We start from the raw sequence: 72,089 nt of genomic DNA, 5'->3' as shown, positions 1-72,089 counted from the left end.
TGAAGAGCTGAAAGATGTCGTTCTTGATCTTCGTGGATTGGATAAGGTGTGTGAAGCTACACTTTGGCTTTTGCGTGAGGTAGCTGACTATAGGGAATCACGCCTTTCCCATACGCACACGCCACACCAAGTGTCGATTGAACTCTTTCTCTCTCCTTTTGCGATTAGTTGGGACTCTTCGGGCCTTAAACCCCATCAATGGTATCATTTAGTGATGGTTATTATAGTGTCGTTGTGGTTTTGAATGCTTATGGGCGCCTATAAATACATGTTTTTACCTTTTTTCTTCTTCTTAGGTGATTTTATCCTCCTTCGGGCAGGTAAGTGCACCCTAATTCCTCCTTCTTATTTTAACGTCTTTCTGTTATGCCTCCCCAAAAAGCTTGACCCCTGTAACAAAGTTGGTACCAACAAACCTAAAAAACCTTCGGTGCAAAAACCTAAAAACTCCAAGCAAGTTTCTTTTCAGGATGCCTTTTCACTGACTACCCTCACCTTTAAGTACCATGAATTTGGCCAACTAGAGGCAGTGCTACCTAGCGAGGATCAAGTTATTCCCATGCTCTAGAAGGACATCTAGGCATTTACAAGATTTTCTTGGAGCAAGGGGTGAGTCTCCCTTTTATCGGCGGTATCGTGAACATTTTAAACGAATTTTATCTTTCCCTAGACAAATTACACTAGATGGATAGCTCGACCTCCTTTTTATAGTCAAAATTTATGATGAATTGGAGGTGATCATGACCGAGCCACTCTTTCGAACCATATGGACCCCTTCCCTTCAACCTGCCACCAATGATGCCGTGTGGTTTAATAAATGTCCTTCATAGAGAAAACCATTCATTACAAAAAAAATCCTCCAGCATAAAAGACTTTAAGCCATACTACTTTTGGATCCGATTCGTGCAGGGTAAGGATGGAAAAGGCGCTTATGGAGCCCTATATAATAAGAGGTTCCCCTTTTGAAACTCGTGGAACCTTTTCCCTATTGAGGAGTTATGGGAACCAGCAATGGAGCTTACGACTGATGAAGAAATGAACCAGAACTTCCTAATTTTTGCTAAGCTATCTTTTGCCTGCCAGGAGTTCTTGGAGCATGTTCGGGAGGACATTCCATTCCTTCTTAAGGATAACAAATGGGATGTGTACTTTGAGCGGAGGCTGGATATGATGAATTATTGGCAGGTGCCTTTCTATCTTACTTGATCTTCATTGGTTTATTCTACTTCCTGTTTATGCAAGTGATAACATGGCTTCAGTGTGAAAAAACCATGGTAGCATGGGCTACTACTGATAAGGTTGTTTCATTGGGATCGACGACCCCGAGAGTTTCTTAGTCCTTAGCAAATATTGGAGGCACTCTAGTTTCTTTTAATGGCCTAAGTCCTCCCTTTCCTCCTCAGGGTTTGACCCTAGGTTCCAAAGAATAGGGAGGCTCAGTACTCCCAACAACCAATCCTTTAATAGGTAATCTCATTTCTATCATTATACTGTCTTCTTCTTCATCATCATCTTCCTCGTCTAGCTCCATTCTAGACATCCAATCCTTTTTAGATTATGTAGAGGAATTTGTATAGCAAGTCCAGTGGTCGAGGGCTCGACGGTCAGCTCTCTTTCAAGTGCTTATTAACCATCCACTCAGGGTGCCCCATAGTTAATCGCTCCTCTTTATATAGTCCTTTCGGATGGGGCGGATGCCACTGCCTGTTGGAGTTTAGTGTCCTAAAGACAATTGTTTTAGGATATTAATATTAATGAATAAATTGTTTATTTGATCATTTGTTTAATCAGATATATAGCATTAAAATGTAACTATATATAAAGGCACAAATCTTTCATAAAGAAAGTAACCCTAAGTTTATTTAAGTAGTTATAAAGTGTTCATACAAGCATGGAGTGAGACTGTACTTTATAATAGACCAATAGACTTAAAGTAAACCCAAGTCAAGTAATATGTTATAGGGGTTGGCATATTACTGTTGAGACTTGCATGTAACAGTGTTTTTTGTCGAGACAGAAAGCTGATCTCACAAGCTTTAGATATTCAGATATCTAGACAGTTACATGGATCCGGTGAAGGAGTTCATTAGGATTGGGACCCGACTTGAGATAATAGAATGGATTGATTTATCTAATGTGTCAACTGTTCATCTCATTGGTATTAGTAGGTATAACTAATCCTCAGACTCAAACATTCGTTAATTAGTGATTCTGGATTATAGAGTCTGATACTTTGATTCTGTGCGAGCATGATCCAACAGGTGAGAGCATGGGGTGTGTGAGAGCAGGGTTGGGTATCACACAAAGTAATTGCAGGATAGTTAATGTCAGATTGAGCATTCGTCACTCCCGATAAGTGGGAGATATATCCAAATGGCCGATTGTGGTGAATTGACTGAAATCCTTGCAAGGTGATAGAGTTGAGAGTAGAAATGAACATTTCACTATCTTTTTAGGGTGAATTCAACTTGTACAAGTAAAACCGGACTCTTCGTTATATGTAACCTTGACACGTTCTATGGTTATAAGGAATTGACCGACAGGATATAGTTGATGAAGGATCGTATTATACTGTACCTAATGCAGAAAGGTTAACGTCAGTTATCAACCTGACTTCTTAATTGCTCTGGGGGAATATCATAGGTTCTGCTAGTAACAGCTCACGACGGTATTCCGTTATATATATGTTGGAATTAATCGTGATGAATAATTCCAAAGGATATATACGGCTAGTGGCAATAAAGAACCTAATGGGTCGCATATGGGACTTGGAATCGAAGGACGAAAATGTAATTAGTGAGACACTATATAGGGGCCGAAATTTATATATTAATTAGGGGATAAATTAATTTGATTAATAATTATAATTTGATTATGGTTATGAATTAAATTAAAAGATTATCTGATAATATTAATTAGAAGTTTTTATGTGATTGAAACTCTAATTAATTATCTCTAACATTAATTAATTATTAATTTGATTAATAATAATTATCTAGATATAATTAGTTATTATTTAGATAATAGTAAAGTGTTTATTTAATTATCTAATTAGGAATCATATTCCGAATAAGATTCCAATTATTTAATTACCTAACACAACTGGGATTAGGATTTAGAGAAGTCTATAAATAGACTCTCTAACCCCAGAATTTCGACACACACAGACAAAGAAGAGAAGGAATCGTTCCGTCGTCGTCTCGGCTAATCTACTTTATTTCTTACTCCCTCTTTGATCTCGTATCGATTTCTGTTAGAGGCAATCATTGCGATTTCTATAGTTTAAAGGTTGATTATTACTGATTAGTTTTGTTTTTCTGTGTTGAATAAAAACGTTCGTTGCTCACGAGTTGATAATAAGAAGTTGTGGGCACTTCGTTTGCAACGGTAGATAGTTCTTCACTAAAGGTATTACTTTTTATCCCTCTTTATATGAAATAACAATTAACAGATCTTGGAAAAGGAAAATAGATAAAATTTTATTATTCCGCTATGCCTAGGCTTGTCTATTTTCCTATACTGCCACCCTTCCAACTACTTATGAATGGGTTAGGCTAGTGCAGGCTGACACACAAAAGGGGCCAACGATGCCTACTAAGAGGGTTTGTGGTGCAATTGAACAGGGCCAAGAGTCCAAAAGGTTAAAAGTTACATCTGCTCCAGCCACGAAGAAGGGGATAAACATGGTTCCTCCTATTTTAAAGGGTCCAATGGTACCTTCTCCTTCCACCTAAAAGGAGCCCACAATGGTTCTTGTTGGGGTTTGATATCCTATAGTCAATTGTTGTAGGATATAAACCAGTTGTAAATGAATCGTTCATTATCATTTGTTTTATAAGATATAGTATGTTAAACTATATAAAGGCATGAAGGACTAATCAAGTTAAATAAAAGAAATCCAAAAGTTTATTTAAGTGATCATAAAATGTTCATACAAGCATGAAGTGAGACAGAACTTTATAATAAACTGATAAACTTAAAACAACCCCAAATCAAGTAATGTGTTTATGGGATTAACATAATACTGTTGAGACTTGCATGTAATGATGTATTCTGTTGTGAATAAAGAGCTGATCTCACAAGCTTTAGATATGGAGATATCTAAACAGTTACATAGATATGGTGAAGGATTTCATTAGGATTGGAGACTCGACTCGAGATAACATAATGGATGAATTTATCTAATGTCACCTATTTAATCTCAAATAGTATTAGTAGGCATAAGTAATCATCAAACTCAAATAAACATTAATTAGTGATTCTGGATTATAGAGTGTGATGCTTTGATTATGTGGGAGCATAATCCACTATAAGAGGAGCCCTAGGGTGTGTGAGAGTAGGGTTGGGTATCACATAAAGTGATTGCAGGATAGTTAATGTTAGATTGAGAATTCGTCACTCCTGATAGATAGGAGATATATCCATGGCCTCTTTTGGAAGAATTAACTGGAAATCCTTGCAAGGTGACAAGGTTAAGAGTAGAAATTGAGATTTCACTTAATCTATCTATTCAGAGTTAATTCTACATGAATAAGTAAAACAGACGTCTTATTATATGTAACTTGACATATTCCATAGTTACAGATTCGTCTAAGAGTAGAAATTGAGATTTCACTTAATCTATCTATTCAGAGTTAATTCTACATGAATAAGTAAAACAGACGTCTTATTATATGTAACTTGACATATTCCATAGTTACAGATTCGTCTAAGGATATAGCTGATGCAGGATCAAATTGTACTGGACCTAAAACAGAAAGGTAAACGTCAGAATCAACATGACTTCTTATTACTCTAGGGGAATGTGATTATTCTATTAATACAGTCTGCACACTCATTCCATTATATGTTTAGGTTAAATTAGTTCAGTTGAATTAATTTAAATAAGCATATACGAGGAACCATTAGTCCCCCGCCCTCTGGGTCACGTGTTCTATACTATTTTATATAAGGTTGCTGGTCGACGAACTAGTCATGTGGCTTGTAGAGTGCTGAGATGATCTTTGAGAGAGGTTGCTTAGGAGTGGACTAGTTATGTGGCTTGCATAGGTCTGACCTATTTTTGAACTGCGTTGGAGGGGAGCCTCAATGAGTAGATGTTGGCTGTCTAGAATCCTGAAGGGTTTCTCATTGGTTTTTTAGCATAATCAGGATTTGACAAGCATTAATTGTGTGTTGATGGTTTGGTGGTTGTATGAGTGACATGTGTCAATTTTTTTGGCTATCACGCCTTGTAGTCGTTTGGCCTTCCTATTTTCTTCTATAAAAGGCTTTCTTTTTTGAATTTGTAGAAACCTTTGAAAAAAGTTTTTGCTTTCTTTGTTCATAGATTTCCCACTTTTTGCTACTAAAGCTCATCTTTCCCTAGCTCGTGCCAATGTGTGTTAGAGTTGGTGGCATAGTTCGGGATGCTGAAAGTGATTGTGTCAGTCGTGTGAAAAAGGTGTGAGCATAGAGGTTAGTGCTTCTAATGCTTGTTTCTTTAAATTTTAAGAGGTCCTTTTATTTTTTTTGCTTTTGCTTAGGGGGGGAGAGTGGGAGTTGTCCCGTAACTTAGTATGTCCAAGGAGGAAAGTCGTCTCAGATGGTAAGTCTTATCAAAGTGAAATTGTGGGATTCTACATTGGTAGATATGAGTCGTGTGTGGTAGAGAAAATGAAAAACGGGTGAGGCATGGGTAGGTGGAGATGATGGTGTTTCGGTTGTTAAGAAGCTGCATGTGCACAAAGCATCGGTAGTGAGACATGAGCCTTTAGTTGCTCATCTGGTCACTATTGCAAGGTCGGGCATCCTTGAGGTGATAGTGAAGGTTCCTCTCGATCTTATGAGCAACGGGTTGACTTTCGTAGATCTTTATGAGCAAATGCAGAAGAAGGTGTGGCCGCATAGGGATAAAGCGTATGGGTTTGATGGTACGAGGTATAATCTGGTGGGAGTTAAAGCACCGGGGTCTAAGCGGCTAGAGGAGGCTTGGTCGATAATCGACCATAAAGATTTGGACATGATATCGATCGCCTATAGTATTGGGTTACCATACGAATTAACGGTGTTACCAAAAGAGATAAAAGCGAATGATCAGATGTTGTCAGGTGAGATGGTAGTTTTTGAAGATCAATTTGAGGTATGGATGAGACTTCCGTTACTTCCACTTCCGTAGGAGTTGGTTTTGAGATGAGATGATGACGAGCCATTAATATTCATGGTGGAAATGAAGGTTTTAAGTTCTTCAACAATGGTGCCCTGTTGTCTGGCCATAAGCTCTATAAAACCTGCTCCCATATTGATTTAATGTTGTCCTCAATTTTCTGAAGCTCGTGATCTCGCGTTTCTATCATCGGAACTAGGTTTGGATATGGCGGGACGCATGGATTAGGTGATGATCAGTTGCTCTTATACCACATGTTATTGATGAAACCCGAAGAAGAGAAATAGAGAAGGGAAGAAGGAAGAAGAAAGCTAATAGAGGAGAGAAGTCTACTGCATTTGCATTGATAATTCTCAAGACACAAATTACAAGCTTAAGCAGCCATTTCACCTTAGAGGGGTTGCAGGGAGTTGTTAGTTATATACAATATTAATCCATCATTTTCGAAGTATTATAATTTATATTGTACAATCCTGATAGAAAGGAAGATAACTCTTATAGTTAGTATATATATAATTAATTTATAACCCTAACAAGGAAATCAATATACATAATCAATATATAAAATTTATACAATTGCTTTTCATCAAATTTTTTTTATATACAAATGCTAAATAATTTTCAAACGCATTATCACTATCGATTATGATTTTTATCTGTGATTAGCAGTTGGTTTCTTATGAAAATGTTTCCAGCAGAGATTGTTACCTTTTATGACACCTTTGTACGAACTGTTTTACAAAGAGAATTCTAACCTTTTATGACACTTTTGTACGAACTGAATTGCGTAGAAAATTGATGAAGAAACTATTTGTGTGACTAATTAAAAATTTAAGAATTTTTTAATTAGTTTTTTAAAAGTATAAGGAGTGATTAGTATATCTTGCCAAACTTTGATGATTAAATAATTATTTACCAAAAGGATTGTGACACCTAACTGCCCTTTTATTTCCTCTCCAAAACTTCACTTGTTTTCTATTTTTAATAATTGAGCAATCATCCTCAATTATCTTGTTATCTACATACTTTATTATTAGTATTTTTATATATATAAAAATGAATACTCTATTCTATTTTTTGGTATATGGATTTAATTTTCCATTTTTACTTAAAGTATGTTGCATAAATTAATTCGAGATTTGATGCCACTTTTATTCAAATTAACCTCAATTTGTATTTTCTAATTCGATACTGGTAGTGTTGTCCTATTATCATATTTTATTATTATTACTTTTTTGAAAGACATATTTTATATTATTAGGAATAAAAATGTATTATTATTTGAGAAAATTACTTGTAATTTCATTAGGCGAATAAAAAAAAAAGTACAACGAGGAATAACCTCATGTGATTAGAGATTTTTTAGTATTATTATTATTTTTTTGAATATAATAATATTATTATTATTATGAAAGATTCGTCACATTTATTATTATTATTTAAAAATCTAAAATTGTTCCCATAGAAAGAATTCAAAATTGTTCTTTTGATAGATTTATTTAGAGGAAATTATAAAACTGGATCAAATAGAAGGCTCATTTATATATTTAACCCATTTATTCAACCTATTATATATCTAGACTATTTTTGTATGACTTTTCCATAATACTCCTAACCTTTCCACTTCTTCCTAACACGAACGGTCACACCTCTTTTCTCATTGGTTACGCGAAACGGTTGGCTTTCCATTAATGGTTCCCAAACTTTTGATCTTCTTATCTTCCTTTAAATTGCACGAAATCTGTACCATTTCTCCAAATCACAATGTATTTCTCTTCTTCCTCTCTTCATCTCTTGATTCTTCATCTTCCTAATCCTAGAAAACGAAACCATGGCTTTTTATCTTCCTGTTCCTGCTCGTTACTTTGTTTATTTCTTCTTATTACCATCAAAGAAATGGTTATTCTACGTTATTTTCATCATTTTATCATATTGTTATTGTCACTTTTAAGGGTGAAAGGCGCGAAAAATGTAAGTATCTACTGTTTTCTATGCGTTTTCCATGAAATCACTTCGCATAGTCGATGATTTCACGAATATCTGCGATGAGAAAGGGCCTGAAACGTGACGATCTGCTTAGCGAATTGATTATTTCGTGAAGTCTGCGAGTAGAAAAGTTCATGAGAAACTCGCAGACTTCGCGAAAGCATCGATTCGCTAAGTAGATCGTCACGTTTCAGACTTCGCGAAACCATCGATTCGCTAAGTAAAATCATCATCTTCCTTGCACATTTACATTCGCATGCTTCGTTAATCCTCGTTTCGCGAAGCCAAATCGTTCTTTTTCTTGCCTAACACGATTAATTTTTTCTGAAGGTGGTTGAATACATAACATCCCTTTCTGGAAGGCGGCGTCTACAAGGGAGATGACTTTCCTTCCTATATAGGGATTAACTTTCCTCAAGATTGACACATTCACTTTGAAATGATTGGTTAGGAGAGATTGTGTCAATCTTGATGTGCACCATGGGACACGTCCATCCTAAAAAGTCTGAACTTCCATTTCTCATTCCGAAAAGTTTGGACTTCATGTAGAGGGAGAAATTTCCGTCCAGATTAGTCAAGTTCACTTTGAAGTGATTTGTTAGGAGTTTATTGTGGCAATCTTATTGTAAATTTTGATAATGTTATGATTTAAATGTTAGAATCCGTTGTTGTTTGACATTTTTTGTTTTATACCACTTAGCGAATTTTGTTAAAAACACATCCAGGCTTCGCATATGATCGAATCTGCGAAATCAGACAGGAGGGAGATAGTCGTGCCGTAAATATTGAGGGTATTATGGAAAATTCATACAAATAGGTTGAGTAAATGAATTAAATAGGTAAATAAGACTCCATTTGATTCAGATTTGTAATTTTCACATTTATTTATTTTGGAAAGTTAACTACAGGACTCTTTATAGAAAGAAAAAAAAGAATAGTAATGAGTTTCTGTGTAGAAAGTAGAGAGAGAAGTTGAATTTGACTTGCCCTTTCTCAATTCGAAGGAAGCTTCTTTCTCTCTAGAATTGCTTTCTTTCTTTCGCTCTCTGCTCATCCAACTTGCTATTTGCTGCTTCTTCAGTTGCCGGAATGGGTTGTATTGGATCCTCACCGGCAAAAGGAGACGGTGAGTTCACTCAATTTTTCTTTCTTCTCTTTTGATTCTTTCTTTCTGAAATAGTGTTCCCTTCTGATTGGTTTCCTACAAATCTCTGAATGAATGCCTTTGTCATTGTGCTTTCTTTGTTTAAGTTAACATTACAATGATGCTTTTTATGGGAAGAAAAATAGACGTAAAACTGAGCACAAGTGATCTTGAATGTTGTTTGTGTGACCACTAAATGTGCGTTTTAATTAGTTCAAGAATTTTTAGGATCTTTATCTAGTGATTCTTGGCTTGTAATTGATAGTTCCTTTTTCATTACAATTCCAAGATCGGAGAAGGGTAAAGTTTGGGCTGAAATGGTCATTTTCTGTTAAGGAATCTCAGATACGCATGGCAGAACTTAGGAGATGAACTATTGGAGTTTGAAGTTCTAATGCCTTTGGTTAGGAAATTGCATTATCTGTTTCTTAAGAGGAAAGAGAAAATTTTTCTCCAAACAATCTTTGAAACTCATCTTTTTGTGGCACTTTCAATGTGAGTCATATCTATTGCAAACTAAAAATGCCAGTAAAATTGCCTAAACTGGTAAAAAGAAAAGAAAAAAAAAAAAGATAAATTGTCAACTACGCCAATTTCCAGCCAAAACTAATTGGTAGAAGAATTTTCGCATCATATAGTAAGCCTAATATTATGCAAAAAAATTTGCAGATTTGATATAACTAGTCCAAAGCTTTAATGGTAATTAAACTACCAAGTAGTGTATACTATGTATAGAAAACCACCCCAAACCACCCCTAAATGAAACAACTTTAGACTCTAGTTACCTTTTTGGTTCAATAGTAAGAACCAAACTTAACTTCTGCCTATGATTAAATTTACCAATTAGTTTACATCCCCTCGTGCAGTTATTATGAGCTTTATCTGTTTAACCTTTTTATGTAATTAGAGTATAAAAGGTATATGTTAGGTTTACTTTTTAAGTTTCAGAAGTTCTGATATATTTCAGTATCTTTCTTTCTGTGTTTGTGTTTAAATCTTTCTTTTTTCTTGAAGCTTATATGATTTCTCCATCTAAGACCAACTCTAGTGGGAGGTTTTTTGTTGTTACAATCCTACATGTGGTTGTTAGAAACCACTATTGTGGTTTTTTGAGTAAGAGTTTGAAACTGGAAGACGAGCAACCCATCCCAACTAGGTTGGCACAAGCCACTCAACAACCAGCCCCAAAATTTTTATTAAAAAGAAAAAAATAAAGAGTAACAAATAATGAAAGAATAAAGAATAAAGACAAATGATGGACAACATGTCCCCAACATGAATCAGCTATAAATACCATTTGTAATAAGTCCTATTAAAGTCTTTGAACACATGTGGAGCGCAGAAGCTAGGATAACTTGGCCACCAATGATCCCCGGACCTAGAAGCTCCAGAACGAGATAGACAATCAGCTACAGTATTTCCTTCACGGAAGATGTGCGAGATGTGAACCTGATTACAGCGAAGAACCTCAAGACAAGAAAGCCAGTCACCCATGAGCTGCCAAGGAACTTCCCGCTCTCGTTGCCTCAAAAGCTGTACAGTTTGAAGCGAATCAGATTCGACAGAGCGGAAACCACTCGCGAGAATGAGCCTGGCGAATAGCACTTATGACCGCCGAGATTTCTGCAAAAAGAGGACTGTCCGTGTGAATCCGCCCAGCGAAGCACCCCCGCGGGAAACCTCGAGAATTGCAGAATACTCCACCGATTCCAGCAGCCGTTGCAAAAACCGATCCGTCGGTATTAACTTTAGTCCACCCAAGTGGCGGGGGGCGCCATTGCAGCAGGAAATGAGTCGAATGAGGGCCGGGTCTACCTGCAATACCAAACTTCGTTAGTATCAAATTATCACGAGAGGAAGTAATTGTCCCTTTTTTAAAGAATTCAACGTCGCGGATCCCTTTCCAAATTAACTGGAGCGTAAACGAGATATTTGATGAAATAGCATTGAAAATATGACCATTGCGAGACCTCCAAATAGCCCAAACTGCATGAATACTGCACTTTGCCAAAGATGCCTTATTTGTGGACTAAAATGCAGATCAGCCGCTTTCTGAAAGAATTCCGATACAGATTGAGGTGATCCAAGATAAGTGAGAAAGACGTCATCGAGAGCCTTCCAAACACATTTAGCAAACTGACAAGTAACCAAAAGATGATTTAGAGATTCCGAATCCCCACCACAAAGACTACATTTGGAAACTTACGACCAACCACGCGTGGAGAGAGCATCTTCCGTCGTCAATTTACCGTGTAAAGCCTTCCAGCTGATAAGCGAACGAGATGGCGGAATAAAATCGCCCCAAATAAAAGAAACCCAATTCTGACGCTGACCCTTATCTCTAATAACATCATAAGCACTTTTGACGGAGAATCTGCTGTTTAGAGTTGGTTTCCAGCAACAAAAATCCTCAATATCAGGGGAAAGCTTGACATTTCGGACATCCACGGCCACCGATTCCGGGATAGGTAATTCCTGCCAGTTTGAGTTCAATAAAAATAGTTGTACCTTGTCTGTAAGCATCTTTCTCTCTGCATTTGGAATCTCCATTCTATCTGCAACCGTCGGACAAAGCCATTCATCGACCCAGAAGTTGCGGTCAGATTCAGTCCCAATTACCCAGTGTATTTGTCGTCTCGTATTATGGTCTTCTCTGAAACACTATTGTGGTTATTACCAAAAGATGTTTGTTATAGATTTAAGTAACATAGAATACCAAATTCCCTAAAATCCAAAGAGTTGAAATTTGAGGGTCACGGACAGCGCTGATGCGCCAGATCCGGTGCGTGGAGTGCACGCGCCAGATTTGACGTGTTAGGCGCTGTCATTTCCCTTCAAATTTCTGCTTTATAGATAAGGCAAATTACGGTTTTGATCCTGGCAAATTACAGTTTTGATACCTATTGTTAATTAATATATTTTTTTTGACCCCTGAAAATTTTGAAAAATTAATGCATTCTAATGGAATGTTACTAGACTTTGTTACTTACCTTACATAAGTCACAATGGTTGTGGATGCTCTAAAACAAACATCAAACATCAATTATCTGTTTACTTTGTTTATTATATTTAATTCTATGGTATATATCCTCTTTTTCTGAAGTTTACATGACTCAGTAAATGGGATTGGACGGAAATTTCATAAAAATTGAGCAGCAAATAGGACATATTTATTTATATATGATGGCATGTTTCATTTCCATTTGCCAACTTCTGAAATTAAATAGCCGTCCTATGAAAAACTTTTGTTTGCATTTTTATTGTCAGTAATTTTTGACAGTACTGTAATATTATTTTGAATCCAACAAGGTAATTGACTAAATTATTGCAGGGACTGTGAAGAAGATCCGGAAGCCAAAACCATGGAAGCATCCTCAGCCTATAACCAAGTCTCAGCTCACACAGTTGCGTGATGAGTTTTGGGATACTGCTCCTCATTATGGTGGAAGGAAAGGTAGTGTTCTGCTGCAGTTCTTTTTTAATAATCTCTGAATTCTACTAGAATGTTGTATCTTGTGTAGCCTATTGTTATAATATGAGCATGATTTTTTTTATTAATGATTAAGAATAAGAGATAACCCTTGCCAAAAGTGAAAAATTTCCTTACCTAATGAAAAGCTGAGGATAACTGATATTGAAGTGCAAATTCGCAGAAAACTGTTTGTCTCAATTATACAAAGAAATGCAGGTCCAAAATATATGGAAACCCTTCAAAATAGAAAATCATAGATTGTATTGCCATATTATGTTCGATTTTTTGTCAGTAAAATCGTTAGCTTCACTGAGTATTTTGGATAGAACATAAATAGATAAATTGCAAACTATTTTGTATTGTTTGTACTCTCTAGGGCTAAAAATCTTGCATGATCCCCGGTATGAAAGCTTTCTTATTGCCACTTATAGATGCTTTGGAATCTTTCTAAAACCTGCCAGGACAAATACTGTGAAATCTTCAGTTGAATAACTACTATTAATAGACGGGCAGTTTTTGCATATTCAACAGAAATGCTACTTGAGGTCTTCCCAAATGCAAATATGCACCTCGTTATATTACTTTAAGTCCCTTTTTATGAACGACAGGGTGGATCCCGTCTTAAATTTTCAGAGCTTTGTGCTGCTTCTTTTGGCAGCTTTCAGTGGCATGGTGCAGCTGGTGAATCCAATGCCAAAGTAGCACTGCTGGTGCAAAGATTAAATTGAATTTGCATATTGTATCAAAGTAAAGGAGGAAAAAGGTGGTTGAGATGGAAACGAAAATAGAGTAATATACCCAGAAGTGAAAGGATTACCACTGGATATTACTGTAATTTAATAGATCTATTAGTCTTTTAGTTGATGTTCCTTTGCACGTTTTGTATTTCGGGCTTATAGTCAATGGTCACCAGAAGTTGAATAATGGGATTGAAACCACAGAGCATTGAGTCATTGGAGCACTTCAGTTTTTGCTTATATTAGGGCAAAAACCTGAAAAATTATAAAGATTAGTCTGAGATAAAGAATCCGAAGAAAATGTCAATAAGAATGGTGATACTGGTTAAAAATTATGTTGGAGTACTACAAATCGATGGCATTTAGGAGAATATGAGCATAGTTGACTTGGAGTCCTTGTTTGACTAGTGGAAGTCAGCATATATGGAAAGAGCTTGCAGTTCGTTGTTCTCCGTTAGAGCTTTTGAGATTGTATGAAGAGAAATAATGGTTGTGATTATGAAGTTATCTGAAAGAAAAACTGATAAACGTTGAAGTTAGTAAATGATTTGACAAGCGACATTAACAATAAAACAGCATTAGTGCAGTTCAGCATGATATTAGTAGGCTTTGTGGGGTACTACTTGAAATTTTATTTTTCAGACTTCTCTACTATTAATTACCCCCTCAGCCAAATTATAATAAGTGTTGGACATAATTTTATCTTATTGAAATTATATGAAGTCGTGCAAAATACCAAAAGAATGTCTTCTAGGATGCAATGCATACCTAGCGCAAATTGGAAAACATAAGTGCAAATGCATATCTGGAGCTTCTTTTCAGTACCTTTTTCTGCAGTATTTATTATTGATGGTTCACTTTTGGATCTTTATTTACTAGCCCCAAGATTATTTTTTATTCAATGCGAGGAAAAATAGTAGATGGGACAATTGAATATTGGTGACTGGACCATAGAGGCACATCTAGTTTTAAGGTTTTGCTTTCAGCAATAGTCATGTGGTAGGTTATCTATTGCTTGCTTTTGTTCCCAGTGGCATAATTATTTTTCTACCCCTGCTTAAAATTTCTGCCAATTGGAAGTTTCCTAAATATATAATTGATCTCAAAATGCCTATGCAGCAAGCTTCAACAAACAGCATGATGAAGTGGTACTACTGATGGTTAATTCCAACCATTTTGGTCCACCATAATTTTATCAATCATGGGAAGGAGGACGAGGATAGTCCTTCGTCGGGTAAGACTGTAAAGTCTTTGCAGTAATGTGACTGCAAGTTCAGAAGGAAATGATAATTTCCTTGTGGCCAATTTGTATTAAAAAAATCGTGGTGAAGCTCTTAGCCTAGTGGTCGAGAGCATACCTATGACTAGGGAGATCATGGGTTCGAATCACATCCGGGTGGGGTGGGGATTTTTCTTTCTTCTTTAATGTAAGCGCATTGTGCGCAATTTTTTTTTTTTAGAAAAAAAAAAAAATTGTATTAAAAAATTTCATGTCCATTAGAGTATCTATAAATGAAAGTCCAGAAGAATGTAGATTTTAGTTTATAAAATTGGCCTTTCATAGTATACTGGAAACTGGAATTCTTGTAATTATTCAGGGTTGTTGGCTAAGGAATATGCTGATCATTACTAGTGATTACTTAATGGTGATTTTAATCTTGTCTTATAGAACGGAATTCCAAAAGCCTAAATTATCTGATACAAGTGCATGTCTGTTCCTATTTTTAACTTTTTCCTGTAAATGTCATTGTTTTAGGATGAGAATGAGAGAAGAAGTAATTTTGCATAATATTATTACAAGTGTAGTTCAGGCTGCAAGAAGTGGATGGGTAGTGAAAATCAAGTATTGTTGCTCTGACTGATTGTACATATGTAGGGATCAAAGTGGCAATCTTGTTGTATGTTTTATGGGATGGATGCACCACATTTTTTTTGAATTGGTATTTGACTGACAAATTATTAAAAAAAAAAACAGTTGAGTATATGTTCAGAGCATTTACTGCTTCAAACAATGAGGTTAGCAGTATATAAGTTGAATAGTTGAATGATTAGAGAGTGTAAATACATTGAAAGTGAAGTCTTTGATGCCATGAATGCTAGTTGGTGGTTTAAGTTGCATTTGGCACTTGGATGACAGACCTGGACGTATAAGAGACTCTTGGCTAACCTCAAAATATACAAGGGTAAGTAACGGGATGGGAACTGCTTTGTTGTAGATTTTTCCTAGAAAACATTGCTTCCATCTCTTTTGTCTAGGTTTCACTTTAACATTATTGGTTATTTTACTATCTCTCTCTGCATTAGTTTTTTCATTTTTGTGCGTCCCCTCAGGTTGATGTGTGTAGATGTATGGAGTCATTATATAATTAAATATAGACATTCAATTCTAAGAGATTATCATACTGGAACAAGTTCCTTGAAAATTAGCAGATTTTGCTAATAATTTGGTACTCTCTGTCTTGTTAATCCTCTTTCACTTGCTGTTTCCTCCGTGTTTTCTATGTTTTCATTGTCTAAATGTGAGTGGATGACACTTCAGGCCTAAAAGATAGTGTACTTAATAAAACTCATTTTAGAATTCTCTAGCAGTTTTCATATCATATGTTACAATTTGTAAGGAAATGATATGATTACTTCAATTTGTGCTGAACAAATAAGCATATAGGTTCATTTCTCATCAATCAGTTTAATGGCCAGATTTCATGTGAAACAAAGATAAAGGAGACTTGAGACTTCCTATTTATAGCTAGTGGTTTGCTTTCTTAACATTGTGGATGATATACTTTTGTACTTTTCTATGCATTTGTTTGTGCATTACAAATAAAAATTGCTTGTGTGCCAGAGATTTGGGATGCTCTTCGAGCTGCTGCTGAAGCTGATCTGTCGCTTGCGCAAGCTATTGTGGATAGTGCTGGCGTCATTGTTCAAAGTGCTGATTTGACAATATGCTATGATGAAAGAGGTAGTTGATCCCTGTCTAATTCTTAATAGCTGCTAAATTGTTAGATATGATTTTCCAAGTTATATCCCTGAGGATTGTCTAGTTTTCTGGGTAGTTACTTTTGACCTTTAGAATCCAGGACTTCTGAGACACACTTCACTAACATTATGCTGCAATGAGCATTCCATATCATACATCTTTTCCTGCTTTGGTTGTTGATGAGATTTTCGTATTGTTACAGGTGCAAAATATGAGTTGCCGAAATATGTAATGAGTGAGCCAACCAACATAATCCGGGAAACTTGAAAGCAGGAGAAACAGTTGGCAACATATTGAAATGTAAATCGTGTATATTATTTGCTATAATACCTTTTAAAAAGATGGGTCACTTTTTTTTTTTTTTCCCTATTCAACTGTAAAATTCTGTTGTCAACTGAACAATTGTTCGGATTAGTGAAAGGATCTTACTTTTCATACCCCCCAGACTGGAGGTTGATTGTTGAACTAAATAGTATTACTGGTGGTGTTACTTCTGTGATCATATTATATTCTTGGATCAGGACCTTTTTAGCCTGAAACTGGACCAAATGCTATACATTATTCTTTTTCTTTTATTCATGGCTTTGCACAGTTGAAAGATACCGCATGTAGCATGTATTCAGCCTCCATTCTATAAAGAAATTACTGATACGAGTTAAGTTGCCATTACAATTCAACTTAAACCTCGTTTCTGATACTCAGTATTTTAAAAATGTTTTTTTTTTTTTAAAATAGGCCTTCAACATATTTGGGGATATTAACTCCCCTTGTATTTACTCGATCAATTTTATCCTCAATATAAACATTTTGATGAATTCAACTTTAGTTTAGATAAGTATTATGGACCATGAAAATGAGAAAAATTCATGAGATACGATATAAATCTACATGAGTATATCAAACTCAAGATTATTACAAATGGATATATATATACATGATTCTTCTTATATAATTCCAATAATTAAGTAAACATAGAGACTGTATTGGCAAATATCTAGCTGGCATAGCAGTCTTAGTCATGTTTACATTTATTACATTAACTTCTGCAATGGAAAGAGAACTAAGACTTGAAACCCTAGGTCCAAATAATATGCTCACAAGGCAGACGGTAATGTTGAAAGAAATAGCTCAAAAAATACACCATAAACCTAAATTTTTTGATCACAAAGTATAAAACAAATTCTGAAATGTCAATCCAAAAATCCAAAACAGAAGTCGAAACAAAACTCTAATACCATGTTATAGACCACGAAAATATAAAGAAAAATGGAATACCATGTAGATTAAGAGTCTATATTAAACTCAAGATCATTAAAAATATATATAGAAAATTCGCCCATAATTACTCCTGTAAGAAGCAAACACATCTAACTATCATAGAAGCCTTAGTTATGCTTACATTGATTTATTGTGTAACAATGAGAAATTAACTTTTATTTGACAAAACTTTACATTAAATAAGAACAAAAATTGATATGAAATAAAAACATTAAGCTTGAACTCTAAAAAGAATACGTGGAGGGGACACACATTGCTAAGCTCTAAATAGAGGATAAAATTAAATTCTAGGTCGATCATAAAATGCTTAAAGCATGTGTTTATATGGCTTAAATTTTTTAAGTATATATAGATTTGGCAAATACAGTAGTTGAGAAGAATTAGCCTTCACTTCTATAAAGATTCACTTACCAATAGCACAATAATGGACACTATTTAACAGATACCGTATGTTTTCATATAAATATCTCACTCATTACATCCGAGCCATGATCGGAGCCCTTTCTTACATGTGTAATGCATCTCTTCTTATTTGGGACTTTATTGAGCTTCTATTGAATCAAGAAATGGGTTTGATTGTCCATTTTTGGATATAATATACAAGGCAACTTCCAGACAATTCAAATTGAACCAATTAGATGTCTCACTCGGCCATGTGGCAGATCAATAAATAAATAGTGTGCTGATATTTTTGCTATGAGATGAGTGGGGTAATTGGTGAACTGAAAGATAATATTGATTTCCATTAACAGAGAAGCTAAAACAAACAAACAAACAGGTGAATGCTCAACCACCAAATCGCGAAGGACCAAAAAATAGAAGAAAACATAATACTTTCCAATTTTCTAGAGGTATCTCTTCAAACCTTCTTCTTGAAGAAGGACATAATATTGCCTTGTTTAGGATCCTTGCTTGCTCCCTTTTTGTTCCCTTTGCCTCCTGCATTAGCTGGAGCTGTATTTCCTAATGCCGGAGATTTCTTCGTAGCAGCTGCCCTGAAATTTTCAAACCATATTCAACTGCTTACTCAGTAGACTACAAACTAAAAACCATATAAAGATTCACACAGAATCTATAGCCATACATTATGATTACGATTCTCTAGCCTTTTCACCAATTATAGATATACATACATAACATAAATACAATCTAAATTGCAAGTGGCATCTTCTAAGTTTTTGCACATTACAAGTGTTCAGTAAAACTGTGGAAGACGCCAGACATTATTATATATATGCAAAATAACAGAGCGAGCTTCTGCATCACTCTTCTCAATAAAGTTTAAAAGCTTAATTTGTTGTATTTATCCTATAATTGTTAGTTAGCCTAATACAACAACAACAACAAAGCCTTAGTCCCGAAAAAAGCTTTAACTTCTTATCTACTTCAAGCAAGAGTTGTTTTTTTTATGCTGCTTGTATTAATTCTAACCTGTTAGTAACAGCGTTGTTTTCAGATTTCTTCACAGAATTACTGGCTGCTTCCTTCGTCGTAATGCTGTCAGCTTTCGTCGTACTGCTGTCAGCTTTCGTCGTACTGCTGTCAGCTTTCGTCGTACTGCTGTCAGCTTTCTTTGTTTCTGTCTCCTCTCCCTCCCATACTACCTCATTTACTGAAGCAGGGAAAATAAATATATCATGCAATGGTCAAACATAGTATACCAAAGAGGGTTTCATCATTAGAAACTTCAGTTCATTTTCTCAGAATGAGCGAGTTCTAGGATAATCTCCCCAAATGCACAAATATGTAGCATCAATTAATCATTCTAATGTTGAACTACCAAGAAAACGCTTCCTTCTAACTTTAATAGGAGTACCTAATATAGACTACTAGTTTACATGACAAAAGATATGATGGTGCGATAAATAGAAATGAAACCATGGACTATATAATAGTCAAATAAATACCAATAAATGAGAACAAAAAAAAAGGGAATCCAAACTGCATCAACTATATCAGGACCTTCCTAGAAGTTACGAAAAGAGTTTAAGCATGGTTGTACCTTCCCGTCCACGATCATCAATGCGGGTTTTCAATACTTTTCTCCTTTTTGGTGAAACTGGAGCAGCTTTAGCAGCTGTATCTGCTTTAACATCCCCTCTAGTAATCTGGTCATGCAAGTTCTGTTTAGAGGAGTTTTCAAAGTTACTACTAATGTTAGCAACTGAAGATTTTTTGTTTGATGCTTGATTAGATGCTCCATCAGTTGACTTCTCTTCCTTGACTTTCCATATATTTTCTGTATGCTCATTGATATCGAGTTTTTCAGAAGATGAAGATTTACTCATTTTCCTCTTTGGATCATTAGGGGATGCGAGGCTGACCACATCCTCATACTCATCATCTGAGTAATCAAGTACCACCCTCCTTTTTCTACCACCTTCACCATTAGAGAGTCTCTTGAAATTGACACCCTGAGCCTCATCATCACTACTCTGACCCTCTATTGTTTCAACAGCACAAATTTGAGCTTCTGCACTGGATGCTAATATTTATATATATAAAACACCAACAAAGAAACAAAAAAGCCAAGAATAAGTTATGAACTTTCCATTAGAAGTTTGTCTCAGATACATGCAAACAACTATAGTAATGCGCAAAAAAAAAAAAGATGAAAACAAACCACTGGGATTTGATTTCTCTGCAGGAGAAGAGGTGAGTTTTGACTTTGTTGATGCACGACCCCATAAATTTGCCAAAGAACCTCCTCCGTTCCCCATGGAACTTTTATTTTTCTGATCCTTCTTTCCATTAACAGGCATGAGAGAGCCTTTTTCCCTGTCTGCAGGGGTCTTGGAGGCCTCATTATCAACTCCTGTTCCATGACTTTCAGGTTTTACATCTTTTAATAAATTTGTAGGTTGCAGAACCACTGGGCCTGATTTTTCATCTTTAATTTTCTGATCCTTTTTAATATTTTCATTAGCAGACTTACTGCTGGATGGCCCAGGTGTTCCAACATTTTTGGGCTGTGAAGTTGCATTGCTGACAGGAGTACCATCAATTTTACGCTGAACAAAGGAGTTACTAATTCCACAGAACCTGATTTAAAAAAAAATAGGCATCATTAACAAATTCCCTATAGTTGAAAGGAGCACACATACTATTTTACCTGAAAAAGATGCGTGCTTTCTTGGAAGCACAAGTATTTAAATAAACCGAGGAAAAGTAAAAGTACACCATTTTTCGCAAAATGCAAAGATATGATAAAATAAAATAAAGAAAGGCTTGTGCTGCAACCCTAAGATGATAATTAAGAATTTGAAGACCATATAAATAGCCATTTTACTCCCTCCTTGAAAAATAAATATTGTCTTTCAAGATGGGAAATTCTCTTTTTTACCCCTTTATCAAGACTTGAGACCATGGCTTCCAGTTCGTTGCAACCTGGAGACAACATGGGAACCCATGGTTCAGACTATACCTCATGAACATTAATGGTCTCTCAGGTCAAAGAGGAGAAGAAAGAACCGAGCTAGAAGCAAGAAGCAGTAAAGAGAAAATGATGATTGATACCTCCTTATGAAGTCTATCGATACTTGAACATATAACACTTGCAACACTTCTGAAAATTACTAATCTATCCATAGTAGTTGCTCAGATTTATTCAACTTTAATTTTTTTTATTAATATACAATTTTCAAAATTGGCAAGGGAAGGCTTGCCCCCAATACACCCTTGTGGTGGGACCCCTCCCCGGACCCTCGCTCAGCGGGGACGCGTAATGCGACCGGGCCGCCCTTTTTATACAATTTTCACAACACTTTTCTAGATTTTTTTAAAACTAGAGAACATTTTAGGGTTGAAATTCTCTTTTTATTAATATCATGGTGAAGAGCAAATTAGCAAATAGTCACACCTCATAAATTCTTCATAACTGAACTTTCTCTACTTTAGTTGTTTATGAAGAAATCACGATGTCATTTGGTTAATAATTACAAAGCAAATCAAGCAGCTGGACAACACATCATAATAACATCTACAGATTTCTCTGACAAAAGATGAATCATATTAGTTAATTTTTGCAGCTTGAACCAGACAAGCTACTTTTAAATGAATGCCAATGACAAATGTTGCTATTTTAGTAACTGGAAGATCAATACAGAAGGCCTACGGTGAAAGAAACACATTATGGAGTGGAGAGATGTAACATACCTGTTATCTCTCAAGCAATTTTGGACAACTGATGGCTGCTTGAAGAGTTCTTCTGCTTGTACAAATTCACCATTCCAAAGGGCAGCTGGATCATATGGAATTGCAACTTGCACACTATAGACATGAACCGAGCAATTGCCATCAAATTCTTGTTTTGCTTCTGGAAAAATTTCACGACTCCATGTCAACTGAATTTTCTTGTTTCAGTAACAAATTACAAGAATTAAACGGCACTATAAAATAACCAACCAGTCATCATAAGAAAATTATAGCTTTGCCCAAAACTCTTTTGATGAAAATACATGCAATAGTTCAGGTGTCTATAACAACACCGATAGTTCATGCATATAAATGTGTAAGAAAGTAGACCAAAATCAACTCATATTATAGACAATCATATTCAGCAAACTCCAGGAGTATCAACATTTGCACATTGAGAATATTTTGGCACAAGTTCACCAATTTTCTTTAGCCTGAATTAAGGAAAAAGAGCTTGTGATGCTAATTGCTTTAAAAGGAAAGGTATCTATGATCCTGTCAATTATACATTTTTTGTGCATCAGGAAATTGTTTCTATGATAGACTCATGGCAATGATGTTTCTAACCCTCAGATCCAGCCCCATCCAGCTGACCTGGAGAGACACAGTGAGGATGGACGAAGAGGAAAAACATGAGTGAGAATTAAACATGACAAGAAAGAAAGGAAAAAAGAAAGAAAGACAGAAAGTGCTTGCCATGTGATGCTACACAACATACAAATTTAACAAATTTGTTCTTGAAAACCAGCAAAAGATAATGAAACCATGCGATCTTAAGGATAAGATGAGCTAGCTGGTATAGTTGATAGTGGTCTTGGAAATCTTCTCTCCCTCTCTTTGCACCAGCATTTCCAATTATAATCACATTTCATTGTAAAAGCATATGAAATTATAATCAGATCTAACCTTCAAGCTTGGAATCAGAAACAAGCTTTATATGGTAACATTGGGGATTGTTTTTCAACCACCCGGACAGAGCATAAACTACTTGTAGACCAGTTCTATGTTTGTCAACAAACTCCTGAAGCAACCTATGGACAGAACAACCTTTTGTTGGAATAGAATTATACAAGGACAAGAAGAGGCACCATCAGCATAATCATGAGCAGAAAACTACCTTTTAGCAACATTAGATGACACCAAAAATTTGCGACTCAGCCACTTGTATGAAACCTGAAAAGTTATGTAGCTTACCATCAAAGTTTACAACAATACTTGCCGCTTTTACTTCTAGCTTGCAAAGAAAGTCCACATAAACATGACCACAAAATATTAATTGACAAGAGGCATACAGAAACTCTCATTGATAGTTGAAACTTGTGCAGCAACTTCTTAACTGAACCGAACCATGTTTATATCAAAATTATGAATTATCTATGTGAATCTGGAAGAATCTATCCAAAAGCCCCACATGATGCATTACAACAGTTTTACAAAAGGTAAGATCATTTTAATCATAACTTCTATCATTTTCCAGAAACAAAGAGATAAAAAAAATGTCAGTATCAGCATGAGTTTCATCAGGGTCTATCAATAAAATCTGTTAAGCTGACCTTCAACATGCAAGACAGAAAATGTTTGAATTTAAAGCTAAGGGTCACCCTTGATCTCCTTTTAACTCATCCGTCCGATGTGTTTATATGTAGCTTACAGAACCATATATCAATTTCAAATGGTGGAAGTCCTAGTAAATTGACAAGTTAAAAGCAAAGAAGCACCCTTTATGTCCACAAAAAGAAATCACAAATTTTAGTGAGAGAATACTCAGCAGAAACTCTACGCAATGTAAGTAGAATGCCACAGAGCAGAGCTAAACCCTTGATGGCCTAATTCAGTCAGATCAATTATCATAGTTCTGATTTCTACTAAGAAAACTGGATTCATCTATATATTTTGCAACATAAATTGTAGAAATGATGTTCTAAATCGCTTTAATTGGGGGAAATCCTTTCTTACGTAATCTGACATTAAAAAAAAAAAAAAAGGGCGGCCCGGTCGCATTACGCGTCCCCGCTGAGCGAGGGTCCGGGGAGGGGTCCCACCACAAGGGTGTATTGGGGGCAAGCCTTCCCTTGCCAATTTAATTGGCAAGAGGCCGCTCCTAAGACTCGAACCCGTGACCTCTGGTCACACGACAACAACGTTTTTACCGTTGCGCCAAGGCTCGCCCTCTGACATTATTATAAAAAAATTCGAGGCTCTCCAAAAATCATTCCTCCCTATACCACCTCAGAAAAATCGAAATAGCTTTATCATGAAACAAAAAGACAAAAAAAAAAAAATAACAATTTCATTATGAAGACTCAGCCACTTAGGAGTAAACTAAAAGCTAAGCCCATATTGGTGAGAGTAAATTCCGAGAAGTCATGGATAAATTCAATAATTTAGAAGCAAATTATTTCAATTAGATAACAGATTTACTAAAACTACCCAAAATTAGCAAGATAAATAAAAGAAAATAACAGAACAATTTTATGAGTTCAAACCAGAAATATGTGAAACTTAAAGCAAGAAAAAGATAACACACAAGAGAGGGAATAAAACGAGAAGCTTACCACTTCCAGTTTATCAGAGACGATAGCTTGAATTTCATCAAGGATACCTAGGGTTTCCATTTGGGGATTAATTTCCCCCTTTTTTCTGGATCAATATTTGAGAAACGAAAGGAAGGAGGTTGAAGAAGGAATATGTGAAAATAAGAGAATGGGGTTTTGTTTTCCCCCTCTAAAATAAGTTCATCCTTGATTTCCCGCCATATTCTGTCTCCTGGTGCAATGATAATGATATGGTAGTCATTCACATTTAGGGTTATATTAATGTATAATAATAATAATATCTTTAAATTTAACAAAAAAAAATTATCAAAAAAAGAAAAGTTTAATAATATTTCGAATTTTTAACATTAAATTGAATTAATTAAAATAAAGGCTATGATTACTTTGTTTCAAATGCATTACTTTATTTCTAACATAAGGTTGAATTCCAAATATTAACTAGAATAATGGGTTATACTAATGCATGATATCTTTATTAATTTAAAAAAATGTAAAATTTATGTTGTTTCTGAAAAATAAAACACTAATGGTTTAGGGTAGTGGGTGGGGTCAGTTTTTCTCCTTTCTATGGAGTTGTTGGTTTGGAATGTTAGAGGAGCGGCTAGCAAGACTACCTATATCCATGTTAAAGATTTAATTAAACAGTTTAATCCTTTTTCTTTTGTTTTAATGGAAACTAAGATTAGTGGAGTTAAATCAGATGAGGTGGTTAAAAAGTTTAAGAACTGGAATTGTGTTAGATCGGAGGCTACTAGCCGGGCTGGTGGGATTTGGTTTTTCTGGAAGCCAGATCGAGTCCATTTCGATATTGTTAGTATGGATAAACAGTTTATTCATAGTAAAGTGAGCTTTTCTGGTAATAAACCTTTCTTTATTACCTTTGTGTATGCTGATCCTGTCCTGGCTAATCGGAAACGGCTTTGGGAGGTTTTTACTCTATGAGTGTTAGTATGACTGAGTCTTGGTTTGTGGCTGGTGATTTTAATGATATTGCCCTTATGAGTGATCAGAGAGGGGGCGCGAATCACTATGTTAATCGTTGCCTCAATCATAAGCAAAGTATGGATTTACGTGGGCTTTCTGATCTGGGTGCCGCTGGTCATAAGTTTACTTGGAAGCGTAACAGTACCTTTGTTCGTTTGGACAAAGTTTATGCTAATGTTCAGCTCAAACTAGGTTTCCTGAAGTGTCTGTGTTAAATCTTCTCTTCCGGCATTCAGATCACTGTCCTACTCTTAGTCAGGCAGGTGAGAGGCAATCGGCCTAGGGGGGAGAGACCGTTTAGGTATCAAGTGGCTTGGGAATCTCATCCTGAGTTTAAAAACTTTGTTCAAGACAATTGGAAGCCTCACTCTAATGTCTTACAAGCTGCTGAGGGCTTCAGAAAGAATGTTCTGGGGTGGAATAAAAACATCGTTGGTCATATTATTAGGAGAAAGGATAAATTATTGAGTAGAATTGAGGGCATTCATCGTAGGTTGGAGGTTAGTTTTGATCACAGTTTGGATGGTCTCCTCAGAACCCTTCAGAAGGAGTTGGAAACTGTGCTTAGACAGGAAGAGTTACTTTGGTTTCAGAAATCTAGGAAAGCCTGTATCAAAGATGGGGATCGGAATACCAGGTATTTTCATCTCTATACTGTTATTAGAAGACAAAACAATATGATTGATGCTATTAAAGACTCAAATGGAGAGTGGGTTTATGAGGATGAAGATATTCGTCACTTGGCCCTTAATTTCTATAATGAGCTATTTAAAGAGAACCTTGTTGATCTGGATAAAGCTTAGACTGTTGCTACCTTTCCCATGTTGGGAGAGGATAAAATTCTGGAAGCCTTCCACCCTATTTCCCAGAAAGAAATTGATCAAGCTATATTTAGTATTGGGGCTACTAAGGCTCTTGGGGTTGATGGCCTGCCTGCTGGTTTTTATCATAAACACTGGGAGGTTGTTAAGGAAGGCATTTATAGCTTTGTTAAAGGTGTTTTTAATGGCTCTCGGGATATTGGGCTAGTGAACAGAACTCTTCTAGTTTTGATTCCTAAAGTTGAGAAGCCATCTTCTTTCTTACAAATGAGGCCTATTAGTCTTTGTAATGTTCTCTATAAAGCTATTACTAAAATTGTGGCCAATAGACTCTGTTGTATTCTTCCTGATATCATTAGCCAGAATCAGGGAAGCTTTGTTCCTAGTAGACAAATGATGGATAATGTGGTCATTGCCCAAGAGATGGTCCACTTTATGAAAATAAAAAAGGGGAAGAGAGGTATTGTGGCTCTAAAGTTGGATCTGGAGAAAGCTTATGATCGCATAAACTGAAGTTTCCTTCTTGATAGTCTGAAGAGAGCAAGGATCCCGGACAACTGGAGGAGTTTAATTGAGGTTTGCATCTCTTCTCATGTTTTTCAAGTTTTGATCAATGAGGATATGTCAGAGGAATTTTCTCCTTCCCGGGGTATCCGTCAAGGGGACCCAATGAGTCATTTCTTATTTGTTATTGCAATGGAAAGATTGACTCACCTTATCCAAGATGTTGTTGGTAATGGGAAATTCCACCCGGTGTCCATCAATAAATTCTGTCCCCAGGTTACTCACTTGTTCTTTGCAGATGATGTTTTGATCTTTGTGGAAGGTAATGAGGAGCAGATAAGTGTGATTATAGATATTCTTGATTGTTTCTGCTCTGCCTCTAGTCAGAAGCTTAATATCCAGAAGTCCAGGATGATGTGTTCTAAGAATATGAACCAGAGAGCCTGCAAAAGGTTGAGTGATTTATCTGGTATTCCTCTAACTAATTCTCCGGGAAAGTATCTGGAGATTCCCCTCCATAGTGATAGAGTTTCGAAAGCTTATTTTAAGGATACTTTGGATAAAACCAATAAGAAGTGTGCCATTTGGAAAGCTAAGACTCTCTCTCTTGCGGGCCGCCTTACTTTGGTTCAGTCTGTCAATTGTGCAACTCCTAATCATATTATGCAGGCTTGTCGTCTGCCTGAGCCTGTTCTCAAAGATCTTGATAAAATTAATCGTCGGTTCCTGTGGGGGGAAGCTGAGGAGGGGAGGAAGATTCACATTGTTCCTTGGAATGAGGTTTGTCAACCTAAATCTGACTAGATAAAATTCTACTAGAAAATTAGGGGGAAAATTTTGATTGAAGTGGAAGTTAAAATTGCAGGAACAGAATTATGTATTTGTGAGAAACTTTGTTCCTTTTGTGGCGAGTTTGTTGATTAAAGCTTGTAAGAAGGAAGATGAGGATAGTGATATGGAGGTAATAATGGGTGGTTTAGTTTCTTTAAATGATGAAATTGCTTGGTTCAACTCAGAGGCTTCAAAGTGGGATGTTCCTCTTTCTAATGTCGTAGTTCATAAGACAAACTAGGATTATTGCAAGTATCAGTTCATATTTATGTCGATAAATTGGTTTTGAAGTCAGATTTTTTTATTTTTTTATGCTTGCCTTGATGCTTTTGTGTCTTGTGAAATTGGGAACATTTTGTTTTCTTGTGATTAGATTAGGGTTTATCAAATTAACAAAGAGAGAAGAGGAGAGAGAGAGAAGAAAAAAATTTAAAAAGAGATGAAGAAGATGGTGTAATTGATTTTTATTTTTTATTTTAGGGTTTGTTTGTGATAATTAGATAATAACGAGGGGTTAATTTATAAAATAAATAAATATAAGGACCGAATTAACTATTTTCTCTTTGACTTTTAACACCGTTAGTCAATTTGGTATGTGTTTGCTAACGGAATGAAGTACATGGTACCATTTTGCAAACTTTTAAACCACATGAGTGTTGTTTGAAAACAGGTGTAACCATAAGGTTTATTTTTATACTTTTCCCTAGTATTTATCTTTGAAGATTTGACTAACCAAAATATGTGACTTATTAATGAACTTCCAACCTTGCTTTGCTAGAAGAGATAAATTTGAGTCGTGTAAATCCCTCTGCTCTATGCCTCCTTCCTCTTTTTCTGAAACACAATTTAGACTAATGGAACCAATGAATATTTCTTTTACCATTATCCTTCGTACCCCACCATAAAGAGTTCATAATCTTTTGCAGCTCATCACAAAGTGATTTAGGAATCATAAAGATACTCATATAGAAAGTAGGAAGAGCTTGAGCAATCGACTTTAAAAAACTTCCTTGCCAACATTAGAGAGGAATTTAAATTTCTAACTCCCAAATATTTTATGTAATATATCTTTCAAAAAGCTAAAAATGAATCTCTTAGACCTCCAAATGAGGAAAGAAAGATCCAAATATCGCCTAGTATTCAATGGTGAATGAACATTCAGACAAGTGCAAACATCATCACCAACCCGCAAGCTAACATTATTACTGAAATAAATTTCAGACTTGCTTAGATTAATAGTTTGCATAGACACAATCTCATAGGTAGCCAAAATATTAGTCACTACTTGACTCGCTTCTACTGAAGCACTGAAGAACAAAAAGTTGTCATCAACAAACAAAAGATGAGAAACACTGGGAGCCCCTCTAAACACATGAGATCCCCTAAGATGACCCTCCATCTCGGCTTTATAGATTAGCTCAAAGCATAAAATGAATGAGAGTCCTCTTCCCAGATTAATAAGTCTAATAAGACACCTATTAACCAAAACTCTATAAGAAACTGTAGTGACAAAAAGCATAATTTAATTAATCCATTGAGCATGAAAACCCATTATTTGAGTAAACCTTAATCCACGCAATTATAACTTTTACTAGTATCAATTTTCAGGGTCACCTTACCATCCTTACCCCTATTCTTTAGTTTCATATGATGAAGTGACTAAAAAAATAAGAACATTTATCGACTAAAGACCGACCAGTCGTAAAAGCAAACCGACTCTCAAAGATAATGTCAAGAAGGACAACAACTCACTCTATTCACTAAAACTTTAGCAATAATTTTATAAAGCATGTTACAGAGAGATATAGGCCATAAATCTTCAAGAGCTCGAGATTCTCACATTTGGAGATAAGCACAATTATAGTATCGTTCAAATTAGTTGGGGATTCTTTTCTAACCAACCACCCATTACAAATATTAATGACATCTAAGCTAATATAGTTCCATAAATGCTGAAAAGGTTCATGATTTAACCCATCCGGCCCAATGGACTTATTAGCATGTATTTGGAACACAACAAACTTAAACTCTTCAATAGTAAACAGATCAATCAACATGGAATTGAACTCATCATTAATGACATTATTAAGGACATTAAAAGTAATATAGGAATTGATAGTCGATGAGGTAAAAAGAGAATTACAATACTTAAAGGCAACATTACCATGTCAACATCATTTTCATACATTGTCTCTTGGTCATCACACAAAAGGACCATACACTTACTTTTCTTTTGAGTTGTAACTCATGTATGGAAAATGATTAGACAGTTACTTTACTCTTTATCTAAATTCTCACCAATCCAAGCTTATGTACATGTACTTCGCTCTTACATAATCAAACCACCATTCAACTTAAGCTCATGCAAACCAATCCGATAAAGAATTTCTGTGAACAAATGAATAAGATGATTAGGGAAAATAGGGCCTATGTCTTTTCTGTCTGATTAAGAAAATAGTTAAAGTCTCTAATAATAGCCCAAGCGAGAATCGAACTCGCATTGATCGATTCAAGTAAATTCCACGACTCCCAATACAATCCCCATTCAGCAAAAATATAGAACCCAACCAATCTTTAATCAAATCTTGAATCATCATCAATCAACATATCAATATGACGTAGAAACATTAATTGAGCCTCTCCACTACACAACAAGAGCACCATTCTTAGCATGACTACCCACTGCGAAACACCTATTAAAACCAAACTTCCTTTTAATAACATACATACTCTTTTTATCTTCCAACGTTTCAATCAAAAAGACGATATTAAGGTTTATGCGTTTTCAACAACTCCCCTAGAGAACAAAATGCCTGAAGGTTTCCCAAACCTCGATAGTTATCGCTTAAACAACTTATAATCCTTGGTAAGTTGGGTTATCAGACCTCGCCAGAACATAAGAAAATGCTTTATCAATTTTAGACAAAGAAAAAACACCTAAGTATAATATGAACCCAATTCATCACTCACCAAACTACGATCCATAAGATCCCATTTGTTTTCCAAGCCCAACCAGTTTCCCTTGTTCCTCCTTTTACAATCATCTTGAGTATCTAGGACCACTTCTTCGTTTAGGTCCATTTCCCTATCCGACCCGTTTGTGACAACTCCATTAACCCTACACTCACATTTTTCCCCTCGTTAAAAAAATATTGTGTTGACTCCCCATTATCTAGAGAATATTCATATTACCACTTATATCTCATAGAATAATGCGATTATAATGATTGATACCAATCAAATTCTAATTTTTAGGGATTTCAAAACTACCAGTTATTCCACTGTTCAAAAACTCCCCACCACCATGTTTATCATCAAGAGATTTTATATAATTAAATTCCCTCACAACTATCCAATGGCTAGACACTTGATTCTTAAAGGTCAGCATATTAGACATAAACTACCGTTTGGGAACAAGCTGAGGGCAGACATAAACAAAAGTAGCATAAAACAACAAATCATGCAATGAACCCCAATAATATTTATTCGGGTATGTAGAAGTTGTCTACTTCTCAAAATCACTTCAATATGAAATTTATCAAAATTCCAAAACAACCAAATACCCCCACTAAAGCCCTTAGTATCAATTACCTCAACTTCACAAAAATACAACTTTCTTCGCAACTCCTCAGCACGATGAGAGGGAAGACGAGGCTCGAGAAAAGCCAAAATATCTAGCTTATTGATAGATAACAAGTGCTGGAGAGCCCAGTGAAACTCATTACCACCGGCTCCAAAACAATTCCTTGAAACAATCATCATAAAGTAAAAAGGATTAGAAACCAAAACCAAACAACTAATGGGGCCTCAAAGCAGAAGTCTTCCCTTCCCCATCAACAACTATGTCCAAATCGTGCGATTTTAAAGAAGTGACAGTAGAGGTAGCCACGTTACTTCTCTTGGGACTCGGGGAAACTTCAAGAATCCCTGCATTCTCCTTATCCTTATAGGCTCGATTAACATCCATTGAGGCATCCTCAACATTATTTAAAAGATCTTAAAAAAAAATCATGAGAATTCAAATCTAGAAACTCCGAAGGCCCAAGATATTTCGGCTTAGGGGCACCATCCTGCCAGATTTTTCTGGCACCAAAAGAGAAACTAGAACTTGAGTTACTAGGGAACCAACTGCGATATTACCTTTAGGGTCTTGTGGTAAGCTCTTTTTGTATTGAAATTCAAGGAGGTAATTTCTTTTCAACTATATGGGTAACCTGATTTTCGCTAACATGATTAGGTTTTCTTGGATGTGGGTTGAATTTTCGTTTCAGCACAACCATCCAAGATCCATAGGTCCCATTCTTCAAATTCACTAATTCACTCCCTCAAGAATTTGTCAAAGTAGGCCCCCCCTTCTCACCATTTGTTATCGTAGCTATAATGATCATTGGACTTTCAGTTCATGGTTCATTAGTTTGCGTTGAGGTTGTGTTTTGTGCAATAAAGATGCTCGGAAAGAGGGGATTGTCGTCAACATAGTCCATTTTGCCCATGTCTATCTCTCTAAGATCAACTAGAACCCTAGATACCTCCGACATATCTTCCTCAACCACAAGAGGACGAGATGGTTATGTAATTCTGTTACTATCTGACGGGATTACTGGCTTTGGTAAAATGGAGATAGATGGTGGAAGCGACGTAGTCCACGACATCAAAGCAAAATTATATAATTGTAAAAAAAACCCATTAGATTGGATAGTTGAAATAGAGTCTTGCTTCTGGTGTGAAGAAGGATGGAGGGTTCTCTTTCTCTCTTAAGATAATTCTTCTTTTACATCCAAGACAAATCTAAAACTCTATGTTTAAAGTCCACATTTGACATCTACTTTATTATTTAGCTAGTAGAGATGGGATGTAAAATGCCCTTAACATTAATAGCTATGAACTATTTTATCCTAACATTTAAAATGGTGCAAATTTACCCCTAACATTGACAGCAAAAAAAAAATATATTTACCCTTAACATTGACAAATTAGATCAATTTGAAATTAATTTTCATCAAACTATATTTCATATGTCACCTACACTTTATATATGCATCATTTTATCAATAATTATAATAACAGACCACAACCATTTGAACAGACGTGAAAAAAATATATACTTTATTTCAAATTCAAAAATATTAATCTCTAATTATATTATTAAACCACAAAAAAAAAAATGAATTTTTTTAGAACCAACTGATGCAGAATAAAAAAAACAAAATATCTGTATTTTATAATGATATCCGGAATTGATCAGCTTAGCAACATTAAGAATTAAATTGTTCTTAAATACCAACATTAGTAGTAAAATTACACCATTTTAAACGTGTGAAATTGCTCATGATTCTCAACATTGGGGGTATTTTGTAGTCTATAAATGAAAAATCATCCGTCTGTCCGTTGACAAGTTTCTTCAATTCATTCACTTAAATTAATCACAATCTTTTTTTTAAAGGCAAAAAAGTTAAAGCAAAACACGTGGCATTACCCATTAATTATTGACGTTCGAATGCAGCAGCAGCAGACCAAGTAGTCTTTGTTTAGTTTAGTTTAGTTCATCTGTTATGTTTGATTATCAACAATACAATAATACACATTTCATTTGGCAATTTATAATGCTTGTAGACCTGCTTAAAGTTTTGACTGTTCTGAGAAGATATAAACCTCATCATATCCCTTCCTGCAATTACACCAAAATGATTAAAGCTCCAGTCCAAACTTACAATAATAAATGCAACCTTTTTTTTTTTTGAAGAAAATGGTAGAAAAATCATTGAAACTCAGAAAGGTGAGGGTAAAAAGATGGCAGAGATGTAAACCATACTCCACAAGAGACATTAAAATTGCACGCCCGAGCATGCCTAAGAACAAGATTAAATGCGACATTGATTGGCTTTACTTACCCTGCCTTTCCACAATATGTGGGGCTGTAATTGTAAATGAGGTTATCCAACACCTTGCGAGCAGGTGGCCTGTTCAAAGATTTTCTAGCCTCACTGCAACACAAACATAAACTACTCAAAATCAGTCCTTTCAAATAATCAATCAAGTGCCAGATCTTGAGGAACCAAATGTTTCTTTTTGACAACCAACATTATTAGAAATTGTAAATAAAAGCCTCAGGTTCTATCCTAGCAGCAAAAACAAAGTCTTCACCTGACAAAAAAGTTGGCAACATGTTGTGTCACTTGAATGGCATCCTCTGAGTGCGGAATCATAGATAAACCCCATTCAAAAGCATTTTTCTGCAATATTGACAATTTGACACATAGCAAGTGGCGACCACATTATTTCCAGCTAAATGATATTAAAAACTAAGAAAATAATGCAGACAGGAAACAGCTAATGTGCACAAACTGCTAAATGAGAATCAAACATTATAGAGAAAAATATTTTTGTTGTAGTAGCCTGCAAGCCTCATGTTTGAGGCCAACTCTAGTTTGACTACAGGCATGGACCCAGCTTTTCAACTTCTCCAGAACAGGTAGAAGCCTTGAAAAAGCTCCATGAAGCCAATGAGTTGCATTGTAAATATGCAAGAATAGTTTTGGTAAAGCTGTTTTCAACATTTAGAAATGAAATCTGACAGATTTGCATATTCAATTTTAGTAAAGAACAGTTCCCACCAGCGAAGACATTATATAGTAAAACTTTTTTCAAGAACAACCCAGGTTCACTAAGCAAGCACTCACTATTTTCAATTCTAGGTACAGTACACTAGGAGCGTACATGAACATAAAAATTCCATCCTAAAGTGCGGCCCGGTGCACTATGCGTCCCCGCCAAGCGAGTGTCCGGAGAGGGGTCCCACCACAAGGGTGTATGGGGGACAAGCCTTGGCGCAACGGGTAAACGTTGTTGTCGTGTGGCCGAGAGGTCACGGGTTCGAGTCTTAGGAGCGGTCTTGCCAAAAAAAATTCATAGGGAAGCTTGTGCCCCAAGATGACATCATACGTAAGAAATTTACTAATGATTTTCTTATAAAATGTAATGGCTGGGTTAAGAAATAACTGATTTGTTCATCCCTATAAATGTCGCAGTAGCAACATCTGCTTTGTTCAAGCAAATATTGTGTATACCACCAACAAATGGATGTTTGCACATGAACATTTTATTAGAGAAGAATAATCTACTAAGATTCTAAAGATCTGCTCACCAATACCGTAGGTTCCAAGCCCTAAACCCTAGGGAACATAAATGTCTGGATAACCCTACTGGTCATCTTTTCCCAAATTATCCCTATACACTGGGTGTTTCCATCTACAAATTTTCCATTGAAATCACAAGATATGTGCTTTTCTATAATTAAGATAAAATATAATGAAAAATATCTAGAATCAAATTCAAGAATAGGTATTTTCATACAAAACTGAAAACCATGCAATGGATTAATCAGAAGCACATAGTAGTTATACCTCTGGATGCCACTGGAAGGCAGTCACGGGATAGTTATATGCTTGTACTGTGGAGACATAAACCTGATAAGAATGTTAACAGGTGAATAAGAACTCTTATTATAGATGAGGGTATCATAATAACAATAATCGCATCCATTACTTGGTTATCTGAATCAGCACTAGTAGTCAATATCTTGAAGAAGCCAGATAGATCCTGGTTCTCTTGAAGCCCTTTTGGTGAGATACCGTACTGTTGCATAGGAAAATCAGAAAATACGATCCTTTCACGACATGGTCAGGTCCAGGTATACAAGTTCAGCTAAATAATCAACTGAAGTAAAAATTGATGATACAAGAGTTATTAAAGAGGAATAAAATCACTAGTTTCATTTTATATCACTTAACCACGTCCAGGTCAAACCCCCAAAACAAAGACAGCTTAAAAGAAAAAAGAAAACAAAAAATGTGCTCCAGTGATATCCTTGTTTCCATTTCACACTGCTGAGCCCATTGTGGATTCCCAATTTTTTTCCCTCTTTTGCACTCCAAACCACCAAACAACCTAACAAGGATTTCCAAAATATGGAGCTGCGGTAACCCAAATCAGTGCATAACACAGCTGCTGAGAATCATGGAGCAGTATTCAGTTCTTTTACTAACCCCCAAAATAGGCACTTCCTATTCCAGGATAACAAGGAAAGAAACTTACAACGGAGCTTAAACTCCTTAACAGTTCAGTAGAACTCCCTGAACTTTTTTTCCTTAATATATAAATTATCACCATAGGAATCATTTATTGCTGACAGCCAGACCACCTTTTTATTCAGAAAATAAAATGCATTCAAACCCCGCCATTAAACACTTTCCAATAATAAATTATTAATATTTGGAGATAATATAGTCATGGACTTGTATCTTTATTCATTTTTAGGTGCTTATCCTGCCCCAATACATAATTTAAAGCTTAACATAAAGAAAACAAAGGAATATAATCCATTCAACCAAAACAAAACGTAGATGTTCCTTTAAACCAGTAACAGTTAACTCAACCATCAACTCTATGTAGAGATACAAATACATAAGGTCTAATAAAATTTCTGAACTCACATGATGGTTTTGCATGACGAGGCAATCTGTACTCATCTTTCTAAGCAAGTCAGGAGGAAATCTGCAAATAAGTAATATTATTGCTTGGAACAAACAAATATCATTTCTTTTTTGTGACAATGTATCACAATTACGTGTTTTGACAATCATCATAAAGCACAACCAAATTAAGCAACACCATCGCAGTGTCCATATGAGGCTGTCAAGCTACCCTCCACTCTTGACACATCTCTAAAGCTTGCAAGTTCAAGCCCTTCAAAAGGCAGCCTAGTATACCCATATGGAGGCCGCGATCTCTTGTTTCTACCAGGTTCATGGATTGGAAGTATCTGAGTCAGGAATCAATGCCGTTCAAGGACTACAATTCCAGAAATGGGAAGGCATCATCACTACCTTAGAACCAATCTATTCAACCTTGGTCTCTGAGCTTTATGGCTCCATGAAGAGGATTGATGAACAAAACTTTGAGGTATGCATCCAAAGAGTGAAGTTTCCACTGAATGAGAAAACTATTTCTGATGCTTTCAATCTACCAAGAAAAGAGGCAAGACTAACAGGTTTGAGGATCTGACTTGTTTAGGGGAATTCAATTCTGAATGCTTTGGTACCTGAAGTAAAAGAAAGTTCTCTTGACTGCCATGAACAGACTCTCTAGACCTTTTTGATGCAACAACAACAACACTGATTTGGAGATACAGAACCAATTTGAGTGAGCATTTTGTTACCTGTCCACATCATAAAGGATGTACACATATAGTAAATGGTTATTTTGGTCCTTAAGGTGAAAGACTAACAATCTGTTTGAGTGTTGTGACCAAATAAGCAATAAGTACTAATCAACATATGTGTGCATCCTCTATGATGTGGACAGATAAAAAAAATGCTCACGCAAATTGATTATATCTCTCCAAATCAGTTTTGTTGTTGTTGCATCAAAAAGGTCTAGAGAGCCTTGGCGCAACGGTAAAACGTTGTTGTCATGTGACCGAAGGTCACGGGTTCGAGTCTTAGGAGCGGCCTCTTGCCCCCAGTACACCATTGTGGTGGGACCCCTCCCCGGACCCTCGCTTAGCGGGGACGCGTAGTGCACCGGGCCGCCCTTTTATACTGAAGCATTCAGGATTGAATTCCCCTAAACAAGTCAAATACCCAAACCTGTTTAGTCTTACCCTTTTCTTGGTAGATTGAAAGCATCAGAAATGCAGTGAAGAAGATGCCTTCCCATTTCTGGAATTGTATTCAGTCCTTGAACGACATCGATTCCTGACTCAGATGCTTCCAATCCACGAACCTAGGAGAAACAAGAGCTCGTGTGCCTCCATCTGGGTATACTAGGCTGCCTTTTGAAGGGCTTGAACTTGCAAGCTTTAGAGAGGTGTCAAGAGTGGAGCTCAATGGAATAATTCATACACAAAATACTTTGTTAAGGAGATTTATATCAAAATGTATACTTTACAGTTTATACTTGATAGCATCTATTCTGTTTAGAAGTTTGCATGATGATCAAATGTTGATGTCGACAAAGTTTTAACTCTCATTCTAAGTCTCTAATTCATCATAATCAGATGGGGATATCTTGAAATTCTTCAAATTATGATAAAAGTAAAGGAAGACTTGAAGAATGTGAAAGTGCAAAATCTTTTGTAAAATTAAAAATTTTCATATCTTCATGATTTTGTATCAGCAGCATTTGAATTTCGTTACCAAACATTAGTAAATCAACAACTGAACCGGAAAAAGGGAGCATGTATATACCTTTGAAAGACAGTTCCCTCTATATTTATGTTTTTCATAAATTGAAGCGTAGAAGCCTGATCTGCTGCATTAAACGATTCCAGAATGCTAGTATCCTGTTATCATGGCAAAAAAAAAGAGTCACATTTCTAACATTAAACACGGAAGTATTGTAAATAATTATTATTAGCTTAAAGGTATCCAATTATGGTGACTTTCAAACCAGAACTTTGGCCATAGAATTGCATTTGTTGGACATTTACAAGAGAAAATTGAAGATGAGAACACAAAATAATGGCGCCACATACTTATTGGAGTTCATATGGATGTCAAATAATTTACACAACTATAACAACTTTTACCTGCCACAGTAGTCATTCTAGTCATATAAAATCAAGTGTAAATTTAGGTACAGTATAACAGCAATAGTTTTGTACATATTTTACCTACTTACTACTTCAAATCATTTATAGTACATGACACAAGAATAATTTGGTACAAATTTTATAGCAGTAAGTGAAAGACAAAATACCTCGCTAATAATCATTGTCAAAAGTTCAAAACCTAAGCAGATGGCATACAATGGAAAATGGTCTCCTGCATCATTCTTGGCTAAAACTTGCTGCAAGTAACATATAATAGAATGCTCAAAGTTAGTAGCAAAAGAAAGATAGTGAGTTGACCATGATTTCCTTCATATGTTTCCAAAATGCAGATGCATGTCAGATAGCTGTCCTGAAAAGAGGATTTACTGTGGAAGTTTATTTCAAATTATCACAGCCTTATTTCAGAAACTGAGGTAGCATAGTTCACTAATTTTGAAGGGATGTCAATAGTAGAAAGCAAGATTATTCCTAATGAAACCAGTATAAAACGCCTCCAAAATAAGAAACTCTATACAAAACCTTTTGAAAGATTGAGAGTTACAGACGTATAGTAAAAGTAATATCAACAAAGCAAATAACTTTTCAAAGTCTACACTTCTAATGTTTCACATACTCGATGTAAAAACCAGAATGACATTAGGAGAGGGGCAATGATGAGATTACTGTTGGAAAAAAATGGAGAAAATGCAGGGGAATATAACATGTTGAGACAACATGTTGAGCTGGCTAGAAACATCAGGCCAAATTAAACCAGTCATCTGTCAAGCCTTATTTAATAAGAGGATAAAAAAGCATGCAATTTTGACGTGTGAAAGTTCTGCAACTGAAGTTGCAGATGTGAATCTGGTTAAAAAGGAACTGTTGTCTGAGAAAATTGATTGGGAATGAATGCTCGAGCTATCCAAATATTAAAAATCAAATGGACTTAAGTAGATAATAAGTTTTTCCCTTTTTTACAAGTTAAGAAAATCATGCTGTTTGACAGGCTTAATAGAAGCTTAGGTCAAACATGCTCAAGCCCCCATCATGTAGCATCTAGGGCTCATATATGATTGCCCAAAGCCCATGCCCAAATGAACCCTACCACAACCCACTGTTCAAGAAAAAGGCTTCCTTGACCGTCTAGGCGCTCAAAATCGAGAATCCATTCCGATTCCCAGCTTAGGCCCTTTGGGCGTTTTTGACCCCCGGCCATTTTTTGGCTGCCTAGGCGGCGCCTAAGCCACATAGAGGCTGCCTAACGTCCGCCTGGGCAGCGATCAGAACAAAAAACATTGTATTATTATTGTATTGATTTTTTTTACTTTATTATAAGGAAAGGCAACGGTAAAACGTTGTTGCCGTGTGACCAGAGGTCACGGGTTCGAGTCTTAGGAGCGGCCTCTTGCCAATTGGCAAGGGAAGGCTTGCCCCCAATACACCCTTGTGGTGGGACCCCTCCCCGGACCCTCGCTCAGCGGGGACGCGTAATGCGACCGGGCCGCCCTTTTTTTTTTTTTTATTATAAGGAAAGGCATTTCGCGGAAATATATTGACATCATAAAGGACATGTATGAGGGAGCATGCACGAGTGTACGTACTAGTGTTGGGAAGACTGAAGAGTTTCCTATTACGATTGGAGTGCATCAAGGTTCCGCACTAAGCCCATTTCTTTTTGCCATCGTTATGGATGAACTAACAAGTTCACTTCAAGATGGTATACCATGGTGCATGCTGTTTGCAGATGATATTGTGTTGGTTGATGAGACGAAAGAAGGAGTGGAGAGGAAGTTGGAACTATGGAGACAAACTCTAGAATCTAGAGGCTTTAAGTTGAGCCGAAGTAAGACAGAATATTTGGAGTGTAAGTTTAGCGGCCATAGGAGAAGGGAGGCAGGGACAATCACCCTAGATGGGAGAGTTGTTCAGGCCTCGGATTGCTTCCGGTATTTAGGATCTATTATCCAAACGGATGGAGAAGTAGATGGAGATGTTGCTCATAGGATTAAAGCTGGTTGGTCGAAGTGGAAGAGTGCTACGGGTTTCCTTTGTGACCCCGGCATGCCTAATAGATTGAAGGGAAAATTCTACCGGACGGCAATTAGACCAGCATTGTTATATGGTACGGAGTGTTGGGCAGTGAAACACTGCCACATCCATAAGATGTCGGTGGCGGAGATGCGTATGCTGAGATGGATGTGTGGTCATACGAGAAAGGATCGGGTGAGTAATGAAATAATTAGGACAAAAGTAAGGGTCACATCTATTGAGAATAAAATGAGAGAAAACCGACTAAGGTGGTTTGGCCATGTTAGACGTAGAGCGCTTGATGCGCCGGTTAGGAGAACCGAAGAGTGGCAAATGGATGTAGTGGTGAGGGGTAGGGAAAACCTAAGCAAACTTGGAGGAGGGTGATCGAGAGTGATATGAGTTTAATGAGAATTGAGGAAAATATGGTAGTGGATAGGACGGAGTGGAGGGAGCGAATTTGTGTCGCTGACACGATTTGATTTGACGGTTTTATATGATGGTTCATGTTAGCCGACCCAGAATCATTTCGGGACTAAGGCGTTGTTGTTGTTGTATTATAATTCACTTTAGAACATTGTCTCATGGTTGTAGGTGAATTGTTTTTGTTGTTTTCGGATATTTTGTCTAATCGCATTCTCCACTTTTTTGCATGATATGGCTTAAGACTTTAAGGATATTGTTTCATAGTTTTCGGTGAACAATATTAGTTATGGATTTGAGTTGTTTCAATGATATTGTTGTTGAAATGTTGTTTTTGACGCATTTTTAAGGATATATATTACAAATATATGTTTTCTCTATTAAATCATTTTATATTATTATTTTTAGATAATATAATACATAATTTAATTGCATTTATATAATTATTTTTTTATTTACAAATAAAAAAATACAAAAATATAAATCCGATTAACCCCTATTAATCCTTAACTAATCCCGGATTAATCCCCAAGGGCCTATCCGCCCAACTAGCGCCTAACATCTTTTACAACTTTGCCACAACCCCAATTGACTAAACGAGGGAGACCAATTCAAAAAGGATGTGTAATATCCTATAAGGTCCATCTTCAAATCCGTATGGATATGAAAATCCCTGCACGGAAAGTCAAGTCCATCTTCAAATTAAGTATGTATGTGGGAATCCCATAGAAGTCTCAACAGCTTTTCAAGCCACCTGAAACCCATGTCCAGAATACATACAAAGATTAAAAAAAAAAAAAAAAAAAAACCTAGTTGTTGAGCCCCAGGAGGCTATCTGTTGTGTCTTATACTGTTTAAAGGAGATTCAAGCTGGACACCATACTTCCACCATTTAGTTGACTGGTTTTGGCAATTCTGACATGATCTTACATCCTAAATACTAATTATCCTGGAACTAAACAATTCAGGCATACTGAAAATGTAGCAACCCCAAGTGCATTGAGATGACATAATCTAAACAATACCCTGGAGAACACCATGTAAATCATCCAACAACGGTTTCATCACTCAATTATGCAATTGAATTCTTATTTGACAAATAGCACTGCTCACTGATCCAGGACCTTAGCAAGCATTCAACATATGTTGAGAACTCAGCAAGAAACTTGAAATATTTTTTGTTCTGTAACATATAAAGATCATACACTTTGATCTTCTAAACACAACCACTTCAATGAACGTGCTTACCCTATGGGATACTGCCATTGTTCCTCCACAAGATTGAAGTCAAATCACTTTAGGCTGCTAATGGCTGCCAAAACTACTTGTTTTATATGCACAAATAGAGCAGAGTATTGGATACTATAAATCACACTATATTTAAATAAAGCAGGGAAGTATCGCACACCTTAAAAACTGCCTTCACGGTGTCATAATATAAACCATTTTTAGCCCAACCTCCAGTAAATAGCACTCCATTGACAAGATTAAGCTTCTGCAAATGCGCAATCATATAACAAAGATTTCAGGAGAACTTTAAAGACAATTCGATATAAAAACCAAATTAACATTAATTATTCCGATCTCATCATAATAAATGAGGTATCAAAGCATAAGGACCAATGCCACTCATTGCTAAGCCAAAGGGAAATATATGCTAACAGCAAAGACCTTTATGTAAAAAGTATAGCATCAGATGCTTTTGTGAATGGAAAAAAGAACCAGGACCAGAATCATAGCCTAACCACAGTAAATAATAATAATAATAATAACTATAAAATCAACAAAAACCTTTCAAGTACCAGTCAGGTGTGTACATTATACATACACACACACACAAACACACAGAAAAAAAGTTACGATGTAAATGTAGGTGAGTGTCTGTATATATATATATAGCCTAACCATAGTAAATAATAATAATAATAATAACAACTATAAAATCAACAAAAACCTTTCAAGTACCAGTCAGCTGTGTACATTATACATACACACACAGAGAGAGAAAAAAAGTTCTGATGTAAATGTAGGTGAATGTCTGTGTATAGATATATATACAGAAATATCAAACCATATTAAAGGAGAAGTTTCATGCACAACCTTTTTCACCATTCTTCTGAGCACCATATGAACATACACATTCTTTTAAAGATATGATTATTAATTAAACTTGACAAGACAAAGTAACTACAAAGTCTTGAAATCATATTTGCATTCTCTCAAATTGATGAAACTTCCATTATCTAATTAAACAAGAGGTCAAGAAGAGAATAGTTCTAAAATATCATATCGTATGCATATACGGCACTTCTCTTGTTCACTCAACCAATATAATTACTCTATATGCACCATTTTTAGAATAATTTTATGAAAAATCAAAGGTATTTTATGTGAGGTACATTGATATGATATCACTAACAAGATATACATAAAACTTTCTTAATGATAATTTCAACTCTTAAGCACCTCCAACTAGGTTTTCTGGAGATAATTTCAACTCTTAAGCACCTCCAACTAGTCAGGCTTTCGGAGATAAAACCCCTCCCCCATTGGAACTGAGAAAAAGAGGCCATCCTTTCGAAGATGGGTCTTTTGTTAGTTTGCATTGGAAGGTGAGGGTCTGCTTGAATGGAGTTGAAGGAAGAATTTGAATGGAAGAGGAGGGAGGGTGAGGTGGATTGAAGTGATTGAGAGAGAAATGATCAACCTTACTTGGATAAAGGTGAAGGATTTACAAGGTTAAATAAGTCCATTTTCAAGGTTTTATAAAGATAGCCCTCAGATACTACCGACCGATTCTGTGGGACTGAAAAATACAGATTTTTTCATCTTTAGTTAAGGTCCATTTGACCTTTAAGTTTCCTTCCCTCCTAATAACCTCTTTCCCAAATAAAATTAGTTATGTAACCTTCCATTATTTATCCTCTCCTAACCTCAATACAAACAGACCTGAGCGTTTTCTTTTCCCCCCCTTTGGGAGGGTAGAGTACTTTGAAGGGGTGGCATCTTTTAGTTGGATGATGTAGCAAGCAAAATGTAATAGGAAGAGCCTAGAGAGGTCTTCCCATTAATACTTCGGTAAGATGAAAAATAAACACAACCTGGAGCTAAAAACCTCAAATGCAGTATAAAACAGTTTCAAATATACCAGTTTGCATGAATTGGGGTTCTTACGACCATAAATATTGGCATGCATCCTGTTGACTGTTAATAACCTTAATAACCTATCTGATGATGAAGAAGAAAGAAAGAATACGTATGATCATAAACGGAATCACATGAAGTACATTGGAATTGGACCGGAAAAACTTAACTTGATCAGAAATAGAAACACAAGACAGCAACTAAACTACATTAAATAAATAAATAGGAAAAGAACACTAATGATATAGCTAGTAATTGATTTCGCTCAAAGAAAAATTATCTAGTTAAGTCATCTGAAAAAACTATAGCTTATTTTTCTTGCTCGTCGAAATTCTACTCTATAATAGTCTTGAAAAACTTCAATATTTTTTTCCTGGCTACGAGTTTGAAGTTCATAATTTACGTATACCTCGAAAAGAATCTCCGCCGGCTCGTTATAGATAAGAGGAATGACTCGAGCACCGGCCGATTCCACGAATTTCACATACGACGCAGCGATATACGAAGTATTTGTTGCATTATTTAGCCTTCCGGAAGCACCGTCTCCAGGATGGGTGAGAATTCCGATGACCGGCCTGTAATTCAACTTGGTGTCAGGAGCAGTACATTTGGGAACCGACAACGAGGAGTCATTGTGGAGTTGACCGGGGAGAAGAATATTGGATTGAGCTGCTTTAGCTAAGGAAAGTTCTTTGGAAAGTGAAATGAGTACAGGAATCCAAAGGTAACTCCACATATCTTGATGAGAGGAGGAAGAAGCAGAGGTTGAAGGGAGAGAGACGGCGTCGTTGGGAAGATCGGAAGAGGACGAGGGAGTGGTAGAAGGAGAATTAGACAGAAAGTTGGAGGGCATCTTGGAGAATCGGCAGAGAGGATGAGGATATGAAGAAGGGGTTTGGGATCGTAGAAGAAGAAAGAAGAGTCATGAAATAGAGTGTATGTGACATTGAAGAGGCCGGCGGGGTAAATCGCCGTACTGAACGGAAGGAGTCGCCAAATAGTCACGGCAAATTGGACAAAAGGGTGAGTGACGTATCATGCCAGGTGTATGGATAAGAAATTACTTTTTTATTTGATAGTGGGGACATACACGCAAGGAACCTACTAGGTCGAGTCGAATAATATTTTTTTTAGTAACATTTTTTGGAAACTTTTCAGTCACATGTGATATAATTCTATTTTAATGCTGCACGTTTATTTATTTTTAATCTAATGGTGCACATTTTTTAAAGTTAATAGTTTTTTTTTATAACTGGTAAAAATAATCTCAATATAAAATTTAAGTGTCTTCTATGATAAAGTAACCCTTACTTTGTATTTTTTACCATTGAATAATGGAGTGTAAAATTCATCTAATAATGAAAACACACAAAGTAATGCTTACTTTGTTAAAAACAAAGTAAGCATAGCCTAACCCAAATTTATATTATGGATCAATTTTATCCTAAAGTTTAAAATGATGCAATTTTATCCTTATTATTGGCAACCAAGAACAATTTTACCTTAACATTGACAAATTGGATCAATTGGAGAAATTATTCATCATATTATTTTCTCGATCATAAATCTTGTCATCTACCCTTAACATGTGCATAGTTTTATCATTCATTAGTAACAGATCACAAATATACGATTAAACGTGAATTAAAAAAAATTAAAAAAATATATTGTACAAGTTGGACAAAAAAATTCAGATATTTCACCGAATTTAAAAATATCAATCTTCAATTCTATTATTAAATTACAAAAAATATGAAATCTTTTTTTTAGAATTAACTTACGTGCAATTGGTGCAGAATAAAAAACAAAATATCTGTATTTAATAATAATGTCTAAAATTGACCCAATTTGGCGACGTTAAAGGTAAAATTGTTCTTGTCTGCCAATGTTAGGAGGTAAAATTGCACTATTTTAGACGTTAAGGGTAAAGTTGTTCTTGCATGTAAACATTAGGAGTATTTTGCACCTTATCCTTTTTTTTTTAATATGAGGAAGGTTAAATGCCCAACACGCAACAAACGAAGCACAAAAAAGAAAAAGAACTAAAAACTAACAATCCTATTAATAGAAAAACCACTAGAATTAAGGCTATTCTGGATGCTTGTAGGAGTCATATCGCATTCGTTATGATCTAAAAAAGACTTTCTGCGTAGCTCGCCATTCAATCAACTGTTTCATTACCTTTCCAGAAGAAATATGTAATCTGAACTTCTCAATCCCCTTTCTGGAGTTCGCAACATTTATGAACAAACCAAGAATAAGGATGTTGAATATATAAACCCTTTGTCGTATAGCCCACCAGACGACAAACTCCTTTCTTCCATGTTAAGTTAAGGTCATAATAAAGACTCAAAAGCTCAGCGAGTGATACATATCCAATATCAATGTTAACTGCAAAGCCCCCCATCCATGTACCATTTGCATCATGGAGGACACCTCCCGCTGAAGCCTAGCACGATTTCCTTTGTTGGAAAATTTATATTAAATAACAACTTTCATTGTTATTTTTTGTTACTTGAGGCTTAAATATATAACAAATAAATGAAGTTTAGAATAACTTGAAATGTGTCAAAGTATTCTATACCATGAGATCTTTTTAACAGTATATTACAAGCTTAAGTGGAACAAGTGATGAATAAGAATTTGATGCTCAAAGTGAACCGCTTGAAATGATTTTGAGAAGGATAAAGGAAATTAAGCTTCCTCATTTCACATGGGAGAGAAGTCAGAGTTTTCATTAGTTTATAAGTAAAAGGCTTTTACAAGCCTTTAACTAATTACTAGAGGAAAGACATTCACATATAGGAAGTGCAATCGAAGCACCATCGGATTAGGGGCACACTCGCGCGACGTGGGCGATGCGAATGCAGCTTCAAATGAGGGCTTTTGGGATGACATACTTTTGCTTCGGTCATTAATCTTTTTATCATGTAAATACATGAGCTGAACTTTGTTCATAAGCTCAGTTGAATTAATTTTTTATTTTTACACTTTTAATTTCAACAGCCACCTCTATTCATGAACATTTGTGTTCGTTCATAAATAGTCGTGTCCATTCATGAACATTCGTGCCCGTCCGAATTTTTGCCCGTCCGAATTTTATATATACAGAATTCGCACTGTCTGTTCACATACAAAACATTGCAAATTCGAATTGTCATTTCTCTGAAATTATATTTCTCCCGTTTGTTCAATTTGCTCTACTCCTTTGTCGGATGATAACATCTTACACACAGTAAGAGTTCACTTATGTATTTGTTGTATTTTGGGAGACGATTGTCAATAGCGAGGAAACCTGCCTTAAGGAGACTGTTAATACATGTCTCAAAATTCTATTCTTTTGTTCACTATTTCAGGTTTTTTGTTTTAATTTTATTCTTCTATTTACAGTCCCAGACACTTTCATTTAATTTCTGTTTTTATAAATTTAATATTTCTATACTGTTTTTCCAAATTTGTTAATTACAGACGACATTCTTAAGACAAATTTATATTGTTTTTTGTTTTTCAAAGAACACATACATATATATTGTTCATAGATATTGATTTTGGGACTTTTGTAACAGAATATAATAAAATGGATAATATTTGTGTAATTTTTGTTTGAAATGGATTGTTGTTCTTATTTTTACAACAATGGTTGAATTGAGAAAGGAGACGGACCCAGTTCTAATGTCAATGAGAACACGGTCACTCCAGAGGCTACTCGTCTATTTCTATATGTGTCAATGTTTGTCAGCTATAATGAAAATCCTGAAAATTTCACTAGTGTAAATTTTAAAATGTGGCAATGAAAAATGTTGTTTTATTTAATTATGCTTAACTTGGCTAAATGCTTAAAGGATGATCATCATATAATGAGACAGGATGAGGTACATGATGCTACTGTCTTTAATGCAATGGAAGCATGGAGGCATTCTGACTTCCTTTGCCATAATTATATTCTAAACGGCTTGACTGATGCATTTTATAGTGTTTACCAAGTCAAGGAAACAACAAATGAACTATGGGAATCTTTGGACTATAAATATAAATTAGAGGATGTCGGGATGAAGAAATTCTTAGTCGGGAAATTCTGTAATTATAATACGGTAGATTCTAAGAAAGTTGTAAGTCAAGTTCAAGATTTTACAGCTACTTATCCATGAAATCCATGTCGAAAGTATGTCGATTTCTGAATCGTTCCAAGTGGTAGCAATAATAGAAAAATTGCCGCATGGATGGAAGGATTTCAAAAATTACCTTAAGCATAAGCGAAGGAAAATGACAATTGAGGAACTTATTGTCCAACTCCAAATTGAGGAGGATAATAGAGACATGGAGAAAAATGCCTCAAATGTGGCTAGTCAGTCTGTGGTTAGGGCCAATATGGTGGAAACTTAATACTCCAAGAAAGGCAGAGGCAAGAAACCGAAATTGGGTCCCAAAAGTGGCATATCCAAGAACACTAAATTTAATGGAAAATGCTACAATTGTGATAAAATATGACACAAGTCATCTAACTGTCGCTGGCGAAGAGGGTTAGGCCAAATAAAGTAAATGTTATGGAAACCATTGCACAAGATTTATCTGACATCAATCTGCATGTTGTGGTGTCGGAGGTCAACATGGTTGATTCTAACCCGAAGGAATGGTGGCTGGATATTGGTGCCACACACCATGTTTGTTGTGACAAGGACTCCTTTGTCAAACTGACTCCTTAGACTAGAGAGAAGCTCTTTGTGGGCAATTCTGCTACCTCTAAGATCAAAGGGATCGAGACTGTGATTCTGAAGATGACTTCTAGGAAGGAAATAAAGCTGCAAGATGTCTTGTATGTGCTAGACATTCGGAAGAACCCGGTTTCAAGAAACCTCCTTAGGGTCTGCTTGGATGAAGGTTTGATAAGGTTTGTTAAAGGGATGGGAGGCGAAGGGAGGTTATTTAGTGAACCTCCAGATCCCACCAATTTGGTGGGATTGAAATTGGGGTTATTTCAAAGTTTTCTAACCATCATTTAACCCTCACCTCCATTTAAATTCCTTTCCAAACATTGTCAGGAAAATAACCTCCCTTTGATTAACCTCCTCCAACCCCAAAACAAGTAGACCCTTAGTGCACATAGCTTTAGGATGGTCTTTGAAAGTCGAAAAGTTTGTTTTGACCAAATGGGGAATGTATGTGGGAAAGGGGTATGTATCAAATGGAATGTGGAAATTCAATGCAATTTCTTGTAACCCAAGTTCAATTATTATTAATAAGAGTGGCGTTTCTTCCGTTTATATCATTGAGTCATTTAATTTATGGCATGGTAGAATTGGACATGTTAATTATGATATGATGCATAGATTAATTAATTTAGATCATATATCTTTATTCCAAATTGATTGTAAACATAAATGTGAAATTTGTGTTGAGTCAAAATTATCAAGGTCTCTGTTCCATTCAGTGGAAAGAAAAATAGAATCGCCTAATCTGATACATAGTGATATTTGTGACTTAAAGTTTATTCAAACTAGAGGAGGTCATAACTACTTTATTACTTCCATTGATGTCAATACCAAATATTGTTATCAATGTTATTAGGCTCGGACCGGACCGACCGGTCGAATCGGGAACCAGCGAGGAAGCCGGTCCGAGCCTGTGCGGTTTTTTTGAAGGCGCCAAAAACCGGCAAGACCCGTGATTGGACCGGGACCCGGCGGTCCGACAGGGAACCGGAGTGACCCCGGGTCTCTAACAACGAAGCGAAAAAAAAATTTAGGCGGGTTGAATTTTTGCTGTTTGGTAAAAATTGGGGCGGGATCAATTTTGGACTGGGCTATTTTTTAGGCGGGATGGATGGAAATTGTTTGCTTATGCAATGAATTAAGAGGAAAAATTTAGCAAAAGGAGGGTGGGCTAAGAGAGATTATTTCGGTGTGGCATTCGCGTCGTCCACGTCGTGCGGGTGCGCCCCTAACCCGATGGTGGAACGATTGCACCCCCCCTGCGCGTGAGAGAGCATTTCCCTTAGTAATTACTTAAAGGCTTGTGAAGACCATTTACTTATAAACTAGTTAACATTCTTATTTCTTTCATATGTGGGATAATAATACTTAGTTTATTATAAAGCATTTCAAGTAGTTCACTTTAAGCGTTAATTTCTCATTCATCACTTGTCCGTTTTGAATTTATAATATACCGTTAAAAAGATCGCATGTCATAGAATACATTTACATATTTCAAGTTATTCTAAATTCTATTTATCTGTTATATATTTAAGTCTCAAGTTGACAAAAAAAATAACAAATCAAAAGTTGTTTATAATTTGTTTTGGATATATATAATTTATAAAAATAATTTTAAATTAATTATATATATTTAATATATAAAAATATTATTTATTTATTACGTCATCCGGTTCGACCAATTCGAGCTATCTAGTCCGACCAAGTGACCTGTGACCCAGTCACCAATCCGGTTTGATGTCCGGTCCGGTTCTAATAACATTGATTGTTATGTATATTTGCTTAAAAGCAAAGGTAAGGCTATATAGAAATTTATTCTCTATAAACAATAAGTAGAAAATCAACTTAATAAAAATATTAAAATGGTTAAAAGTGATCATGGTGGTGAATTGAATCATTTGGCTAGTTTTTCTCCCAACATAGACTTAGGCCCTGTTCTTTTTGACTTAATTTCAACATAAGTAAGTTCAGTTCAGTTCAGTTTAGTTCAATTCAGTTCAGTTAATTTAATTCCAGTAATTATCATTATTTTTTGGGTAGGTCGTAATTATAATTATTTATTATAATTATAATTATTTATATATAATTTATTATTATTTATATATAATTTAGTATTATTTATAGTGAAGCTCTTAGCCTAGTGGTTGAGAGCTTACCTATGCCTTGGGAGGTCATGAGTTCAGTTCAGTTAATTTAATTTCAGTTAAATTAATTTAATTTAATTTCAGTCAAAAAGAACAGGGCCTTATTCACTAGGTAACACCACTGTACTCTCCTCAGCCTTTTCCTTCACCTCAAAGTTCTTTATTGAGATCTCATGGGTCAGTAGAGATCCAATAAGCTCATCGTACTTGTAGGTGGTTAAGTCCTGAGCTTCCTCAACGGCAGTCTTCTTAGCTTGCCAGCTTTGGGGAAGACTCCTCAGTATCTTCTTCACTTGTTCTTCCTCAGTGAAGTTCTTGCCGAGTCTCTTGAGCTCGTTGATAATGTTGGTGAACCTTGAGTTCATTTCAGATATTCCTTCACCATTATTCATCTCGAATAGCTCGTACAGCCTCATGTGCTGGTTCACCTTGGATTCCTTGACCTTGCTGGTTCCTTCATATGTGACCTCCAGCTTCTTCCAAATCTCCTGTGCTGACTCGCAACCTGAGATTTTGTTGTACTCTGCAGCATCTAACGCATAGTGAAGCATGTTTATAGCCGAAGCATGATTTTGCAACTTCTTGAGGTCATCCTCTGACCACTTAGCCTCAGCTTTGACAACCGTTTGGTCATCAACAGTTTCAACAGGAACAAATAGGCCTTGGACTATATATAGCCATACACTCATATTTGTTGCCTGAATGAAGTTTTTCATTATGTTCTTCCAAAAGGTGTAGTTAGACCCGAAGAACAAAGGAGGCCTAGTAATGGACAGTCCATCAGGAAGAATCTGAGTTGTCTGATTTCCTGGGAGGAAACGAGTACTATTCTCAGCCATTGTGGGGATCAGCTCAAGATAATTATATCTTATTCAGTGAGCTTTTAAGCTCTGATACCACTTGTTGGTCCCGTGTAACGTGACAATATTAGTTCCAAGGGGGGGCTTAGGAACTATTTAAAAGTTTTGTCCGTTAAGGCTGACTTCTTTTCTTTAGAAGACTTTAACTTAGTCCTTAAGCATAGCAGTGCTGAGTAGTTTAAGACACAAGCTTAGTCAACTAGTGACTAAGTCTATTTCTAACCTTGAGTCAGGAGATACCACTTGAGTCTATTCCTAAACTCAGCTTCTCAGTTCACTCAACTCAGCGTGTGTTCGTTTTAGTATTTTACTAGGCAGTATTTGAGCAAGCAAGATACATAAAGGAGTTAAGGGTTAGAAAGATATTACTCAGCAGACGTATCCTGGTTCGGCCTCTCCGCCTACGTCCAGTCCCCGGAATTCCTTCCGAGCTTTTCAGAATCCTCTACTGAGCTCTTTAAAGGTAGAGCACAAACCTTTTACAATAGAAAGCTGAGTATACAAGAGTACCTTCCTCTATTCCTCTACTCACTCCTATTTCTACCACTGAGTACTATGACCGAGTACTCAGCTTCTCCTTTCTATACTTCTAGAAATGATAAGTGTTTGCTTGTCCTAAACAACAATTACTAAGACACTTTAGATGAATGAGATCACTCTAGACTTTTACACAAGATTGGAATTGGTGTAAGATTTGCTTTGTTTTTCTCATAGAACTTCGAATATCAATTTGGTCAGCGTTTCGACTTGATTGAAGATCTACATCGAATGAAGCGTTTGAGTGGCCTATTTATAGTGACACTTGATGCACCGGTAATTTTGAATTTCGAAATAACCGTTGGAGGCAAACGGCTTCCTGTCGCTTTCACTCAGTACGTGCTCAACGTCCTCGGCCAATCAAATTCTTGTATCTTCTGTCTTCGGTGGTGCTCAGCAGCTTTTCGTCAGGCTGGTCAAAATGTTTCCACATTTATGGCAAAGTCTTCCAGACAGCTTCCTGCATCTTCTGATCTTTACCCAAAGTAAAAATACTTTGTCTTCAAGTTTGTTCAGGTCAGGCGCTGACCTGACTTCCTTGTCGCACAACTCAGCGGCTTCGTCTTGAAGCTTTTGGACGAAGGCTTCTCGATCTTTCTTCTTGCTGGGCCTACGTTTCATTCAGCTTGAGCTGCGTTTTGATCTGCTTGGTCCGTGTGGCTTTCATTCGTTGACTTGGGCTTGACTTTCTCTTGTGGGCCTTTGGGCCTTACAACTTAATGTCTTATAAATTAAATAACTCAACATTGAACAAACACATTAGTATAAATAAATCAAAGCATTTAAATTTAATGTGTTAGAATATTTTTATCATGGAGATTTAATTCTTGTTAAATAATTTTGTCAAATCAAAATCATGTGGAAAGGTGTTTCAACAAACTCCCCCATTTTGATGTTGGCAAAAATATTCAATAAAGAACTCAGTGTTGAGCCCCCCCATGATAGTTGACCTTTTCTTAATTTCTTAAGATTCGAACTACTGACTTAGTTTTACTTTAAACATTTTAAGGTTTAATCAAGTAAGTCTAAGGTCAGTTTTTAAAGTAAGGTCATCACTTGGAACATTTTAACTTTACTCAGTTTTGATACTTAGTTAAGCGGAAGATTAAGTTCAATTATCAGAGTGGAAGTAGACTGAGTAAGTTAGTTGGGGCTGAGTAGTTTTACTTAGTGGCCTAGTACTCGTTTGATTTGTATGTTCACAAGTTTCAGATTACATTGTTCAATGAGTTTTAAGTGAGGAGACATATGAGAGAGGTCATGCATTAGATCAACACAGCAGATAAGCATAAAGCGATAAACAGATAACACAGTTGTTTGAAGGAAGATACGATTAATATATAAACTCAGCGACAACAAAAACTCATAGCAGCAAACATCAAGATTTACATAAGTTAAAAGATTTATTTTCTAATGTTGACTTGAACTTGGTTCGATTTGGGCTTTGTTTGCTGACTAGGCTTCGTTGTATCTTGTTGCTGAGTTTATGTACTGTGAGGGACAACAGAAGTTGAACTGGGATGTTGTTTCTTCTTTTGAGTTCCTTCTGCCGGTTGTTTGTCTTTCTCCTCCGTTTTGCCAGCATCACTGGGCTGAGGGACAGCAGCATAAAATTGCCCTCGATCAACAGCACAAGTCAACAAGCTAGAATACTGTAGGAGTTGACTCGTACTGTGCTTAAGCCCGTAAAAAACTTGGATACCACCAGCCATGTTGGACGCTGGAATTTCCATATGAGCGCTTATGACACTGAGTATAAACTCAAGTGACTTGCCCATCTAGGTAATGGAGTCCGTCATTTTAGCGAAGGACTGATGGTACATCCTGAGCAGTGAAGCATCATAGTGGTGGCGCTGAGTGGATTGATGCTTGACATGCTGATAAGTAGACTTGGCGAATTGGAAAATTTCAGTTGACTTCGCCTGGTCGGTTTGCATCTCTTCTCTAGTTAAGCTGAGCATTCGAATAGCTTCAGCTATTTGTTCTATTGTGCATTGCGAGGACGAGGAAACCAAGTCTTTGGTAGCAGTTAGCTCAGAACTCAGTTGTGTGAAGAGCTGAGTGACCTGAGCAGTTTGGGCTACAGTTGAGTTAGAGGCAGATAAGGCATTTAGCTTTCCTTCAATAGTGTCCATGTGGTGCAACATGTGTAAATGAAGGTTGACCATTTTTGTAGCAAACTCCTACTTTGGCTACTGAGCGACCATATCGGTTAGTACACATAGAAGCTCCTTAAGACCTTTGAGTTCGGTCAGAAGTTGCGTCATTGTATTCAGTTGAGTGGGCTCAACAGAGTGACACTCTGCATCAGAGGCGTGAGTGCGTTGAATATCCGTGATCAGTTCTGAGCAGCTTGCAGGATTCTTTTCCCAGAATAGGAAGTAGGAAGGAAGCTCAAGGGGTTAGCTGATGGATTCTCAGGAACAGAATTCTGGTTAGCAGCAGGTTTTTGGACATTTGGTTGCTGACCAGAAGTGGAGGTGCCCTCTTGATGAAGTGGTGTTTGTACAATAGGAGAGGGAGCTGACTTGTTGACTAGCTTCTCAGTTGGAGAAGGAGTGAGTTGAGCAGCAATAGTATCTCCTTGCTCAATGTCATTCTGGAGCTGAGTGTGGACTTGTGGAGGAGTCAGCTCGAAATTTTCCTGAGTAGGAGATTTGTGAAATGCTTGTTCATTCAACTAAACAGCAGGTTCTTCGAACACTTGCTCAGTTGAGGCTTGAGCAGCGGTGTCGATAGAGATCTGACCCTTGGAGGCGTCAGCTTTGGCTTGTTCCTGACTACGAGAAACAGAAGCTTGTTTTTCCTGGACTGGTGAAGGTTGTGCAATTGGTTTGGAGAATAAGTTGAATTCCAACGCAGTCAGGTCAACAATAGGATCACGCGGTGGGGAGTCATCCAGTACATCAAACATGAGCGATTTGCGTGACTTCCTTTTGAACCGTTTGTCACTGCCTTCCTTTGATAGTTTTGGAGAAGGAGTTTGGTCAGCAGTGATGGTTTTTGTTGACTTAGGAGAGACATCTAGATGGACGTCCTCAGCAGGTTCTTCAACAGCCGTGTCGTTAACAGGAGACTCAGTTCCTGGCTCAGTAGCCTGCACTTCAGCAGCTGAGTTACTGGGTGCATTCTCCTTTATCTTCTCAACAGAGACAGACTTATCCTGTTGACTATTAGGAGTTGTTTCAATTCCATCAATTTCCTGAGCTCGCAGGAAGAAGGAGTCTTTTGGAACAGCAAAGTCCAGAGGAGTTGCGTTCAAAGGTGTAACTCTAGAAACCTTCTTCCTCTTTAGGGGTTACTCAGTTTCCTCATGTTCCTCCTCAATCTTTTGGACAGCGACGATTCATTTTTGGGAAGCCTTAGCAGGTTCAGCTTTCTTCTTAGCTGACTCAGCTGGAGAAGGTTTGGTCAACACCACTTTAATTCTCTTTGCAGTCTGAATCGCCGGTTTAGCTTTCTGTTCAGCTGATGTGTCTGCTTTTCTCTTTTTCCCTTTACTGGGCATCTCGATTTTCTCTTCATCTTCTATCACTATTTCTTTTCCTTTCTTTGATTTGGATTTGAAAGGAAGGCTGTGTGCTAGTCCAGTAAGGATCTCAACAGTGATTTCCGTCCCCACTACACTTTCTTCACCCTTGAAGCTGATCTTATGATCCTTGAGGATCTCGGTGATGAGTGAGCCCATTCGAAGAGCTCCAGTGCTTCGTTGAATTGCCCCAATCAAAAAGACTGACATATTCAGGGGCTTGTAATTCAGCATATGCCAGATGAAGCACTGCTCGAAGTTGGATGTGGAAGATGTGGCATTGACCTTGGGGAAGAGGTAGTTAGTCAGAATGTAGTGAGCTTGTCTTTGCTGCTGACTAAGTGAGGTGCATGAAACTTCACCTACATGCCCTTCTGGCTTATAGAACTCGGCAATGTACTTGACTCGTTTATAGTCATTGGTTTTCATTAACTCAGCTCCTTCCTCTTTCAAGTCTAAAAGTATGGCCAGGTATGAGGGTTTGATGATGATTTGTTTGTCATTCATGTATGTTACCATGTAATCAACATCGTCTTTTGCAATCAGCAAGTTAGAGTAGAACTCAGTCACAAGCCTTGGGTAAGTCAGGCCATTAAGGGAGAAGAGCTTTGTCCATCCGTTCTGAGAAATCCATTCGCAGTAGGGTTTTTCAGCTTCGACGAAGCTATTGGAGAACCAACGTGAGGGGATGACGTCAAGGTCCTGAACGGTGTAAATACAGATAGGAAGGTTCTTTCCTTAGGCTTTTTGTCCTTGTTCTTCTTCTTTTTCTTTGAAGGAGTTGAGTGTTCAGTGTTTGGGTCGACACCAAGGATGCTGACTTCATCCATGGGTTGGTCATGCTGACCATGACCATGTTGAGTTCCTTCTTCTGAGGTTTTATCGTACTCTTGCTCAGCTGGAGAAGGAGGGTCGATATCTGATCGGTTGTCCTCGTATTGGTCATCGGAGAGATTCTGGCAATCAGATATGGTGTTCTTGAAGGTTTCTTAAGAAGTGCAGAGGGATTTGGGATTTGAGAGAGAGAGAGAGAGAGTGCGAAAATCAAGCGTAGAAGGTGAATAGTGAGAAATCTTTCACTATTTATAGCCGGTAAGTATTGATTTGATAGGTCAGGGAAAACGGTGGGAATTCGAACCATCGATAGTCAGTTATTACTGACATTAATTGCGAAAAACGGTGCATGTGTTTCAACAATCTCTGCAGGTATAGATTGGTCAACGAAAATAATTTGAGTTTCATTTTTACCTTTGGTCAGCCCTTGAAGTGGTAACTTAGCGGCTGCACTTTGGTCAGCAGGTGCTGAGTACGGATCTTCCTCAGTAGGTTGATTGACCTTCCCTACATGGTTAGTTTCATCGAACTCAATATGTACTGACTCTTCTAAGACCTGAGTTCGTTTATTGAAAACTCTATATGCTTTGCTGTTTGTTGAGTAGCCTAAAAAGATAGCTTCATCAGCTTTTGAATCAAACTTAGCAAGGTTGTCTTTTGTATTTAGAATAAAACATTTACAACTGAAGGCACGAAAGTATCCAATGTTGGGTTTTCATCCTTTCCAAAGTTCATAGGGGGTTTTCTTCAATATGGGTCTAACTAGAGCCCTATTGAGTATGTAGCACGCTGTGTTAACAGCTTCTCCCCAGAAGTACTTTGGAAGCCTATTCTCACTCAGCATTATCCTGGCTATTTCAACCAATGTTCTGTTCTTCCTCTCAACTACCCCATTATGTTGAGGAGTTCTAGGAGCAGAAAAATTATGGTCAATGCTGATGGCTTCACAGAACTCAACAAACTGTTGGTTTTTTAATTCTCCACCATTATCACTTCGGATGTGAGCTAATTTTAGGTCTTTATCATTTTCAAGTTTTCTAACTAATGTTGAAAACATCTCAAAAGTTTCATCCTTACTACTCAATAGGATGATCCAAGTGTACCTTGAAAAGTCATCTACAATGACCAAGGAAAATCTCCTACCACCCAAGCTCAGCGGCTGGACTGGTCCAAAGAGATCCAAATGTAGTAACTCTAGTGGACGCTTGGTTGAGATAATATTTTTACTTTGAAAAGATTTTTTGGTTTGTTTTCCTTGCTGACAAGCATTGCATAATTGATCCTTTTCGAACTTGAGTTCGGGCATTCCTTCAACTAATTGCTTTCTTGCTAATTTGGCCAGGAGGTCCATGTTTACATGACTAAGTCTCCTGTGCCATAGCCAGGAATTTTCTTCCTTTGAGACTAAGCATATATTTTTTTGAAAATTTCTTTTCCAAATTCAGCATAAAGACATTGTCAACACGAGGGGCAGTTAAAATTAATTCATTTGTTTTACCCTCGAGTATTTTACATCCAGTGGCATCGAATACAACCTTCCTACCGCTGTCACACAGCTGAGCTACGCTTAGTAGGTTGTATTCAAGTCCTCTGACTAGGGAGACTGACTCAATAGTAGGATTACCACCAACGGTTCCTGAACCTACTATCTTACCCTTTTTGTTGTCTCCAAAACTTACGCTTCCTCCTCGTTTAAGCTCAAGCGTGATGAACTGAGTTTCATCACCCGTTATATGCCTCGAGCATGTGCTGTCAATGTACCACAACTTTGACTTCTCAGCACACCTCAGGCCGACCTGCAATATAACTAGTTATCTTTAGGTACCCAAGTCTTTTTGGGTCCTCGTTTGTTAGGCACAACAAGTGATACATCATATTTAATCTTGTGACGGCACACATTGGTGGTGTGGCCAGTCTTCCCACAGAAGTCACAATGGACCTTCCTTTAGGGACGCCTTACTGGCGGGTCAGCACCATTGTGCTGAGCATGCCAACACACCTTGGTAATGTGGCCTTTCTTCCCGCAAAAGTCACATTGGACGTATCGCTAGGGAGTCCATTTTCGTTGACTAGTACCTGAGTACTCATCATACTAATGGAACCTTTTCTTATTCGGAACCTTCAGCTGGTTCTGAATGGATGTGATGTCCTTCCTCAGTTTCTTAGAATATGATTGGACCTTAGAGACATACTTATACATGGTTTGTAAATTTTCATCTTGCCTAGTATTGTCCTGGAGAAGATGACGAAGGTCACTGAGTTTGACCTCCTCAATCTCATCACATCGCCTGCTGAGTGCTCGTACTTTCTTGTTACATTTTTTTACAAGTGTGTAGAGATCACTCAGGGCATTAACCATTTCATTTCTGAGTAAGGGTAGAGTCATTACCTCAGTTGATTGTTGCTCATTGTCAGATGCACATGAGGGGTCAGCTTGCTCAGATGGGCAGGGGTCAGCGAACTCATCAGCCATAAAACAGATGTTGGCTGACTCAGTGGCTTCGGCTTCTAATGAAGATGATTCATCGCTATCGCTCCAGGTGGCCACCATTGCCTTTCTACTGCTCTTATTGTCCTTCTTCAGGGTAGGACAGCTTGACTTGATATGGCCAGTTTGATGACATTCAAAGCATGTAATTGGCTTTGAGTTTTCCTTCTTATACTTGCTATCGCTCGACTCAGCTTTGTACTTGTCATTTCTCTTGAAGGGCTTCCTACTGTATTTGTCATTCTTGCAAAACAGCTTTTTCATCTTTCTGGTGAACATGGCCATTTCTTCATCGTCTGATGAGTCACCATCAGTTGAGTCAGCTTTCATGACAAGAGACTTTTGCTTCTTGTCCTCAGCCTTTTCCTTCACCTCAAAGTTCTTCATTGAGATCTCATGGGTCAACAGAGATCCAATAAGCTCATCGTACTTATAGGTGGTTAAGTCCTGAGCTTCCTCAACGACAGTCTTCTTAGCTTGCCAGCTTTGAGGAAGACTCCTCAGTATCTTCTTCACTTGTTCTTCCTCAGTGAAGTTCTTGCCGAGTCTCTTGAGCACGTTGATAATATTGGTGAACCTTGAGTTCATTTCAGAGATTCCTTCACCATTATTCATCTCGAATAGCTCGTACAGCCTCATGTGCTGGTTCACCTTGGATTCCTTGACCTTGCTGGTTCCTTCATAGGTGACCTCCAGCTTCTTCCAAATCTCCTGTGCTGACTTGCAACCTGAGATTTTGTTGTACTCTGCAACATCTAACGCATAGTGAAGCATGTTTATAGCCGAAGCATGATTTTGCAACTTCTTGAGGTCATCCTTTGACCACTTAGCCTCAGCTTTGACAACCGTTTGGCCATCAACAGTTTCAACAGGAACAAATAGGCCTTGGACTATATATAGCCATACACTCATATTTGTTGCCTGAATGAAGTTTTTCATTCTGTTCTTCCAAAAGGTGTAGTTAGACCCGAAGAACAAAGGAGGCCTAGTAATGGATAGTCCCTCAGGAAGAATCTGAGTTGTCTGATTTCCTGGGAGGAAACAAGTACTGTTCTCAGCCATTGTGGGGATCAGCTCAAGATAATTATATCTTGTTCAGTGAGCTGTTAAGCTCTGATACCACTTGTTGGTCCCGTGTAACGTGACAATATTAGTTCCAAGGGGGGGCTTAGGAACTATTTAAAAATTTTGTCTGTTAAGGCTGACTTCTTTTCTTTAGAAGACGTTAACTTAGTCCTTAAGCACAGCAGTGCTGAGTAGTTTAAGACACAAGCTTAGTCAACTAGTGACTAAGTCTGTTTCTAACCTTGAGCCAGGAGATATCACTTGAGTCTATTCCTGAACTCAGCTTCTCAGTTCACTCAACTCAGCGTGTGTTCGTTTTAGTATTTTACTGGGCAGTATTTGAGCAAGCAAGATACATAAAGGATTTAAGGGTTAGAAAGATATTACTCAGCAGACGTATCCTGGTTCGGCCTCTCCGCCTACGTCTAGTCCCCGGAATTCCTTCCGAGCTTTTCAAAATCCTCTACTGAGCTCTTTAAAGGTAGAGCACAAACCTTTTACAATAGAAAGCTGAGTATACAAGAGTACCTTCCTCTATTCCTCTAGTCACTCCTATTTCTACCGCTGAGTACTATGACCGAGTACTCAGCTTCTCCTTTCTATACTTCTAGAAATGATAAGTGTTTGCTTGTCCTAAACAACAATTGCTAAGACACTTTAGATGAATGAGATCACTCTAGACTTTTACACAGGATTGGAATTGGTGTAAGATTTGCTTTGTTTTTCTCACAGAACTTCGAATATCAATTTGGTCAGCGTTTCGACTTGATTGAAGATCTAAATCGACTGAAGCGTTTGAGTGGCCTATTTATAGTGACACTTGATGCACCGGTAATTTCGAATTTCGAAATAACCGTTGGAGGCAAACGGCTTCCTGTCGCTTTCACTCAGTACGTGCTCAGCGTCCTCGACTAATCAAATTCTTGTATCTTCTGTCTTCGGCGGTGCTCAGCAGCTTTTCGTCAGGCTGGTCAGAATTTTTCCACATTTATGTTAAAGTCTTCCAGACAGCTTCCTGCATCTTTTGATCTTTACCCAAAGTAGAAATACTTTGTCTTCAAGTTTGTTCAGGTCAGGCGCTGACCTGATGTAGACACCGAGTCGGAGGACCTGTGACGAAAACCTGAAACAAGACGGTCGAAGCGATTGATTCCGGAAGTTTTAAAAAATATATAAAGAATAATAAGCTGAGGAAAATTAACGGCACGGCGCGGGCACGCAACGGCATCCCGCACGCGGACGACGATGGTCGAACGCCCGCTTGACGGCTCGAGACGTGCGCGCGGCGTCCGTCGGACGCACCAAGAGTGGCACGCTCTCGACGCCCGAGCAATGCCTGGGACCGCTGGCGGTGCGCACCCTCATGGGCCGTTGAGCACACGTGCCTGGCAGCGCGAGGCGCACGTTCGGCGGCCGCGACGTGCGAACGTCTAGCTGCGCGGAACGCGCGCTCGGCGGCCACGGTGTGCACACATCCGACGGCGCGGGGAACGCCCCGAGGGTCGCCGGGCGGGCACACAACCACGTCGGGCGAACGCCCAACGCGTCGGGCGGACGCCCGACGAGGGTTGGGCGCGGGCGCACAACCTCGCGTTGGGCGCTCGCCCAACGCCGTTGGGCGATCGCCCAACATTGTTGGGCGGCCGCCCAACTATTGTTGGGCGGCCGCCCAACCACAATGGGCGACGCCCAATTTTTTTTGGGCGTCGCCCATTGTTCCGGGATCCGTTTCCCTATATAAGGGCACGGATCCCAAGGTGAAAAGGAGGATTTTTAGGGGGGAAAACTTTCTCACTCTAAACATTTTTAGAGAGAGAGAGTGGATTTTTTTGAGAAAAATATTTTTTTCTCAAAAATTCCAAATTTCCTAAGTTCAATTTTTACTAAATTTTTATTAAAATCGGGAGCTCGCGGTTCGTGGAATCAATCGGCTTCGACTGTCAGATACCGAATCAAAGGTATTATCCGAGGACTAGACTCTTTATTTTATTTAATTTATTTCTCTCATTCTATTTATTTTTTTTATGCTATAGTTTTTATTCCTTTAGTCATTTATTTATTTTGTCACGTTTTATTTAGTTAGCGTATTTATTTAATTTTCGCTTCGTGTTAAATAAAATTCGGTTTTGTTTTAAAATAAAAACCTCGTTTTGGATATCCCAATACGAACCGTGATCCGATAAAAAGGTAGTTCGGGTATCGAAAATGTTGTAATTATAAGTTTTTGATTTAAAAGAGGTTTCGAAATAACGTTTTAAAATAAAAACATCGTTTTAGGAACTTCCGTTTTCGACTATGATCCATCTTTGGTAGTTCGGAAGTCCAAAACGATTGAATTAGATTTAATTTAATGCTTTTGAACAAATCTAGAAAATGTTGGAGTGCTGCTGTAATTTGCCAATTCTGTCACTAAAGGCTGTTTACCGACGGATTTTCCGTCGGTAAATCTGCCAAAATATAAAAAATATCATTTCGGTCCCTTTTTCTTAACTTTTAGACTTTTAATCCTTAGTATATATATATATAATTACGTAACATATTCTTTTCAAATTATTAAAGAATTTTAGTATATATATTTATTTTAGAATATTGGTATATCATTTTTATTTTATTTTACAATATAAGTATAAATATATATATAAGTATTTCCTTTTTATTAACTTAGGTTATGTTTAAATATTAGTTATTTGATATTTTGAGAAACAATGGATGGATATTAGTATATGTCATTTTTGGTATTTAAACTATATTAATTATGTATATATATGTATAGTTTTGGGAACATTTGGGTTATTTTGTTGATTATTATATGAAGTTATTTTGGATAAAGGTTATTTTCTTATTTAGGAGATTTATTTACTATTTTCACATCTTTAAAATATAAATGTATTTTATCTAGCATTTTCATATATGTATTATATAGTTTCCTTTTATTAACTCTTATTTTCTTATCTTCTCCTTTTCGATTTAAATGTATATATATATATATACGTGCCTAAACTATTTTCTTTATCCTTTTGGCCCATTCACGGGTCCATGTTCCAAGAAGGCTTTATTTGAATGTGAATATTAGTTTAAATAAGTTTATTGTTGTAAGTATAACAATTAGAGAGTCCATTAAATAAGTGGGGAAAATAAATCACAAAAAAGAGAGTTTTCAATTGAACTGTTTAAACTAATGAGTTTTTTTAGATTTCTAATGTAAATAAATAGAATCATTCTTGTTAATATTTCAAATCATCTTCAAAACACCACGTTTTAAAACCCTAATCCGTTCCAAAGGCGGATTAAAGGATCATTGTAATTAAAACCGCTTTCGTTGTGAACAATAGAATTTTCGAATCACTTTCTTAAAGAATTTGTACAAAGTAAAATTGACTTGTATGTTTAACCATGTTTTCTCATTAAAAGGTTTTCACCTCAAACGTTTTCAAATACTCGAGTCGTTCCAACGGTGATTCGGGTAAACTTCATCAAACGGGGTTTTAAAACGCACCTAAATCGTTCCAACGACGATTAAGGTGCGAACCATGTAAATAAATCCGTTTTGGGGAAGTAAGTTAGTGTAGAATAGACACACAACATAACCTTTAAATACGGTTGTATATAAATCACTTCTTTCTCCCCCCTCTCTGTGTATGTATAAACATAAATGAGTGATTCTTTACTGATATGGTTTTTCAATATCATATGCTCAAAACGGTTTCCAAAAAGAGAAAGAAAAGGGTTTCAAATGAATTTTAAACTTAAAGAAGTATACGATTAGTCCGTTATCGCCTAACATGCTGAGTAGGAGGCCGATGGTTCATAACCGGGCGATGTCGGGGTGCCTAGTAGCCTTTCTCCGGAAAGGAGCTAGCCTTCTCGGCTCGTACCTAAGTTTCCCGAACCCACACCGGTCTCCCGCAAGGGATCGGTGTTCATTTTCCCATTCGTGGGTGGCGACTCTTCCATATCTCCGAGCTCCTGTCCTGCCGAGCAGCTTGATTCCACGATTGGTTGCTTTCGGCGCCAATCACCGCTTACGTCGCCATGAGGTTGTCCACCCCCGGGTCCGCTCGGGAGATTAGGCCGCGGCACCTCGTCTAACAAGTGGCGACTCTGCTGGGGAAGCGAGAAATTTGATTCCGGAAGGCATGCACTAAGCCCTTAACGGGGACGGATCGTTTTACTTCTTTTCGTATGCATTCACGAGCATTATTGCAAACCCTTTGGGTAATTTCCGCGAAACCTCTAGCGAGAGTCCATTCGTCGCTCGAAAGAGGCTAGCGTAAGTTCCCCCTTACAGTAAGGCGCCAGAGGGTCCCCATCCATTCGTTAGGGGCGAATCTGTGCGGTCCTGTGAGGTCCCGCGGTCAGCCGTGTCAGCATATAGTAGCCTTAGAAGTTTCCATAGGATTACCCGTTACTATTTTTGATGTGATAAATGAATCAGTTCGTGTTTTCAAACCGCCATGATACGTGTCTAATCCTAAATTATGTAAAGAAAATGAGACGATGCGTTAATATATAGTCATGAATCGACATACTAATTACCCTAAAACATCGAAACGATTTGAACTAAAGACGACTTAGTCATCTCATATGAATGAACATGTGCGACCCGCCTTGTCCCTTTCGGTGTCCCAACGAAGGCACGTGTTCAGGAAATACGTTATGACGTAAGCACGTATTAGTATGAATCGGTTCGGTGTTAAGGATAGTTACATTTCGATACAAAAGACTATATTAACGGTAGCCGTTATTCACATTCTTTAAATAAGTTAGGATAAAATGAGATCATGACAAAACGAAAACGAAGAACATTTCTGTTTCGAACGACCCTGTCGTAACGTGAAAGACGAGCTTCCAAATGAAAGACGAGCTTTTACGTTATGCCTCGTGTCATTCTTAAGAGAAATGGATGTGTCCGTACAGATGACTAAGAAAATAAAGAAGAAAAAAATGAACTAAATGACCAAAATCATTCTGAATCTACGATATATGTTAATCCCGCGAGTAGTTAAAGAAAATAAACCAATATCGTTGAATACGTGCCTCGGACGAGAGTATACCCCGTTTAAAATCTCGAAGCCGAATTAAGCCAAACCATATAATTGCGTCATATGGACGAGACTGCGGGTTTTGACTAACGACTCGATCATTTCGACCGTTACCAAAACTGCAAGAAATATGGCCCGATATACGTGTTTGCTTAAATTCGCGCCTAAAGGAAGGAAAACGATGATATCCTCGCTTCGAATAAACATGCGATTCAACGAAACGTTGATTTTCTATAACCACACTGAGATGATATATCCCGTGGATTGGGAGGAACAAAGAGTTGTAATTAGCCGAAAGATTATCGTGCGCTCAAATAAGACTCGCCGTCTTTTCATGTAGCAAAATGAGCAAACGGAATCTCAACGCTAAAAACAAACACGTTACGCAATGAATCTGTTCCCTAAAATAAAATCCAAAAGTGATTCCCTCACTAAATAAACACGTGGTTACGTCTCTCGATAGATCCAAAAGATCCCGTTGTAATCCAAAAATCGAGACACGAACCCACGCGAATAAAAGGGAACGAGTCATTGACAATAACGAACGATTGGACTAGAAGAATAACTCGAACCACGTCTAAAAACTGAGATGCGCTCAAAGGGAGTCAAAACCCGAATTAATGCGTCTCGCAAAAGGACGAAAGACGAGTTATTCCGAAAGGACAATCCAACTTGGTCGATTTCTTAGTCACTGAATGTTGATACGTCAAAACGAACTGTGTTGTCTGATGAATGATTTAATTTCCCGCAATAATCGACGGCATCACGCGTCCCCTGGACCGCAATGTGAGCCCCAAAACCAAAATCCTAGGAAAGAGACCTGGACCAACGAGTGTGTGGAGGAATAAGGGTGGAAGAGAGATGTTGTGATACATGTAAATAGAACTAACGTTTGTTCTTTTTATCTTATAATCGTAAATAAATAAACGCACACACCACGAATCATGCATATGAAATCATGCATACATACTAATGGATACCGTTCGCACAGACGTCATCATTAAGCGGTTGTGGTTTCGCGAGAGTAATCGGCTTGTCAGACAGTTTGATCAGTTGCGAGTAGACAGTCCCGAATCAGTAGTTGTGGCTTCTGAATCATCTTCATCCGAGTATACTCAGTCTTCCGTCAGTATGTCTGCAACCGATGAGAAGGTGGCTGAATTGGAGAATTCTGTGAATAATATCAACGACCAGCTGGCCGCAATCTTGGCCCAGCTAGCTGAGTTAGCACTGAAGGACAACAAGAGTGGTAGTAAGCGTGCTGAGAATGAGGTGAACGATGGCCCTCGCTTTGGGAATGAGGAGGATTATCAGGATTATGTCCGAAAACAGTTAGAGAAGGAGAAAGCTAAGGAAGAGGAGTGGAGGCAACACATCACACAGGAAGTGCAGGACTTGCACGGAGGAAGCTCCGGAAGTCAGGATTTCTATAACTTGAAGAATTGCTTGACAGCAACAGCTTTGCCTCTGAAATTCCGGCTCCCTGACATGAAAAAGTTCGATGGAACTGGAGATCCCACCGCTCATATGAATCAGTACGTTGCGGTAATGAAGCACACGATCCTGACCGAGGATCAAGTCTTGGGGCTGTTTAACACTTACCTGGAGGGGGCTGCCCTCACATGGTTCCATGCGTTACCAATGGTGACAAAGAAGGATTGGAAGGAGTTGGCGAAGTCATTCATCGCTCAGTATAGCTTTAACACCATGCTGGAAGTCACTTTGAAAGAGTTAGAGAGCACTAAGCAGCAGGCTGGGGAATCCCTTTCAGATTTCGTGAAAAGATGGAGGGCTAAGGCCGCAGTGATGAAACAAAAGCCGCTTGAGCAAGATCAGATCCGAATGGTGATTGGCAATACGTTGCCGTATATTAAGAATGAGTTGAGATATATGCCGTTCACAGATTTCAATCAGATGTATAGTTGTGCCTTGACTGTCGAAGGCGATGGGGAGCCGAAGAAAGCTTATACCAAGTGGACGAAGTCTGCATATAGTGCCGGAGGGCCTAGCGCGAGTACGGAATCTGCGACAGTGAAAGTGGTTGATCTTAATGCTATCGAAAAGACGCGGTTCGCCAAGTTCGATCAGACCTATACGAAAGTTTTTGAACGTTTGCAGAAGAAGGGGTTGTTGAAAGCCCTTACCCCGTATAACAAAGCTCAACCTACTCCGCAGATTCAGGCTAGAGGGTATTGTGAGTTCCACAACAGTTATGGACATACGATTGAGAATTGCGAGAGGCTGAAACACGAAATCTAAGATTTGATTGAGGAGAAGAAGATAGCTGATCCTTCATCAGCAAACCCTTCCGTTAGGCGCAATCCATTGCCTAATCATAGGGTAAGCATGATCGGAGCTGGTTTGACGGAAACTGTGGTGATGGAATCTTTTGAGGAAGATGTAGAGGAGTTATTGGACTCCGTCGAAAGAAGCAATGTAGGAAATGGTCTGTATGTGTCCTTCTTGGGTGAGGAATAAGAGGATGAACCAATGGAGGAAGGATCAGATGGTGGAGCACCATATGACGAGGATAGTGCCAAAGAGACCGGTGAAGGGTCGTCTCGGGCTATCGTGCCAAATTTGGGGTTGTTCAGTGGAGGAAGGGATCCCGAAGTGCACTTGCGTGAGTATATGCACGACATGTTTATTGAATCCTTCGGGGTAGATGAAATTGCTCAGTGGTTCCACCATTCGCTGGTAGGTGAGCCTTTGCAATGGTTCCATTCATTGCCCGACTCTTGCAAGCACGATTGGGATCGGTTGTCGGATTTGTTTCTTGAAAAGTATCAGAGAGCTGAGGATAGAACTGCGGAGCACTTTGCAATGCAGATTGGACCCATCAAGCGTCCATTGCCAAGGGTGAGCAAGTATAACGGCAATAAGGACCCTATGGAGCACCTTCACTTCTATTTGTCGGCTATGACAGCCTTGAGTTTCAAAGAGGAAGAGATCACTAGCTTGTTTTGTAATTCATTGATGGGTGAACCGCTGATGTGGTACATGTCGCTGCCGATGTATGTTAAGACTGATTGGGCAGCTATGACGAAGAGATTTATCAAGGAGTATACAGTATGGATGCTAGCAGAGCAAACCCCTGATTCCCCGTCTTACCAAACACCCGATGCGGTGTTAGCGATGCCTAGGTATGGTGGATACCGGGATCCTGTGGAGCATGCAAGGATATTCCGCGATCATATGTATAACGCTGGATTTCCACAGTGTGAGTTGCATGAACATTTTCTGGAAACCTTGATGGGTGAAGCCTTATTGTGGCATCAGGGTCTGTCAGAGGAAGAGATGTGTCATTGGATACCGCTCCGAAATGCCTTTGTGGTGAGATATGAAATGTACATTCCATGGACGGGATCCCTGGATGATCTGGACAGGATTAGGCAATTCCCCGAGGAACATTTTGTGGATTATGCTAGAAGGTGGAGGCACCGTTATGAGCAGTGTAATGAGACAATGAGCGATAAGGTGCAGCTTATGTGCATACAATGAGGCGCTATTCCGTTGGCCGCGAGGAGGATGAGCCGGGTGTCCCTCCGTGACTATGATGAGTTGATAGGTTGGGCCTTGTATGGATCGGCGGATCCCTTTTTCCTGAATCCGAGTGTTCCTCACGTCATGGATTTGATGGTCGTGGACATTTGGGCAAGTTCCTCGGACGAGGAGGATGCCAATCGGAAGATCCCTATCAACATTTGGGACGAGTCGGATGATGAGCCGGAAATTACGGTAATGACGAGATCAGGTCGTGTGGCCGAAGGAAAGGCACCGATGGTAGAAACTGAGATTGGAGAAGGGTCGGCTTCTAAGCCCGATGACCAAGTTCTTGAACAGTTGAAGAAAACGCAAGCTAAGTCTACGGTCTGGGAAGTTTTATGCCATTCTAGGTACCATCGGGAAAATCTGATGAAAGAGTTGCAGAATTTGGTTATTTCCACCGATACCGAGCCGACAGCGCTAGTAGGGGTAATTATGGCTCGAAAGAGGACTGAGATCACATTTACCGACGAGGATCTCCCAGAAGAGGGGAAGGCTCACAACAAACCATTGTATATCCGAGCGGAAATTAACGGGAAGAAGACTAGCTGTGTGATGGTCGATGATGGATCGGCCATTAATGTTTGTCCTTTGAAGCTCTTGTCCAAGTTGGGAGTGGAGAGAGGAGATTTGACAGCTTCTGAAACAGTGATTAGAGCATATGACGACAGTCGTAGGCACATTGAAGGAGTTTTCAAGGCCAAATTGAAAGTAGGGCCGCATGAGGAAGAGACTGAGTTCACAGTGTTGGACATCCCGATAACTTTTGCTGTGTTGTTGGGACGCCCTTGGTTCCACAAGCTGGGAGGTGTGCCCTCCACGCTCCACCAAATGATCAAGTTCCCTTTCGGGGAGGAGATAGTTACAATTAGAGCTGAGAAATTGAGCTCGGTGGCAGCATTGGGAATTGAGCCTCAACTCTTCTCCGGATTCCAAGTCTCTGGGATTTACGAGTCGAGCATGACCACCGATGTGGTGAAGATGATGAAAGGAGGTTTCATCCCGGGAATGGGATTAGGAGCACACCATCAAGGGTTGTCGGAGTTTCTGGATTTTAAAAGTCAGAAAACCCGGAGGGGTTTGGGATATGAGCAGGGGAGTCCATCCAACATGAGTGCAGAAGGAAAAATAGGCTTGAGGAAGCATTTTGTAAGCAAGGGGCATGGAAAGCCATATTCGGGAACCTCCGAGTCGTGGACTAGCACGGAAGGAAAGATTCTGCCAGGGTTTGAAATCTTCAATGATGTCGCCGACTGGGGCAAAGGAAAGGCGAGCTGCTTTGTCGAGGAGATCATGATGCTGGATTCAAATGCCGAGGAGCAGGTCATTACCATTGAAGCGACTACAGGAGCTGAAATTGAGCCTAGTACCTCGAGAGTATATGAGAAGTCCGAAGATATTGAGGATGAAAATTGTATTACTGCTTTGTTTGAGTCCGATGATGTAATCACCCACGCTATCAATGAAATGAATTCTGATTTTGCTTACTTGCTTGATGTTGATCATGATCATTCCATGCATTCTCATTCATATAACATGCCTACATTTGAAATCAATACAATAGAAATGTCAACTTTCAATCTTGGTACGGATGAAAATCCTAAACTTATACAAATTGCTCAAGAATTAACTATTGAAGAGAGAAAAGAATTTGAGAGAATAATTAAAAAATATGAAATTGTATTCGCGTGGACATACGAAGACATGCCTGGAATCGATCAATCAATCCTAACTCACCGTATTCCAACATATCCCGAGGCGAGGCCCGTAAAGCAGAAGCTCCGACGTATGAGACCCGAATGGGCAGATAAGATCAGAGAGGAGGTGAAGAAGCAGTTAGAAGCAGGATTCATCGAAGTGATCGACTATCCCCCTTGGGTCGCAAATGTAGTGCCCATTGCGAAAAAGGATGGCAAAGTGAGGATGTGCGTGGATTACAGAGATCTTAACAAGGCATGCCCCAAGGATGAGTTCGCCTTGCCTCATATCGATGTATTGATCGACAGTGCAGCATCAAGCGTCTTACACACAAATGTGGATGGTTTCATGGGCTACATGCAAGTTCAGATGGCCAAAAAGCACAAAGCGAAAACCTCGTTCACAACAGAGTGGGGAACATACTGTTACAGAGTGATGCCATTTGGTTTGAAAAATACCGGGGCAACCTACCAGCGAATGGCCACAGCCCTGTTCCATGACATGATACACAAGGAGGTAGAAGTCTACGTGGATGACATGATGGTCAAATCAGAGACAAGAGAAGGGCATTTTGCCGCACTCGAGAAGTTTTTGGCCCGAATTGCAGAATTCAAGCTAAGGTTAAACCCGAAGAAGTGCTTTTTCGGCGTTTCGTCGGGGAAAATCTTAGGCTATGTAATCGGAAATAAGGGAATTGAGGTGGATCCCGATAAAGTGAAGGCTATAAAGGAAATGCCAGCGCCGAGAAATGAGAAGGAAGTGAGGGGGTTTCTGGGGCAAGTTCAGTATATCAGTCGGTTCATAGCAAGACTCACCATAATCTGCGAGCCAATCTTTAAGTTGTTAAGGAAAGACCAACCCGTCGTTTGGAATGATAAGTGTCAACAGGCGTTGGAGAGTGTCCGAAGTTACTTGTCTAATCCGCCAGTGTTGAGACCGCCTAAACTGGGAAAGCACTTTCTCCTCTATGTTGCAATTGAGGAGCGATCTATTGGAGCAATGTTAGCTTAAGAGGGAGACACCGGTGTGGAACACGCGGTGTATTATTTGAGTAAGAAGTTCCTAGAGTATGAGCTCAAATACAACATGATCGAAAAGACATGTGTGGCAGTGGTGTGGTTGACGAAGAAACTGTGGCACTATTTCCAATCGTATAAAGTGATCATTATTTCTCGGATGGACCCCGTGAAGTATCTATACCAAACTCCATCCTTGACGGGGAAGTTAGCCAGATGGTTGTTGCTTTTGTCCGAGTTTGACATTGAATATGTGACGAAGAAGGTTATCAAAGGAAGAGCCATGGCAGAATTTTTGGCTAATCAACCCCTGAATATAGAAGAAGAAGAGATAAGCTATTATTTCCCCGATGAACATTTGAATGCAATCGAAGTTATACCGTGGAAAATGTTCTTCGACGGAGCAGTTAATTCGAATGGAGCCGGAGTAGGAGTACTACTTATCTCCCCGGAAGGAGAAAGAATCCCGATGGCGAAGAAGTTATCCTTCCCCCTTACCAACAATATGGCCGAATACGAAGCATGCATTTATGGTTTGGAGTCATTAGCAGCACTAGGAGCGTCATATGTCGAAATTTGGGGTGACTCCAAGTTGATCATCGAACAGGCACAAGGAAACTGGGAAGTGAGAGAAGAAAGGCTACGTCCGTATCTAGATCAGCTAGAAGGGTTGGCATTGAGATTCAAAGAATGTCGCTTCTATCACATTCCTCGAGCTCAGAATCAGGCCGCGGATGCCTTGGCCACTTTGGTGTCAGTTTGGGACAACCCCCGGAACCTTGCTTCGAAACCATTGGTATTGAG

The 72,089-nt window shown here is 37.8% G+C and overlaps 3 protein-coding genes across 5 annotated transcripts; 1 reads left to right on the top strand and 2 right to left on the bottom strand.

Annotated features, from left to right (window-relative positions):
• The first annotated feature begins 9,064 nt into the window (after nucleotides 1-9,064).
• LOC136218758 (uncharacterized) lies at nucleotides 9,065-17,039 on the top strand. Its single transcript, XM_066005846.1, has 4 exons — nucleotides 9,065-9,257; nucleotides 12,607-12,729; nucleotides 16,327-16,446; nucleotides 16,667-17,039. Exons 1-4 carry the CDS (start codon nucleotides 9,221-9,223, stop codon nucleotides 16,729-16,731), a joined length of 345 nt encoding a protein of 114 aa, XP_065861918.1. The 5' UTR covers nucleotides 9,065-9,220; the 3' UTR covers nucleotides 16,732-17,039.
• Nucleotides 17,040-18,456: 1,417 nt separating this feature from the next.
• Nucleotides 18,457-24,722, bottom strand: LOC136218757 (uncharacterized). 3 transcript variants are annotated; one of them, XM_066005845.1, is made up of 9 exons: nucleotides 24,492-24,722; nucleotides 23,054-23,109; nucleotides 22,843-22,967; nucleotides 21,898-22,057; nucleotides 20,678-20,784; nucleotides 20,366-20,557; nucleotides 19,745-20,227; nucleotides 19,174-19,354; nucleotides 18,457-18,737 (listed from the first exon to the last, which is right to left on the bottom strand). In XM_066005845.1, exons 1-9 carry the CDS (start codon nucleotides 24,549-24,551, stop codon nucleotides 18,602-18,604), a joined length of 1,500 nt encoding a protein of 499 aa, XP_065861917.1. In that variant the 5' UTR covers nucleotides 24,552-24,722; the 3' UTR covers nucleotides 18,457-18,601. The 3 variants fall into 3 exon arrangements, with proteins under 3 accessions (XP_065861917.1, XP_065861915.1, XP_065861916.1); XM_066005843.1 differs by having other exon boundaries at nucleotides 20,366-20,784; XM_066005844.1 differs by having other exon boundaries at nucleotides 19,745-20,215; nucleotides 20,366-20,784.
• An 8,361-nt stretch (nucleotides 24,723-33,083) lies between these two features.
• Nucleotides 33,084-44,827, bottom strand: LOC136218756 (gamma-glutamyl hydrolase 2-like). The gene is made up of 10 exons (XM_066005842.1): nucleotides 44,227-44,827; nucleotides 42,082-42,168; nucleotides 38,390-38,479; nucleotides 37,879-37,973; nucleotides 36,124-36,184; nucleotides 35,177-35,266; nucleotides 35,035-35,097; nucleotides 33,776-33,864; nucleotides 33,523-33,615; nucleotides 33,084-33,299 (listed from the first exon to the last, which is right to left on the bottom strand). The coding sequence occupies exons 1-10, from the start codon at nucleotides 44,668-44,670 to the stop codon at nucleotides 33,251-33,253; spliced, it is 1,161 nt and encodes a 386-aa protein (XP_065861914.1). The 5' UTR covers nucleotides 44,671-44,827; the 3' UTR covers nucleotides 33,084-33,250.
• Nucleotides 44,828-72,089: the final 27,262 nt, after the last annotated feature.

Source organism: Euphorbia lathyris, chromosome 2 (assembly GCF_963576675.1).
Source record: "Euphorbia lathyris chromosome 2, ddEupLath1.1, whole genome shotgun sequence".
Taxonomy (NCBI): Eukaryota; Viridiplantae; Streptophyta; class Magnoliopsida; order Malpighiales; family Euphorbiaceae; genus Euphorbia; species Euphorbia lathyris.
The sequence above is the reverse complement of the archived record's forward strand: the minus strand, read 5'-3'. Positions and strand labels throughout refer to the sequence as shown.

What these genes read in the sequence shown, in the direction of transcription:
- LOC136218758 (XM_066005846.1), top strand. Translation starts at nt 9,221, where the DNA reads ATGGGTTGTATTGGATCCTCACCGGCAAAAGGAGACG. An exon ending in TCATTATGGTGGAAGGAAAG is followed by an intron (nt 12,730 to 16,326) that starts GTAGTGTTCTGC and finishes CTTGTGTGCCAG; the next exon opens with AGATTTGGGATGCTCTTCGA. An exon ending in AATATGCTATGATGAAAGAG is followed by an intron (nt 16,447 to 16,666) that starts GTAGTTGATCCC and finishes GTATTGTTACAG; the next exon opens with GTGCAAAATATGAGTTGCCG.
- LOC136218757 (XM_066005843.1), bottom strand. Translation starts at nt 24,551, where the DNA reads ATGGAAACCCTAGGTATCCTTGATGAAATTCAAGCTATCGTCTCTGAT. An exon ending in TTCTGATTCCAAGCTTGAAG is followed by an intron (nt 22,058 to 22,842) that starts GTTAGATCTGAT and finishes AAATTTTTCCAG; the next exon opens with AAGCAAAACAAGAATTTGAT. An exon ending in AACAACGCTGTTACTAACAG is followed by an intron (nt 18,738 to 19,173) that starts GTTAGAATTAAT and finishes TGAAAATTTCAG; the next exon opens with GGCAGCTGCTACGAAGAAAT.
- LOC136218756 (XM_066005842.1), bottom strand. Translation starts at nt 44,670, where the DNA reads ATGCCCTCCAACTTTCTGTCTAATTCTCCTTCTACCACTCCCTCGTCC. An exon ending in GTGCTGATTCAGATAACCAA is followed by an intron (nt 35,098 to 35,176) that starts GTAATGGATGCG and finishes CATTCTTATCAG; the next exon opens with GTTTATGTCTCCACAGTACA. An exon ending in ACATATTGTGGAAAGGCAGG is followed by an intron (nt 33,300 to 33,522) that starts GTAAGTAAAGCC and finishes GTGTAATTGCAG; the next exon opens with GAAGGGATATGATGAGGTTT.